Genomic DNA, 72,089 nt, shown 5'->3' with positions numbered 1-72,089 from the left:
GATGATTTCTGTTCTTCCTCTCGGCTTGCAGGTGCCCTCACCTCCAGTGACATTCATCCAGACACCAGCACTGACACTGGCCGTGCTCAGAACTGCCTCAGCCCTGAAGACACAACTGACAAATAGAAGGGGGCCGCGCCCTGTTACAGCAGGTGCTCTCACTTTGTGGGTCCTTATGTAACTGTGCGGTGTTAATCAGGATCGCCCGTTCTACATTACATGACGCTGCTGCGGTGTCTCCTAGTTACTTGTTTCTGTATGTACTCGTGTATTTTCTCCAATGTGTGGTACTACACATCTTAAAATGCTTTTTTCAGATGAAAAATAATGTGTATTTAATATAATAAGTCTGAAAAAAGGGGCAAAAGAGGCTATCCTGATCCCACTACTCAGAGATAATAATTAACAGTTTAACAACTATTTTCTGTTCTTTTCATCAGTGTGTATCAACTCTCTCATAAAAACCAGTGAGCTCTCTGTGCCTGTTTACTGTGTGGAGACCTCCATTTTCCATTTGGCTTTTTATATGTTTTTCTACAATATTCTAATTCCCCTGGCATGATTTTTAATGACCAGTATAGCATTCTGTCTTGTGGAGGCATCGTCCATTTTACTTCGGACTTAAATAAACTTTTAAATTCCAAGTATATTTAACTGAAATACTGAAAAGAGAACTGTGGTGGTACTGAAAGGCCCTTACATCCCTTCCCCTTTTTTCCTGAGGGCAAAACTGTTGACAATGTGGTGTATATATTTCATGACATTTATGCCTATGTATATACACATACATACATAGATACATACACGAATCTGAGAAATCTATGTATATGTGTGTGTATATATGCTTTATTGAAAAATAAGACCATAATACATGTTTTATGCAGCTCGCTTTATTCACTCAGGGGTATAACATAGACGTCCTCCCACTCCATACTCACCCGGTCCTTTCAGATAGAGTGGAGGGGTCCCCTGATGTGCAGGTGTGTTCTCTTGTGCAAGGACACCTTTGGTGGGAGAGTGCTGTGGACAAGGCCCTGAACCATGCCGAAACGCCGGCCCCATCAGAGCCCACATCTCGCCGTGATTTACCGCTTCATTGTCTTGATGGTGGACACTTAAGTTTTCTCCATTTTCCACTGTCAGAAAAGATGTTTGACTGGCATCCTTCTTCTGTAAATATTCCTGTGATCTCGTATGAGTATTCCTTTAGTTAAGGCTTCTGGAAATTTAGTCCCTGGATGTGACATTTACATTCATCACAGGCTCTTTTCAAGTGACTCTAGAAATTCCATCTCCAGTGGGCAATGAAAAGATGTAGAATTGCTTATGTAACCATTTCTCTATAGCTGGATTTGATTTCACTTCAGCTTTTCATCCCACCATTGTAAACAGTGCTGTGAAAATATCCTGATGAGTACATCTTTTTGAACTGATTTTTTTCTAAACGAAACAATTCCTAGAAGGGGAGTTGAGTCTGTGTGTACACACGTTTTTCAGAGTTTACATATCCATTGACATGTCGTCCTCCAAACACGTTGCTCACAGTTTGTTCTCTCACAGATGGACACTAGCTAGAACACCTTTTAAAAATATTTGCCAATATGATGAGCAAAAGTGCTTTTTCATTGTTTTAGTTTGCATTTGATGACCAATGAGGTATTCAGCATTTTTCACTTATTAGCCATCTGACTTTTAAAAAGTGAATGATCCCTTTTGTCCTTTGCACACAGTTAAGTGAAGGAGCTTCTTGTTGCTTTGTGACAGCTCTATGTATGTTATGAACATTAACCGCTTGACTTCATCAATATGTATCACGCAGTTTTTACTTGTCATTTCTTGCCTTTCATTTTATTCAGTAGGTTTACTTTTTTTGTGGCCCAAAATATACTTAAGATAGTAAATGTCTTCTTTTTGGGTTTTATTTTTGGTATTATTTTAGAAATACTTTCTTATAATGGTACAAATCTCTTCTGTAGGTTTTTTAATCTCTAAGATGGAGATGATAATAGTACTTGTTATAGTGAGAGGAAGTTGAATTAATATGAGCAAAGAGTTGTATTTGCTGTTATTAGTACTTTTTAATATTTACATCACTATCTGTAATTTTTCTTGTGGTCATTATGACAGGAATAGAATTTGTTCTTTCCAGGTGATTCTCTGATTGTCCCAGGACAATTATTGAATTCATACTTTGCTCTTTGATTTGAAATCCCACATGCACAAAATACTTATGTACACTAGAGTCTCTTTTTGAGCTCATGGTTTATTTCTGTCAATCTTACTTTATTACTCCAGCACCATAACTTACATATTGTAAAAATTTATTTAATATCTGACAGTGTGATTTTTTTTTTGATTCTTTTCTTCCATCCCAATTTTTCTTGGCTAGTATTATGACTTTATTATTCCTGAAGAATTCTAAAATACTTTGTTCAAGTTAAAGTATAAAAACAGATAAGGGTTTTCATAGCATTTTTTAGTAAGTTTTCAATTATCTTTAACAGAACATTCATCTTTACAAAACTGCTTTCCTCCATGAAATATGTTGATGTCTCTACATTCACATCTCTTACTTTACCCCTCAGTATAGTCCTGTATTTTTCTCCATGGACAACATGGGCATTATTTTTGAGTTTAGCCCAGATTATTGTTTATGTTTTACTTAATTTTGTAAGTGAGAATTTTTTGTTATTATATTTTTTAACTCTTTAATCTGACACCTAGGAAGGCAGATTCGGATTGTCAATACTCACTTTGTAACTTGTCATTTAAAATTGTAAGTATTAAATACTTGTTCCAGAATCCTTTCTTTTCTGTTTTTCAAAATTTGTTTCCAAGATTATCAAAGTGGTCGTAGCTAAGTAGTATATTTGGGGAGACAGATGGAGAGAGGTAGTGTGGCCCATGTACAAACTGTGAGCATTTTCATGGCTGCCTTTAGGCTGGAGAGGCCTCCGAAGAGCCCAGGTTAGACCAGGGATGGCTTTTTATGCACTTGAAAGCCAGCATTCCTGCCTTTGTGGAGAAGCATGTTGGGCGTGGCAGGTAGATGTTCAAGGTCCGATGGAGGCCATTGGCTGCACAGAGCGCTGTGTCTGTGAGAACTGGCGACCATTAACATGGGAAATGCTTGGCGCCAGGAACACTGCAGGGGAGCTGGGGAGCCTGTGTGTTAAGGATTTTCCAGTCCTGGGAGTGAGAAGAGCAGACTCTGCATTCAGATCTGAGTTTGAATTCATCCTCTCTTGTTTACTGGTCCTCTGACTTTTGTCAAGTTATATATCCGCTTTGAACTCCTGTTTTCTTGTGTCTCAAAATAGGAGAATTACGGCCTGCTGCTAGAGTGTTTGATCAGGGTAAATGATTTGTGTCTATAAGATGCCACGTACTGTCACAAGTTCAGTGAGAAATGGGCTGTTGCCTCTTCTGCAACTCAGTGTTCGACAAGACACCTGGGGAAAGCCAGTCCCTAATTTGTGTGTGATGCAAGTAGGAACAAAATTAATGTCTTGCCTTTCACTAGCAGTATTCTTACTCCTTTGCTTCATTTACTTCTTTCCTCCTTTCATTTCCCCTTTCTCCTCCTCCACCAAAAGAGCCTGAGAATGTCTCAGAACACTAGATTCAAATTACTTTAAAGGTTGTCTCATCTTCATGAAATGACAGTAACATAAAAAAATCTGTACACATCCCAGAATTCATTGTATTTGATTTACGCACACGCGCGCGCGCACACACACACACACACACACACACACACACAATCAGGCTACCTCCCACTTACTGAGGAAGAAGAACCACTTATTCTGAGGTTTCATTCACTGTCCGTGAGAGCAAAGTGTCTTACGCAGACTTTCACCTGGTTTCATGCATGGTGTTTTTAGTTGGATTTCTGCTTTGTGGCCATAGAATTATTCTCCTAACAGAAGAGAGGAGGTGGAGACATAGACATTCTGCTCAGATATTGGTGTCATCATATTTGAGTTGGGAAGGACTTAAGACAGCATAGAGTCGTAACTGTTTATGGGTGAGAATCCATGATAGTGTAACTTGGACAAGAACCTGGATCTTCTGCCATCGTGCCCACGCGGGTGAAGAGGCAACTTGGTGGGGGATGGCAGTGATCCTTCTTGCTTGAGTTCCAGGGTCTTGCTAGTTTTCATTGCTCACCTGCCTTTAGTTAAGGTCCATGTGGCCTCTCATGGGAAGGTCACTCTGTTCTGATAAATAAAGTTACTAATCAGCAAAAAGCTCTGGACTCACTCATATTTCCCAGAGTTTTTTCTGCTGACCTGCTGACACTTTATATAAATGAGACCTAAGAAACTACTGGATATAAAATCCTTTGTGTTATCATTAGCCCTCGAGTTCCATAGGAATGGGGTGCTGTCTCAGGCTGTCTAAGGCTAGATCTGAATAAAGATAGGGTGATAGGCTTTGCTGCTGGACCCTCCACAATCAAATGTGTTTTCCACCTTAGTGTTTAGAATCAGGCAGATGAGTTCAAATCTTGCCTTTACCAGTTATTAGCTTAGTGACCTTGGGGAAGAAACTGTACTTATTTGTGTTCAATTTTCTTTGTTTGTAAATAAGTTCAGTATTTATTTTAAGGTTTTTGATTTAGAGTTGAATGAGTTAATTTCCTCATTTATACCTAAAATACATATCGCGTGGCTCTATGATGGTGCCTTGGTTGTTGATTACTAAGGCACTCGGCAGGGAGAAAGGGGGTGGGGGACCCCTGGATTCTAGAGCTTATTATATTCCAGGATATGCTTGTAAAAGACTGGATGTGCAGTGGATTTTTAGTAAATATCCATTCCTTTCCTAATCTGCATTGATTGTGTATATATCTTTATATTAATATATAAACAAATTTATAATGCAATTTAAATCTTTCTGTAGAATTTAAAATATGTAGTTGTAACAAAAATACGTGAAATAAAATGATTTCACTTTTATTTTCTTTTCAATAAGCAAAACAAAATAAAATAGAAAAGAAAAAAAAGGTTTGAAGGAGTAGAAATAACTTTCTTTCCGTAGAATCAATTCCCTAACAAAGGTTTTTTGGTTGTGTTGTTAAACAGCATATAAAATTGATAGGTTGTGACATATTGGAAATGAGGAAACAGTGGAGACATACTACCTCCAATGAAGTCATTTAGTTACCACGTCAAAACTAGTTCTGCTTCCTGAATGACAGGCCAGTAAATCGGGGGATGAGGTGTTAGAGCAAGGAATAGTGACTTTATTTGAAAAGCTGGCAGACCCAGAAGATGGCATACTGATATCCTGGAGAACCCTCTTCCCCAAGTCAGAATTCAGTCTCCTTTTTTACTAAAAAGGGGCGGGGGTGTGGTTGGTTGTTGCAAACTTCTTGCTGTACGAATTGATTTCCTTGGAATCCTTTGTTCTTGCAGCTGTCCATGTGGGTCAAATCATGGTGCCCCTGTAAAACCTCCAAAAATAAACAAAGTTTATTCTGTTTTACTACTTGCCATCTATATATAAGTGCAGAAGAGCTAACATCCTTAAAGATCAGAGCCTGGAGAATAGTCTCTCCTGGATATTTCAGGCTAAAGGCAACTTTCTTTTACAAAAGCTCCAGAGCTATCAAGTCTGAACCTAGAAAACAGGACAGAGGTTTAAAGCCAAAGGAACACATCTAATATGGAGTCAAATTTGTTCTTTTCTATTACAATTTCTTTTTCCACCTCATAAATAATTTTATTAAGAAACATGGGCAATTTTTTTTTTTTTTTGCTTCTTAATAACGGATAAGTGGTCCAAATACATTTTTGTGATCAGGGATGCTGTGCGTGCCTTGGGGTCACAGCAAATTCTTGTTGGGGGTGGTCGACCCTGCAACATGCCTGATGCCCCGTGACCCTTGGTGAGAGTCCCCCTAACCAGGGGCTATCTTCAGGAACCAGCATATGGGCATTGACCTCTGGAGACCACTTTTTCAGGTGCAGGAAATTTTTTCAGATTCTGTGATTGAAAAATCACTCCAGCTGGGGAAAATTAGGGAATAAAGGAAAAGGAAAGGGGCTTGGAGTAGAGTAGAAGAGAAGGACAGAAGATCATGGAGCCTGGGGGCTTGGCAGCGGGGCCTCCGGAGAGAGAAAAGCAAGGGTGGGGAGGGGCCCGATTCCAGAACCAGCTCCTGCACCTGTCCCCACGCCCAAGACACACAGCCTTTAATGACCCAGGACTCTCTGCTGTCTGGGCGTCACCCTAGGCAGAACCTTGAGAACAAAATTAAGGGGTGGGCAGTACTCAACTAGGGGGTCACAGAGGACTTTGTTCAAGTCCACAGTGCCTTTTCTGGTCATGTGTCTTCAGTTGTCCTTTATCTTAGGATCTGAGGAACAGGAGCAAGGAACTCAGGGAGAGATCCAGGAAGACATCTGAGTGTGTTAGGGAGGACATTCACAACGAAACGGGGAGTGAGGACACCTGCAGCAAAGTAAAATGACTTTACAACTATTGCATCAGAGCTGCAGGTATGAGAGAGCCTAAGCCTGTTTCAGAGTGCAGGGGACAAGTGGAAAGGAATGGTAAAATTTCCACTGACAATTGAAATTTTGTTAAACAGCCTGCTACTCTTAATTGTATCACTTGAATGTAGGCAGGTGTATGTCTGTGAGCATTTATAGGTTCACACAAACCCACCAGCCCCTCTTGACCCCATCGGGGATGGGCTTTCTCAAGCACAGTGCACCTCCTGCTTGGGTGGGCCATGCTGCATGTCCTCACCTTGGGCCGGGCTGCTGCAGGGCACTGAGTCCCCAGGCACGGGCTGTGAGACACAACAGGAACATCTCTGCTCATAACTGAGAGCATCCGTTTCCCCCTGCAGTGTAAGAATGCCAGTGACTCAGTTAGAAGCATGCTTCAAAGCTGTCCGTGTCTTTGCCATCCAGAAGCGGAGCCTGGGAGCTTCCGAATTTCTCCAGAATGCGGTTTACATTCACCTTCGTTAGGTGAGTGCATGTCCACTTACAATTGGAGGAATTACTGCAGTTTTTCTGAAACTTACCACTATTCCATCTGATTTTTCTGTGCTAGGATTCAGTATAGCCTGCTAAAATTTCTGGAGTCAGATCTTGAAACCCTGATGAAGAGGACTATTTATCTTATTTCTTTATATGATAGTATTTTACTTTCAAAATTCAGAGTTTTTGGTTTTTTGAGGAAATTTGGGGGGGTTGGAGAATCAACTTTTCTCTTACCATCTATGTGACCTGTTGCTATATGCCTCTCACCTGTCTTCTGTCACTTGTGAGGCAGTTCCATTTGTGACCCTGTCTGGTTTGTTCATGTTATAAAACATAAAGTCTGTAAAAGTACAGTCCCTTTTACTCTGAAGACATTCCACAAGTACTACTTTAATCTGAGTGTGGTTTTTAGAAGACAGAATCATTAGAACATGTACTTGCAGGTTGCTAATGCAAAATCCCCAAATCAATATTCTAGCTCAACATCTAAGATCTTTCTAATCTACCTTGGATTTGTATGGATAAGTGAAGCAGTTTGCTAAGAACACAAGACCAGGTTTAGAATACATGCTGGTGTAGCTCAGCAGGTCCTTCCATGCTGATGCTCTGCCAGAGGGCGGGGCCGAGGAGAGAGGGCGTGTCCTGCCCTCCCTGAGCTGACAGTTTCATGGCAAAGACCTTCACCAGGTGAAGAACTGGGAGTTTCTTCTAAGAACAGTGGGATTGAAACGAGTCCTATAAGCGCGGGACTGACAGAATCCCATTTGACTCAAGTAGGGGAGAGCGGTTGTGGGGCCACTTGGGAGGCTCGTGAGTCCCGGTGGGCAGTGTTGGTGGCTTCCACTTGAGCGGTGAGATGGTCAGTGGGTAAAAGCGAACAGATTGAAGACATGTTTAGATGGTAAAAAGAAAGGATGAATGCTGTCTGTGAAGGTAGGATGGAGTAAGGCCCAGCTTTCTGGGTGGATTAATCAGGTAAATGATGGTCCTGCTGTGCTTTTAGGAGGGAAACTTGCAGAGGAAGTTCGGGGGGAAAACTGATGAGTTCAGTTGTGGGTAAAGTGAAAGGCTGCTCGATGTGTGGTCTGGGAACTCAGGTGAGAGCCAGTAGTGAGTAGAGGGAGGGGAGAGAGACTTTCAAATCATTTTGTCTTGTGAACATACAAATAAGAATGAGTAATGACACACAAAACCTCTAAATTTTGAATTTAAAACCCAATAACATTTTGTTATATTGAGTGCAGAGGTTCTTAAATTTTTAATAGAAATTAAACAAATAGAAACAAAATAGTGGAGTTAATCAACATCTTAGAGTTGATGTGTGTCCTTGTATGTATTTTGATACCTCATCTCTTTATAAGCATAATCTACAAAAGCTTGTTTAGCATAAGATTTAAAAAAAGGGACGGGGCACACAATGTTGTGGGTTGAGGCTGATCACCTTGGGCAAATTTTGTAGTCTCTCTGTGCCTTAGTTGCATCTTCTGTGACTGCCCCCGGACCCCTCATCACAGCTGATTTCCTAGACTAGATTTTGGGAGGGAGGCTGCTGAAGGGATTAAGAAGTGGCAAATGCTAGAGATACTGAAGAGAGAAAAAAAAACAGATTAAAGCTTATAAACTTTGTACAAATACCCTCAAAAGTGAAAGAATCCCGCAGTGTTTTGAGCCACTTAGCGTAAGGGAAACAAAATCACGTGGACCCAATTCTCTTGAGCATGTAAGTATTGTGGGTGGGAGGATGTCATCAGAAAAGTGTTGAGAAGAGGCCTTTTGGTTTCCCTTGACATTTCCAGTAAGGATGGGGCAGAGGAGCGAAAACCCCCTCTTCACAGTGGAATCTGCTGTTTTGTGCGAAACTGACCAAAGGTTGGAGACCAGTCATCAGCGGTGCTGGCAAATGAAGAGACTTCAGGATTGGGTGGGGCACTTGCTGTGACTTCCAGGTGACCTGCTGACTGGGGGCTGTGAGGAGGGCAGTAGGTTTGCAGGGTGACCCGGGCATAATCCCTGGCTCTGAGGCTGCTGGTCTGATTAGCAGACCTGGGCACCCGCAGTCCTAATGGGGCAGCTCATGATGTAGCCTGGGACACCTGCCATTCTGAGGGCGAGAAGAGGGCTCCTCTGAGGGGTGTCCCTGTGGAGAGTGGAAACATCCTCCTGCAGGGGAGAAAGTGCCTCTGAGCACGGGGCCGGAAACACAGGCAAGACCAGCCTGAGCACGGAGGGTTTGGGAACCCGGAAGTCATACAGTGGCCTGAGCAGCCTTGTTCCTGAGAGACTGGAGGGAAAAGATGCTGAAAAGTCAGGCAAGGGTCCGACCCTGTGGTGGGTTATGAGTGACAAGAAAGGACAGGTCAGGCAGGCACGAGAGAACCCTGTGGTCATCCCAGCTGGGGCATCACGACGGAGGGAGGAGCAGAGTTATAGACTTTGCCACTTATTATCTGTGTGACTTTGAGCAATATCACTCCACCTCTCTCTACATATATCTTGATGTGTAAAGTGACAGAGTGACAGGCTCGTGTCATCAGAAGGCTTAGTTTAGCTCTGATCCTCTGTGTCCTGTCCTGTCAGTGCTACCCCGCAAGTTTCTGCAGCGGCTGCTCTTACCCTGAGATGGGAGGGCGCAGAGGGACATTGTAGAGCCTGAGGGCAGGAAGAGGTTGCTTTAAAAGCAGACATGTAGCCGCCTGCATTTGCAGACCTTCAGGCAGTTTGGTTGAAGTTAGTGGAGAGAACTTTGGAGGCCTTAGTATCCTCATAAAACTTGTTTTCCCTTGGGGACTGGATTTAACTTTGCAGATCCATGTTGAAGATTTGAGCTTCTGGCAAAGCTGTTTTCAGAGATGGGCATATACATAACATATGGTATAAAATAAAATGCTTTTATTTAATGTGTGGGACTTTGCAGGTCTCGGGAACAGCTAAGTTGGCCTGGTCTCCACGGATGACAGTAGGGGTCAGCAGAGCGTGCGGGAAGGCAGGCTGACCGCCTTGCTTCTGCAGGGGGTTCTCCATAGCAAGACACTCTGTTGAGTTGACTCTTCTCTAAGTTTGGTCTGAGCAGACAGCAAAGTAATGAGTTCTGGTGGGATTGTATAATGACAGGAAGAAAGAGGAACCCGTGGTTTTCGGGACTAGAACACGCTTTTGGTTCCTGATCCAGTGTGTTCCATTACAGAATTGATGAGTTGTGTCTATTCTGGGACTTGATTGAAAGAAACATTCAGCCTTAAAGTTAAGAGTTATGTATTATTTGGCGGGAGGACTCGAGCCGGGATGACAGCCTTTCAGATCACTCTGAGGGACTGCTCCCAAGAGGTAGGGAAGGAGCTGGGATATATAGGAGCTTTACAACAAAGACCAGGTAGTTGGAACAATAAAAGATTGTTATCTAAGAAAGCCAGGTATCTCAAGTTCAAGAATTTAGTGTTTTTCTATGTATGGGAGGATGCGAACATTTTGGTCATTGAATTCAATTCTTTAACGAGCACCTGGCTATCTAGGGCCAGTATCCTGTTGTTTCTTACTGTGAGTCGGCTCAGAGGGCACCACTGTGAGTGGCTGAGAGGCTAGGCTGCAGGCTTGTACTCGCTGAGGGGTGGCAGCAGCTGCTGATGACTTGGTTTCAGCATTCTTTGTTTACTGACATGGATGCAGTATTTTCATTCACATTGTAGTATTTTCATTCACAGTGCTCCCCCTTGGTCCTAAATTCGACCAATATTTTGAGAGACATTTCATGACCAATTTTGTCCCATGGTGCTAGGATGGCTCATTCCTAGTTAAGTTGAAGAATATTCTGAGCTGCCATTCAAGGTGTTAGATTTTTATCAGGACCTGTTGATACTAAAATTTCTCTGGATCTCCTGTCTTACTAGTCTATTATGATCGAGGAAATGTTTGCCCTTCGTTGCTCATTCCCATACCTAGAACCACACTATTACAATTATTTTATACAGGGTTATAAATTTTATCTAGTTCTTCAAGATGTTTAGCCATCATCAATCTTGTAGGCCTAGTTACACATTGGGAAATGTAACAGACAACAATTTTATTATATAGACAGGATATAAATAATAAATCTAGTAAAGTTAATAAAGTCACGAATGAGAATTTAATAGTCGAGAAGTTATATTTTTGGGTTAAAATTTTGCTTGTGTTCCTGATTGAGTTTGAGTCATCTTATGAGAAATTTCATATTTATGGTCAGGGTCAGAGCAGGTATTAATTAGCCTGGTGAGGTCTCCCACCTTGTAAGATCAACAGTGGCCTAAACAGAACTATAATTTCCTTTTTAGAATAACGTTTCTGAGGGCTATCTAGTTAGAGCCTTGGAGTAGGGAAACCCACCAAGGTAACACAGAAGTACTAGACATAGGTAATTTACCATAAACTTAACAGTTGGAGTAGTTCATAATCAAAGGTAGGAGAAATTATCAAAGTAATTGGCATACAGGCCTGGTTCGGTGTTTTGGGTCAGCTGTCTTACCTCAGATGTCGTCGTCTTCTCATCCTGGCCTGGGTAGATTTTTCTTCATTTGGGCATTGTTTTAAGGTGATCAGTGCTCTATAGGCCAGTGCACTGCAGGGGATGTTTCTGATAGGAAATGAATCCAAAAGTCCGTTTCCTTCAGCTTTGGTATGTACGGTCTAGTTAAGAGTACCTGATAAAGGATCCTTCCATTCAGGTAGTAGACAGTTCTTTAAGTCATGCCTGTTCCAGTATGTATAATCCCCTGGCTGCAGGTCATGGGGCATTGGAACTTTACCCAAGGATAGATTACTGAACTTCAGAAACAAACCTAGAGTATTCTTTTCATAATTCAATTAACCTTTACAGCAATGTGACATAACAGCAAGGAATGATCTGGGAAATGTCTTAGTAAATATAGACCTCAATTAACAAAACTAGAATTTAATATCCACTAAAATATAATCTTTTTTCTCTCTAAAGTTACCCTCATTTTTCTCAAATATAGTCAAATCAAGAGTAATTTGTTTACAAGTTAAGTCTGATTATTTGATCATATAGGTTTTTTAAATTGGCTGTGTTGGAACTTTTAATTAGGAGTCTCAGGGTAGAATGTTAATAAGTTTTTCTAAGGCCAGGAAAGCCACATCAAGGTTTGTCATGGTTTTCTGCCTTACACATTTAGGTAAATTCTTTTCTCTTTAAAATCCTTAAAATACCTTGAGATTCCTATATCTGTTAGGAGATGATCTTCCTCATTTGTCTGATAGAGCCACTGGGGACCTAAGAGATTTTAGTCTGTTGAGGGATCAGATAGAGAGAAAAGATGACTGTTCCAAGTCTGCTTACATAGGTATAATTTATCAAATTTCTGTGAATCATAACTAGTTAAGGAGAAGAGTTTCTTTATGTCAGGGAAACAGGTTACAAGCCAGTAGTATTTCAGACAAAATCAAAAATTATAACCATATTCACCAGTTTACTCAGTCCCATGTAACTAATTTTTTAATCAGTTTTCATTAGAAATTTAAAATTTCTTACCGAGTTTATTTCAGTGTTATAGTTTGAAATTTATTAGAAACCAGTAAATCTCCTTGAAGAGAAAGCATTTTGCAAAATCATCAGAAGAAAGCAATTAACTGTCTATAAATGACAAAAATTTAAAAGCATGTTTAGACACCGTTACACTATAATCGATGAAGAAACCTGGTCACTATAACCAGAAATATGACTGGTAACATTTTAGATATGCCAGATTTTAGTGAGTCCATATAATTTCTAGAGTATCTATATTAATAATGTTTTCTCATACAATATAACCTTAGAAGATTTATTATTCATTTGACAATACCATGTATTTAACATGCCAAATAAATTTACTTGTTTAAAATCTCTCTTTGGGATGTTTCAGGGGCACTGTGTAGCATCCCAAACTTAACTGGAGATTAAAAGAACTTTAATTAGAAATTGATATTTGGGGAGCTTGTTAAAAGATTTCAAAACACTTGGTCACGTAAACATATAGATCACTGTGAAGTAGTACTTATTCATTAAGAAAATACGTCAAAGGTAAAGGCAGAACAGATCAGGTAAGTGGTATAAGAAGCTTTACAATTTGTTACTGAAGGTGGATTAACATTTCAAGACAATTTTGTCCTCTTAACAGAGAGTAAACCAAATCTACTCTTGTACCAGTTTATGTCTAAGATTCATTTACTTTGCCCAAGTTGATTCTAAATTTAGCCAATTCCGACCACGTACAAATCCCTTTCTTCAGGGTTCCTCTTCCACAAGCCTTCCACAGCTTTCTATACTCATATTAGTTTGTTCCTTATTTTCTATTCCATTCAGAAGTAACCAGCTTCAGGACAAAGTCACTATTTTTCATTAACAAAATACAATTCCATTCTTATATCTTCCTTTACACATTTATCTTACTTTCCTAGGATACTGAGATCATTCCCTTAATAATAAAGACTATTTCAGGGTGGCACCAACCATTTATTAATACTTCTAAACACCTTTATTTTCTCTGTAAGAGGAAGTTAAATGTTAAATAATTCATATTTCAATCTTATTTTATCTGAAAATGGCATAGCTATTTAATAAAATCCTATCATTTAACTTAATGTAGCACAACTATAGAATTAAAAATAGCAAACATTTAGAGATTATCTTAAACATACATTTTAAAAATATATTTTAAAAATTTACCCAAAGCTCTCATCTCATTTGCATTTAATTTATTTAAATTTTACCACACCACATTACTATTATATTTTTTAACAAATCTGCACCAGATATAACAGGATCTTATTTGACTTTCATTAAACCTAGGTTCAGTAAAAGTACTATACTTAATATTGGTGACTTTAAAGATGTCTATATTAATTAGAACATACTTAAACTAAACAATATCAAATATTATCTTAATATTGAATATTTTCCAGTTCACATGAAGCTGAAGGTCAATTTGTTCAGTTTTTATTTTAAAACTACTTAATTTGTAAGCTCTTATTTTTTACGCCAATTAAGCAGAGCTCTTTGACATTGATTTTTTTTTTTATCTGTAGAATTATCTCACATCTACAATGTGTATGCAGGCTTATAAACAGACAAAAGTTAGAGATTTCATAGCTTCACTTTAAAACTTACTTATGAGATAAGTATAATAATAGTTGTAGTAAACTGAATTTGCTTGCTCAAATCACTGTCTTACCATTTATGAAACAGACATTTAAGATTTCTTGACAAAGACTTAAGGACCCATCAGGGTTCTGAGTTGTAAAATGCCACAAATTTCTTTGGCCCTGAGTTTTATCTCGTTGAGCTAATTAGGCTCAGTCCTAGGTCACTGTTTGCTGTATTTACATTTCTGATCTGCAAGACAAAGACACACGCTTCCAGTTCCCCAGAGAATTTCTCTGTCACGCAGGCCCAATTGTATCTCCTTAATTTGCTTCTTTGTATCAGTGAGAAGGCTGTAAACAAAGAATTCCATGTTTAAAATTTTAAGGTTTACTTTATCTTGCCTTTGAAAGCTTGCATAAGGCATTTAGTAAGGTCTCTTTTCCTTGAGTTATAAGTTAAACCCAGGGTAAACCTCTTATTAAACTTTTTATTAGCTACTGAATATTAGTTTTTAGTTTTACGTTATATTGGACAACTCATGTAACTCTATTGGTTTCCTTTACTGTGTTCAATTAATATTTTCTGAGGGATAGATACGTGCCCAGCCTTGTAATACCAAGAAGAGGAAGCGCTTTTCCGTTGAAATATATCTATCCCAAAAGATAATTAAGCAAGATGTTTATACAAAGCCCAATTAATATACCAATTTTACAAAATTTTATCTCAATTTTATTAAATCTTATACCTTTAATTTTTATATTTATTATGTTTAATCAATAATTCTTATTTCTAGAAGGAGTGCCAAAAGCCTTTTTTTTTCCCGTGCATTGTATCTAATTTTATAGAAAAATCTCTGGGATCCCAAAGTTTGAGCCAAAGAGCTTAGGCCCTTCTCAATTTTAATTTCATTAATTGGTCTGTTGTCCCAATCATTGATCAAGTATTTCAGTCTATATATATTTATATATATATATATATATATATATATATATATATATATATATAGTTTTTAGCCCTATACATATATTTTAAACTGTGGTAAATAAAACGGACTTGTTTGAACTTTAATGTTGGGGGTAGTAGGTGATATCTTTGGCTTTTTTTTTGTAACTTTACTTAGTGTAGTATCAAAACCTTGTATGTAAATGCAAAAATGTCCATTTTATTTATCTCATTCAAAATAACCATATAAAAATATTTATCCATTTGGGATAAGCCCCTTATCTTTTTTTATCCTAAATCTTTACAATTCTTTTTCCAGTTATTCAAACTAATTAACATTAATTATTCTAAGTTTTTATTTGCATGTCTAAAACCATTGATTGGAAAGTAAAAACACAAATGTAGCTTTTGAAACCAGTTTTTTTTTTTTAACTGAGTTATTAAGTTAAACATTAGATATATTTTTCGACCTTTAAACTTGATTTTTTTAGGTACCAATAAAACAGATGTTTATATAGAGAGCTCTTTCAACTTTCACCAATTTAAAAGTTTTTCCAAATTAAAGGATCCAACATATGGCCATGAATTTATATATATTTATTTATATAAAATAAAATATATATATATATTTTTTAAACCAATAAGATGAAGAGGATTTTCCACATGAGAGTGGGTGTGTTGCCTAAATAAAATTCAAAAGTTTACTCTCCAAAAGCTAAAGGCCTTTGTGGTACATGCTGATGAAACAAAGGTTAAGATGGCAAAATATCTGAAAATTGGTACAATCAAAGGATTGTTGAGAATCCCAATTTATTTGCGTGGCCACCATATGTACACAATATTTCTTCCTTTTGTATGGCAGATTCCAAGGTTTCCTTTAAAAAAAAGGAAACACATATATATATACGTACACAAAAATAAAATACCCAGAGAAAGATAAAACGTTTTCATTTCAAGGATATAGGAAAAAACATCCAAGATACCCCTAAAGGGGATTTTGTTTTATAAGTTCAGAATTCCTAAAAATGTTTTTAACAGTCCTGGTTAGTTACTTTCAGAGTGAGGTTTTGTTTTTTTTTTTTTTTGCAATTAATGTTGTAAGATTTGTACGTATATAAACCTGGCTGTGGTATTAGATGGAGGCTGGCAATCTGTCATTTCTTTTTCTTTTCTTTTCTTTTTTTTTTCTTTTTTTGAAAGTTCTATTCCCCATTCTAAGGTCGGGTTCTCAAAATAAAATTGCTAGTAAGTTTTCCCACAGGGACAACTATATGGCATGAAGTATTTGCCTCTACCAATCCTGCAAGTTTCTCTGTCACTGGAGAAAGCTGTTACCAGCCAGGAGGAGGGTCCCATTTTTGGAGTTGAAAGGTTCCTCATAAGAGTTTTACTTTTATCCTGAAAAATTCAGTAGAGGTAACCAAATTGAGGAAAACATTAGACCAGCCTCTTACCTAACCACTCAGTCCTGAACCCAGTGTCTTTCAACTTGGACCAACTCAGGACGTCTCCACTAGGTGAGTATTTTCCTGGTATGTTTCCACCAGCCCCACTTTGGACGTCTCCTCAAGGTGGGTGTTTCCTGTTATCTTTCAACCAGGCCCCACCCATCATGTCTCCACTGGGTGGGTAATTCTCCCCAGGTATCTTTCAACTGGAGGGCCAGGTACCTGGATACACTGCCAAATAAAACTCAGGATCATCAACCAATATGGGAGATCCTAGAACCAGGAGAGACTCACCCAAATTCATCTGGACTCCCCAAGGAGGCAGACGGGCACAAAGGGCCACTGCTGGTACCAAGGCTCCGGTTCCTTGGAGAGTTCAGCTGGAGAGAAGTCTGCTCTGGGTCCTTTCATGGTTTCCAAAACTGTTGACTGAAATACATGTGCAGCCTAAAAGTTAAGAGTTATGATTTATTTGGCAGGAGGACTTGACCTGGGATGACAGTCTCTCAGATCTCTCTGAGGGACTGCTCAGAAGAGGTTGGGGAGGAACTAGGATATATAGGAGCTTTACAACAAAGACCGGGAAGTTGGAACAATAAAAGATTGCTTGTTATCTAAAGAAAGCCAGGTATGTCAAGTTCAAGAATTTAGTGCTTTTCTATGTATGGGAGGAAGCAAACATTTGGACTCACTGAATTCCTTCTTTAGACAAACACCTAGCTATCTAGGGCCAATATCCTGTCCTTTCTTATTCTGAGTCTGCTCAGAGGGCACCGTTGTGAGTGGCTGCAGAGGCTGGGCTGCAGGCCTGTCCTTGCTGGGGTGTGTTGGCAGCCGCTGATGACTTGGTTTCAGCATTCTTGTTTACTGACATGGTTGCAGTATTTTCATTCACATTGTAATAATTTCTTTCACAGACTGACTATGGATAATCTGCAAACTTGGAAAGCAACCGAGATGGAATTACTGCAGGTACCTTCTACTTTAATAAGCCGTGTGCAAACATAAACATGGAGGAAGGATACAAAAGGATTTGGTGGTGTAGGGAAGGCTTTCTGCACATTACAGGAGAAGGCAAGGCAGATTTCCTCTCCTTTGTGGGCAGGGACGTGATTCCACCTTTCTTTTCTGTAGTGGTTTCTGAGAACAATTTATGGTAATTAACCAACTTTGACAAAAGTTGGAACACAATGCATTTAAGAGCTGGCCAGCTGGAAATTGTGTATTGGACAGGTGGATTTCATAGGCAAGTGGTCAGGTGAATGGGAGAGAGATGGAGCCCAAGTCTGGGCCCAGATTCAGGTTTAAATCGCCATTTCCTCACCATAGGGCCTTGGAATAGAATGTAACTTCTCTTAACCTGTTGGTGATTCTGTGAAATGCGCATGATAATACTCTTTTGTTCCTGGGATTGTTGTAAGTTTTAAAGAGTATTAGAGCACACATGAAGCACTTAACACACTGGCACTTAGCAGTGTTCACTGTGTGCGGCTGCCCCGCTTCGCGTGTGTCAGAGCCGTAAAGGCAGCATGTGTCTGTTGAGGGCGCACTGGTGGCCCCTTGAATACGTTGTGAATTTGGTGATTTCTATTAATCCTTGTAACTCTGTGTACCATTGGCAGTTATTTTCATGGACAGATGAGGAATCTCAGGGTAAAGAAGACTGTGTAATTTGCCCAAAGTCAGACCATAATTTTGGGTGCAGGTGCCTCGATTTGGCATGGGCCCCTGGGCCTTCTACCCTCTTCGTTAAGCACCAGAGCCAGATGTGGGGTCGACTGTCACCCAGCACAGAATATCCAGCAGGTAGCAAGACACACCTGGCCCTGCACTGCTTGAGCAAAAACTCCGGAGGAGAGGCAGTTACAAAAGTGATAAACATAAAAACAGATGACTGCAAACTGTGATCAGCTCTGAGAAGGAAAGGAACAGGCCTCGCAGTGCAGCGCTGGGATCTTTCTCGTCGGGGCTGCTCTGGGGGCGTTCATCTCAGCTAAACAAGCTCTGCTGCTGCACCAAGGCAGGAAGGCAGGGCGCTTGTGACCAGGTAGACTGGGCCTCGTTGATCATTCTCATTCCCCATTAAGTGGTAGCTGTCACAGTCACTTACCTAGTAAAAAGATGTTGGCCATAATCATCATGCATTTTGCTTGGTAGTTTTATTGGCCCCACCTTTGAGATTAGGTACTTGAAGCTGGGAAATTTGCTGCATGCCCGTGATCACCATGGAAATAACCCCGCTTGTATTTCAACTTAGACTGGTGTGGCTGTCATGCCCCAGCCCTGTGAATGGCATCATGTAGCTTCTCCCAAGTGGCCCAAATGACTGACATTGATTTTCTTAATTCATAGGAAATGGTATGTGACAATAGGAGAAACAGATAGTAAGAAATTTTTTGGAAAAATAGAAAAAAACCCATTTCTTCCCCAGCTGGGGAAGCGTACCCTGTGTCACTCACCCCACTCACTGCCTGGCACCTCCTCCCTTCTGACTCCGTGTTCAGAAGCCACTCTGAGCCTTTGAAGAACATTTTGCCTCATGACACTGTTGACTAGGACCTGCGACCTCTCTGTCCCTGGTTAACTCTCTCTTCAAAGCCATTTAAATTTTATGCAGGCTCATCTGCTCAGATGTAAGAATAGCCTCTTTAAAACGTCTTGATGCAGCTCCTTAATGAAGATCTTGAGAAGGAAACCTAGCCAAAAGCAGGGATGTATGCACATAGTGACTGTAACCTCAGCATTTTGTGAAGTTCAGAATCAGATGGGTGGGAGACTCAGGAAAGACTTTTTTAAGGTAGCAAGGGTAAAGTGAAAGGACGCAGGCTGTGTGAGACTGAAACATCTCGGTCCCAACCAGCAAGGCACCTGCGTTCACGATGGTGTGTGGGGTGTGCAGAGTTCTCACAAAGAAAGAAGTGGTGGGATCGGAGGGAGGACAGTTAGGTTTTTACTGGGGAAGGAAAATGTGGGCTGAACATTTCCTGGTTGAACAAGAGGACTGTGACATGATGTGCTTGTATTTTGGAGAGAAGGGTTTTGTGGGGATAGGCCTAGGGAGAACTCTCTCTGGCTGGGGAGTCAGCACAACACAGAACCACAGAGAACTGAGCAGGCCCCAGGCCCCTGCTGGGGGAGGGGCTGCCCGCCAATTCGAGCCCTGGGGGCTGCTTCTGTCCCTTAGCTGGGGCCTCAGAGCTCCCTCCAAAATCCAGTCCTGCTGATACAAAAAAAACATGGGGCATGAGAAGGGCTGTGCCCCAGGCTTTGGTTGTTCCCCTGGAATGTGCCCCGTCCGATGTGGGTCCTTGGTTTCATGCAGGAAAGAATTGAAAACCAAGCCACTGTTGAGTAAAGGTAGATTTATTCAGATAGATACATTGAAAGGCAAGAGAAACACCACGAGGTTTTGGGGTTTGATGCTCAGATTAAAAGTGGGTACTGGGATATCAAAATTGTAGAATAGATAAACAAGATTATACTGTACAGCACAGGGAAATTTACACAAAGTGTTATGGTAACTAACAGAGAAAAAAGTGTGACAATGAGTGTTAATATGTGCATGTATGACTGAAAAATTGTGCTGAATACTGGAATTTGACACAACATTGTGAAATGATTATAAATCAATAAAAAATGTAAAAAAAAGAAAAAAAGAATGTGAGGAAGTTTTCAAGGAATGGTTCCAGATATAAAACCCTTTCTGAGCATTTTCTCTATTTTGTGTGAAATGCATTTTTACTTGAAATTTGACTATAGTTGATCTTAATTCTTTCAAATATGGCAGGGTTTTTTATTTTTTTCAATTTCTTCTTTCTCTTTTTTTTTTTTTTTGAGCATGAAATCTGTTAGAACTATGGCTAAAGCGTAAACAAAGCGTTGCTGAATTTTAAGTGTCATCTGTTGGCTGTAATGCTTAGAAAACGTCTGTATGTTGAAATAAAAATCTTTAATGCTAACTAAAAAAAAAAGTAGGTACACACTCCACAGACAGAGTGTGGGCCTTCTCCAAAGAGGGAGAGGGAGGTGTGCCCGCGAGGTGGCGCTGTGTTGCTGGTTTTCATGGGCTTGGTGGTTTCATATGCTAATAAGTAGAAGGACCTGCCTAAGGGCAAGGGGTTGGAATTCCCAGGGAGTTGGCCATTTCCCACCATTTGACCTTTTTTGGCTAGCTTTGAGACTGCCATGATGCCTGGGGTTGTGTTATTCACCATGTTACTATTATAGTGGGTGTATAATGATGCTCAAGTTCTGCTAGAAGTTAAATCTCTTCATCCTGAGCCTCAAGGCCTATTGGGGGTTGAATGCTTCACCATTTTGATGTTAATTACTGTGGCCTTCCTTGAATGGCTGTGCTCTGGCCCCTTCCATCCTGTCTCACTGTGATGACACAGAGAGAGCAAAGGCCAGGCCCTGCCTGTGCTCCTGCATTTAACAGGGGGAGGGGTGGTGTGGGCTGAGGATGACTCTGAGTGGTGAGAAGGATGTTTCAGATTTTCCCACGTGGGACATGGGGACTTGCCAGCAGCCACCGCAGATTTATCTCATGGGCATTATCGCTTGTGTCACTCATCTTTTTCTATTTTTTTTAAGTATTTAATCGAAATTTAATATCAGATATCTTTCATAAAGAAATTTCTCTTTTCCTTTTCTTTGGGGCTCTTTTTGGGGGTTAGGCAATTAGGTGTATTTATTTGTTAGTGGAGGCCCTGGGGCTAGACCCCAGAACCCCGTGCATGCTAAGCACTCGCTCTACCACTGAGCTCTACCACCACCTCATCATCTTTTTCTTTTTGCTTTAGCTGCCAAGAATCTTACAGCTGAATTTCTAGTCGGCCTTTAACACTTACCCTGACTTCATGGCATCCATTTTTATGACTTTACCTCCCCCTGGTTTCATTTAAGTATTGAATCTCCAAATTCTCTTCACTCTCACATTGTCTTTTTGTTGTTATGGTTGTTAAGCTGTGTTTAAAAAATTGTTTAAATTCTCTTTTAGCAGGAAGTTGAAAGTAAATATATATGTAAACAAATTGATCACACTTAAATGCTTTTATACATTCTAAGCTGTTTAGTAGTTACTTAAAAACCGAATGGAATATTAAAGGGATAACATTTTAAAATCACTTTTTTAATTTTTTATAAAGGTATAGCTGATTTACAATATGATATAAGTTTCAGGGTGTTAAATAGATGCACAATTTTTAATGTTATGCTCCTTTTATAGTTTTTGTAAAACATTGGCTATATTCCCTGTGTTGTAAGATACATCCCTGTAGTGTGTTTATGTTACATGGAGAAGTTTGTATAAGAAAGCTGGTTATAGCAGAGTCTGGGGCGTGGCTGTGTCTGACCCAGGTTCACGCTCACCCTGCCTGTCAGAGCCCAGGCCCTCACTCCTGCCTGCAGGGCAGCGAGTGGAGGCAGGTCTCATCAGCGCTGGCACCACCCCCTGAGTGGCAGTGACAGCAGTGACTGTCTGTGGACATGCAAATTGTTGTTCCAGGAGCTTTACATGCATTTCTGCATTTAATAATTAAAGCCCTCCTGTGAGGAATCGTTTTATGTTTTTAATGAATAATACATTTTATTTTGATTTTGATAGAATTCAAACCTCCGGAAAATTTACAGGAATAGTACAATAAACGCTTAGATACAGTTCACCTAGAAGGGCACAATTAGCCCTTTTGTGTCTGGCTTTTTTTAGCATAAAGTTTGAAGGTTCATCCATGTTGTAGCCTGAATCAGTACTTTATTCTTTGGTTTGATAATATCCTTTTTCTTTTTGTTCGTTTTTGGTCTATTTAAACATATTTCAATTGAAGTCTAGTCAGTTTATAATGCTGCATCAGTTTCTTGTGTACAACACAACACTTCAGTTATATAGGAACATACCTGTATTCATTTTCACATTCTTTTTAAACATAATTTACTATAAGATACTAAATATATTTTCCTGTGCTATACAGTATAAATTTGCTGTTTATTCTATACATAGTCGGTATCTGCAAATCTTGAACTCCCAATTTATTCCTTCCCATACCCTCTCCCCTCTGGTAACCATAGTTTGGTTTCTATGTCTCTGTGTCTGTTTCTGTTCTGTAGATAAGTTTATCTTTTTGTTTGTTGGTTGTTTTATTTTTTTTTTTAGATTCCACATGTGAGCGATCTCATATGGTATTTTTCTTTCTCTTTCTGGCTTACTTCACTTAGAATGTCATTCTCCAAGTCCATTCATGCTGCTGCAAATGGCATTAATTTGTTATTTTTTTATGGATGAATAGTAGTCTAATGTACAAATATACTACAACCTCTTTATCCAGTCATCTGTCAGTGGATATTTAGGTTATTTCCATGTCTTGCTATTGTAAATAGTGCTGCTCTGAACATTGGGGTGTAGGTGTCTTTTTGAATTAGGGTTACTTCTGGATATAAGCACAGGAGTGGGATTTCTGGGTCATATGAGAGGTCAATTTTTTGTCTTTTGAGGAATATCTATAGTGTTTTCCACAATGGCTCCACCAAACTGCATTCTCACCACACTGTAGGAACGTTCCCTATTCTCCACAGCCTCTCCAGCATTTATTGTTTGTGAACTTCTGAATGATGGCTATTCTGACTGGTGAGAGGTGATACTTGATTGCAGTTTTGATTTGCATTTCTCTGATAATGATATTGAGCATTTTTTCATGTGCCTATTGGCCATTTGTATGTTTTCATTGGAGAAATGTTTGTTTAGGTCTTCTGCCCATTTCTGGATTGAATTGTTTGTTTTTCTTTATTATCAAGTGTAAAAGGTGTTTACATATTCTGTGAATTAGGCCCTTGTCAGTTTAATTCATTGCAAATATTTTCTTCCATTCCATAGGTTGTTTTTTTTGTTTTGCTTACTGTTTCCTTTGCTGTTCAAAAGCTTGTAAGTTTAATTAGATCCCACTTATATATATTTGCTTGTATTTCTATTGCTTGAGTAGACTGCTCTAGGAGAACATTGCTGAGATGTATGTCAGATGATTTGCCTATCTTTTCGTCTAAGAGGTTTATAGCTTCTTGTCTACATATTTAAGTCTTTAAGCCATTTTGAATTTATTTTTGTGTATGCTGTGAGGGAGTAGTCTAACTTCATTGATTTACATGCAGCTGTCCAGTTTTCCCTACACTATTTGCTGAAGAGGCTATCTTTATTCTATTGTATGTTCTCACCTCCTTTGTCAAAGATTCAAAGACCAAAACTTTGTGGGACTATGCTTGGTAATTTTGTTTATACATTCATTGATGGATGGATATTGTTTGTAACTTTTGGCTACTATGAATATTGATGTACAAGTTTTTTGTGAGAATATGTTTTCATTCTTTTGGCTGTAGAGCTGGCCCATCTTATGTGTAGTTTCCACTTCATGGATCCAGATGGCTGATTGTAAAGAGACTCGAACATCCTTGGATTATGGTATCCAGGGTGGGGGTTCCAGAAATCAACCCCCCGAGGATACTGAGGGATGGCTCAATATGTAGGAGGGGAATTGCTGAGCCATATAACTCTAATCTTTTGAGGAAACACCAGACTTCTGCAAAGAAGCTGCACCATTGTCCCTTTCCAATGGCCACATATAAGGTATCTCTTCCTCCTGAACGACACTTGTTATTGTCCATGTTTGATTATAACCATCCTATTGGGTGTAAAATGAGATCGCATTTTGATACTGATTTGGCTAGTGATGCTGAGCATCTTTTCATATGCTTATTGGACATTTGTGTATCTATTTAAATCCTTGGCAAATTTAAAAATTGGGTCGATTTTCTTTGTCTTGTTCAGTTGTAAGCATTTGTTATATATCCTGGATACTAGTCTCTTATTAGATATATGCTTTGCAAAATTTTTCTCCTATTCTGCAGATTGTCATTTCACTTTAGTTTTCTTAAATATTGAAACAATTTCTTTATAGAGGAGGTAATTAGATGTATTGATTTATTTTATTTTTCTTGATAAGCACGCACTCTATCCCTTAGAAACAACCTTCCCCTGTAATTTCACTTTCTTGATGATGTCCTTTGTAAGAAAAAGGTTTTAACTTTGATGAAGTCCAGTTTATCTGCCTTTATCTTCTGTCACTTCTGCTCTTGGTATTGTATCTAGGAAACCAAAACCTATCCTAGGACCACAAAGATTTATACTGTGTCTTCTTTTAGAAAGTTTATAGGTTTAGTTATTATGTTTCTGTCTGTGATCCATTTTAAATTAATTTTTATTTGTTATATACAATATGGGGGGTCCAGATTCCATATTCATTCTTTTGCCTGCAGATACCCAGCTGTCCTTGCACCATTTGTTGAATAGACTATTCTTTCAATGGAGTGTTGTTAGCACTCTTGTGGAAAACTGACTGTAAATGTAACTTTTTCCCCTCTGGGTTTTATTGTGTCTCATTGATTTATTTATCCAAACTTATGCCAGCACTATACTGACTTGAGTACTACAGCTTTTTAGTAAACTTTAAAGTGAGTCCTCCAACTTTGTTCTTTTTCAAGATTGTTTTGTCTGTCCTGGGCCCCTTGCACTTCCATATGAATTTTGGTATCAGTTTTTCAATTTTTGAAAAGAATTCAGCTGGAATTTTGATAGCGATTCCACTGAATTTGTAGATCACTTTGGGGAGTCTTAACATTTTTAACAATATTGTCTACCATTCCATGAACATGGGATGCCTTCCATATATGTAAATCTTTTAAAGTTTTCTTTGGTGATACTTCAAAATGTTCAATGTACAAATCTTGTAAATTTTTGTTAAATGTATCTCTCATTTTATTTTTAATGCTGTTGTAAACGGAAAGGCTAAGCTTCTTAAGGCTGGGACTATATATCAATTTGTTTATTTCTAGGATTCCTACACAGCAAATACCCTAGGTTTAAATTTGCTACATAAATCTATCCACATCTCTTCCCAACCCTGTGTTATAAGAAACCAAGACCCAAGTTAGGCTACCTGAACACCTATGTGGAAGTGAGAAATGAGACCCTTGGGTGGGGCTTTGTGTAGATGATACTGACAGCTTATTCAGGATGGCTTTATCTTAATTTCTTTTAAACAACTCTTTCGGTGTATTTAGTCAGATACATTAAGAACATGCCCTTTTGATGTGCAGAGGAGCTAAGATTATCATTTTCAAATAATTTCTAGTGAGAGTGTTGTACTTGAAACCCAATTTGCATCAATCTTTGAAGATTTATGTTTCAGGAGCTTTGACTAAACTACACATGTTTATTCAATAATGACAACTAAATGCTCAAGCAACATGTAAGAGTTTGAGCAAACTGCCCCCTCCCCATAGTGCTGGTTGGCTGCAGCTGTAAATGGAGTCAGCGCTTACCTCTCCCTGTACGCTTGTGCTGATCTGCTCAAAGGGTTTCGTCCAACAGTTTGTCTGTAGTCTGTTGGACAAAGCCATAAAACATTGATTTAAGTTTGCTGGAATGGAATATATTCTTATTAATATTAAGTAAGCACATATTGAGCGCTTACTGTATGGTGGAATTGTCCCTCAGCCTCACATGAATATTATTTCTCTTAAAACCTCACATATTTCCTTGTTATTCTCACTTTACAGATAAGGAGACTGAGAATTAAGTCTTCTCTCTTTTGGGGGGAGCTCATTATCAATGACTGGAAGTTGTGAGGAAAAAGATATTGATTCATCCTGAAAAAACATTTTTTTGAGAGTCAGCAATGAAGAGGGTGACCACTGAAGAAGGTGATCATTGTTCGAGTGAGATGAGCCCCAGGTTGTACGGAGTCAGCATCCTTGTCTTGGACTCGGCCAGTGTAGAGCTGCGTTGTGGGTGAGGTGGCATAGCCGTGCAGGGAATGAGGATGCCGGGCCATTGGGCTGTTCTCAGGCCCGGTGGGGCTTTCTCTTAAGGGCAGTGGACCATCATTGACAGATTTTAAATAGGGGAGTAGGGTGCTCTCATAGATCACTTTTGTATTGTAGAATGCTGGGAAACATTTAGAAGGCTCGGCAGGAGGTGATGTGATGAGTCAGAGTAGGGTGGCTGCGAGGTGTAGCAGTGTTCAATTTTCAAGTGGTTTTCAGTCCCATGTTTGTGGCTTAGTAGACGTTTCACTTTGGATGATGCACTCAAGGAAGTGAAACAATTTATCTAATCAATTAAAGCAGTGACGTACCGACTTCCCAGGACTGCTGTGGAGATCCAGTGAGATAACGTGTTCACAGTGTGCAGCATGGACCCCAGCACAAAGTCAGTGCTGAGTGAGTTCCAGTGAGTACCTGGTAGGTCAGGTGTGGGTGGTGGGGCTCGGTGACTGAGGAAATCTGGGCCCTGAAGGATGGGTCCAGTCACATCTGTGAGTGATGGGCCTGAGCTGGGAGAGGCAGAGAGACCTTGCCCCCCAACCCATGGCCCTGGGCAGGACGGCTATGGGAGGATATCCGTGAAGTCAGCTCTTTGCAGGTGGAGTTGGAGGTGCCCATGAGACATCTAAGTGCAATGTCACGAGCTCAAAGAGGAGGTCTGGGCACAGGCTGTGCATTTTCCTATAATCTCAATCCCTGAGGACGCCGAGGTATTGATCACTGAACGTGAAGACATACTTTACAGGACAAGTGAATAGTAGTATCATCTCTGTCATGAAAGCTCACGTCTCTTTATTCATCACCCACTTTCCTAATTGGGTACTTACAGGGCGGTTCTTCACCGCCCTCCCCTGGGCTCTGGCTCCACATTAAAGAGCTGGTGGGCCTCCCTCTTTTCCAGAAGAAGACACATTTAGCTGGTAGCCTTCTGTACCTTGCCAGACGTAGAATTTCAGTTTGTTGTTTTAATTCTATTTTCTGTTGGCCATCTCCTGACAGGAGAGAAGTTCTACCTCATGGTCATGTTTCAATTAGCTGTTACTGAGAATTGCTGCTCTGATCCATTATGTATGTATTTTATTAACTTTGTAGAGTATTTCTCATTTTTCTGTCTTTGCCCTTTAATTTTGTATGCCATTTCAAGGTTCTATCCTATTTGGGGCCTTATTTTTTTTAATTAAACAGTATCTGTTAGTTAAGAAAAGAAAAGCAAAGAAAAAATGCACATGATACCTAAATTTAGAAAATATCTAGTGTGTTTCCTGTCTCGGCAATGGAGTGATATAGAAACTCGTTAAAACCTTCATTACATAAGTTCCTTAAAATGCTGATTAAGAAATAAAACTTTCCTTCCTCATCTTTCCAGCTGCACAGCTAATTGCCAAGAAAGTGAGGGGAAATATTCAGAATCCAAGACAAGCAAGAAAGGGATTCTGGGAAGTAAGCGACCATTAGAAGCGCTTGGGGGGCCGTTTGGCTCCTGAGCTGGGTTTCAAATGCCCTGACAGGAGGGCAGGAGTTGAGCCCCAAGCCTCTCAGAATGGGAGTTGAGTGGCTGATCTTATGTAAGGCCAAACAGATCTTGAGAAGCCTGGTTTACTAAAGGGTGAACTAAGAAAAAAAAATTCCTCAAGGCAAGAAAGTAAGGAAAGTCAATTTTGTTGGGAGAGGGGAAAAATAACAAATCCAAAGTAGGGATATAATTTAAAGCTGTTCTGGCATGAGAGTGACCACAAACTCCTGGCAGAAAAACACAGCTACTCCTGGAATGAGAAATTGTGTTTTGAATGGATCAGTGAACAGCCATTCCGAAAAAGGCCTCCAGAGTCTTGTGGATCATGATACTGGACCGCAAACACCTCTCTTCCAAGGTCTCATTCAAATAACCAGAAAGGTTTTAAAGGAAAGAAGCCATAATCATAGTTCTATTTATTGACATTACTGTATGCTAGGAATTCAGAGGTGACTATGGAGTCACCTATTTTATGGACCTCACTTTCTGTTTGGGGAGACAAACTGACATAGTTGGGGAGCTTGGTGGAGGGAGTTGTTAGTCTGTTGCAATTAGCTAGGAAAGGAGATTAAGAAATCAGTGAAGAGTGGGTGAACTTTTTAGCTGAGGAGAGTCTTGTTCAGTTGGCTTTTAATTGCAGGCTCGATGAGTTTTCACTGGAGGGCATAGATCTTATGGAGGATGGACTTAGCTCAAGCCTCTTTAGAATGGACAAGTGAACCTGGACAAAGACAGTCAAATCTGTGCAGACATTGAAGTTCACTTGAATGAGCTCCATCCCTGAGCCAAAAATAGGACAAATATGCAGCACTCCTTGAGGACAGAGGAGTGGTTTTTAAGTTTCTCCAAGAATGGATCCCAGGGAACTCTGATGGCCAGTTGTCAAACTGTGACTTTGTTCTTTGGACGGTGTACCCACCAAGTGTATTGGAATTTTATAGGTTTCCATTTCTCTTTAATTCATGTCAGGTGATGAGGACGTGGTCACAAGCATTTGACACCTTGTCGAGGTGACTTTGGGTACCTGCCTAGAAGCGCAGGCACAGCTGAGGATGCATCATACGTCTTGCCGCCCTTCCCGTTCCCTGGCTCATGATCAAGGCAGAGTGGTTCCTTGTTGACCTGTCCGTCTCCTCTGTGACATCATAACCCATAAAAAGACTGGAGCGTATTAACTTGGCTTTGTTAAAGTCAAAGGAACAGATCTAATATGGAGTCAGATTTGTTCTTTCCTACTTCAGTAGTACCATGGAGAAGGCACTTTGGGCAGCTTTTTATAGGGTCCTGGAGGCTTTCTCTCTCAGCCTCTGGGCGCCTCTATTACAAACTCTTCATAGATATCTGGCTTGCTGGAAATCACTCCTACTCTTTTGCCCTGAAAATGTGTTCTGTTTATAACACATCCCTACACCTTGGAAAAAACTCAATAAAAACTCAGTGGGTTTTACAACAACCAAGGGGAGGGGTGAGGGATAGCATGTTATAATATTATAAAATAATAATAATAAAATAATAATAATAATAATAATAATAATAATAATAATAATAATAATAATAATAATAATAATAATGGAATACTTAAAACAGCACTGGGCACATAGGAGAGAGTCAATAAATGGTTCCTGGCTTAAATCAAAGTGATGGTTCAGTGATTCCATGGCTGCTGTATTTGCTGTGCTAGTTACTCCTTTGCTCCATTACAATTTTTTTTTACTGAAAAAGAAATACATGCATGTGGTTAAAAAAATTCAAACAGAGCACAAAAATACACAAGTGAAAGAAGTTTTCCCTCATCCTCTATTCTTTCAGCCCTCCCTGGAGATGTCACTGTTTACTAATCTTTGTATGATTTTCCAGATATGCTATGCACATTCCCACCTATGTATGTAAATTCCTTTAAAGTTTTAGTTATATTTAACTTAAAGTGATGTAAATACTGAAGTGGCTTCTTCCCCGGTAACAGAAAAGAACAAATCTGTCTCCATATTAGATCTATTCCTTTGATTTTAACCCTGTGCTCTGCCTCCTAGGCTTCATCTTGCTTGTATAAAAATGTTGCCTAGAGCCTGAACTATACAGGAGAGCCTATTCTGAAGGCTCTGCCCTTTAAGGATATTTAACACTTTTTCATTCATAAAAAGATTACAAGTTGCAGAATAGAAAATAACGTTTGTTTTGCTGGAGGTTTACAGAGATTTGACCCAGGCAGATAGCTGCAAGAACAAAGGATTCTAAAAACAAAGAATTCCTACACCAAGAAGTTTGCTACAACAAAGCACGTAGGAAAGGAGCCTGAATTCTGACTTGGGGAGATGGTTTTCCAGGACATTAGTTTGCCATCTAGGTCTACAGAAACTTGCTATTCCATGCCCCAACACCTGGTCTCCGAACTTATTGGCCTGTCCTAAACTGAGGAGAATGAATTTGGACTCGGTAACACTCCTATCTACCTAGCAAGCTGGGCACTGGAACCGAGGACAGCTTTCCCACACCCAGGGAACTGCTGTGAGCCCTTGATGGTTCCACTAGGGTGGGGTGTGGTTTACCCAGGAGGGATAGGGACTATGCACCAACACTGAGGCAGTCTGCTCTGTCTGGGGCTCTGATCTACCTCCCGCTCCCCACCAGCCCAACAACTGGGACAGTGGAGCCAAGGCAGAGATCGTGCCTGCCTGTTTCCCAGCGTGTAAAAGCTGAATATGTACTCTTCCCAAGGTAGTTCTGAGCGACAACACCTTCGGGCGCTTGGTTCCCAGAGCAACAGAAAACCCAGCTCTGCGTGGGGGCAACGGGTGTGATCCCTGTAGGGGTTCTGCAGAGGCCTTGGCTGGAGGGCTGGACCAGGGAGGTTAAACTTGAGCTGCGGGCCTTGAAGTGTTAGAGAAGGGTACAGAGGCAGGACTGCCTCCTCCTTTCTGGTGCCCCCAGAGGTAAAGATTTTTCTCCCCATCTCCGCTACTCCCCTCCCCTCTCCAGATCCCTCCCTTCTCTCTGCACCTCCTGTCCATCTGTCTCCCTCCACTTTTCCCCTCCTCCCCTCCTTCTCCCATCTTCTCCCTCCATTGCTGCCCCATCTTTTCTCGCAGAACCAAGAGGATCCCTGGCCGTCCTGCGCATGCGCAGTCGGTGCCCGCTGGACCGCCGGGTTGGAAGCCCCAGCTCCAAGCCGGGGATTGGCCCCAAAGGCTTCTCAACTCTGTCTCCCTGTAGGCTTTGGCTCCTTCCAGAAACCTGGGCCTCTTGCTGTGGAAGTGCAAGTTGGGGTCTCCCGGGAAAGGGGTCAGGCGGCTGCGGGAGGGCGGTCCGCGTGTCACAGCACGCGAGGGAGCGAGTCAGCGTGTGTTCAGCTGAATTCCTTGGACCAGGCCCCTCTGACCGTGCCACCTGCCCCGGCGCCCCGGCCACAGCTGCCCAGGGACAGGTGTTCACCTGCCGCCTCTTGCCCCAGACGGGCTCCCCTCAGTCCGCGGCTGGCGTCCCCTTCCCCTCTCCCGCTCGCGAGTCCTCTCCTCCCGGGCTTCCTCTCCTCGGCCCGTCCCTGCCCCTGGGAGGGCTGTGTCCCGGGCAGGCGGGGTCTTTGGACCCAAATGGGGGCGGGCGCCTGGGGCTGGAGCTGGCCTCCGAGCGGGGCTGCAGCCCGCGTCCACACACCGCCACTTTCCCTGCCCCGCGACCCCGGGGCTCCCCTCCTCTCACTTTCCCGCTCCCTGAGGACAAGTTCAGCAGCGTGGGTGCTGCTCCCCGGGCTGAGAGTCTCCAGCTGTAAAGCCCAGCTTCTCCTGGTGGAGTCAGGAAAGGGGAGCGCCATTGCTGAGCGAGCTTCCTTCTCTCCTCCCTTCTCCTCCCTCAGTGTTTCTGCCCCAGGTAAGTACCTGGAACAATTTCAGTTTTTATGAGGGCGGTGCTTGTTGATGTCACGTGTTTTTATAGTGAGAGGGATTACAGTGTTGAAAGCAGGGCTTTGTTCAGTTAGAAATGAACTGAAGGCATGAGGCTGCGACAACCTCCTTCCTTCCCTCTCCCAGAGTGAAACATGTGACCGCTGATTTTAGGAATACAGTTACAGTCCCTAAGTAGTCCAGCCCAGCTAGTATGTGTTAACAGGAACAGCACCACCAGAGGCGTTGAAGACCTAGGGACATTGCAGTCCTAAAGATCTCCTGGCACAGTTTGGTTTGTTTTGGTTTTTTCTTTTTCTTAAATTGTGGGGCAGACTAGTTGTATAGAGTGAAAAATAATTGTCAAGAAATATTTTTTCATATAACAGCTTTATTGTGATATTCTTCACACACTGTGAAGTCCATCCATTTAAATGGTACAATTCAGCAGCGTTCAGCATATTCACAGTGGTGCAACCATTATTATTCCAGAACGTTTTCATCACTTCAGAAAGAACAGTGGAAATGAATGACCTAACTACCCCTCCCCAGTGGTGGTTCTAAAGAAGTTTCTTGGCTGTTCCTGACCCTAAATTAACTTGTTACATTCCATGAAATATCTGGTTGGTATTCTAATCAGAATTGCATTGAAACTGTCTATCAAAACAGGAAGAATTAATGTCTTTATGGCTTAAACTTCTTCTACGCATGAATAAATCTGGGATCCTATCTTTTCATCTGTCCAGAGCCTGGCCCATGGGAAGTCCTCACTAATTTTTGGGCTTGTGAATGATGAGATTCTATACATCGTTAATTGCAACTGTTGCCTTTCACAGGAGAGAAAAGTAACCTCAGTGAAGCCAAGTAACTCTCTGATGGTGAGAAAGATTTCAGTCAGTGCTGGAGTGATCCAGTGGACTTGGTGCTTGCAACCAGAATTCTCCAACACCTACTGCTAAGGGGATTAGAGTTTTCTTCTATTTTTTTCTTAATGGCGTTGCTTTTATTTTTACTTATTTTTTAAATTATTTTCATTGAAGTGTAGTCAATTTTCAATGTTAGTTTCAGGTGTACAACAGAGATTCAGTTATAAACATATTCATATGTATATACATATGTTTTAGATTGTTTTTAGTACAACTCATTACAAGAAATTGAATATAGTTCCCTGTGCTATATAGTAGGTCCTTGTCATTTATTTTATATTTATTAATGTGTATCTGTTAATCCCCCCTTTCCTGCCTGCTAAACACAGTTGGCTTTCTATGTCCATGAATCCATTTCTGGCAGCACCGTTTTTCCTAGTAATATATGCTGGTTGGCTGCTTTCAGTTTCAGTAATTCCATCTTATCTGTGGGCGTTTTTCTTCTGGTGGGCCTCTATGTGTTTTGCACACGTGGTAATAGAGGTCTGTATTTGGGAGAACTCCAGGCATAGTGTCATCCCTAGTATGGAGCGCCCACTGAGCTGATGCTTGAACTGGGAAAAAAGCAGAGTAAATGTTGGAATTTCCACTATGGTTGAGAATTCCAGGTTTCTATAATCTGTTTAGCCCACCTTAATATTGGCTGCACCCATACTGGGTAATTTGGTGGAACTTCATGTTATGGTGTTGTAGATACAGGGACTTGTATGCTTCTTCTCTTTCCTTTTTCTAACACATAATCTCCTGGGCCTCCCAGATCCTCCCCCAGAAGTGCCGAGGGAAGGTTTGGTGCTATGCTGAGGCAATATCTGTTAATAAGGCCCTTTCCTCATCTCTTCTGAGCCTCCATTTCCTTCTCTGCACAATGAGGGTTTAGACTAGATAAGTCCTTTTCAGTTTCTTTTTAAGCCATGTTTCCTTTGAGAAACAGAAAATGCAAATCTCTCCTCCCATCCCAACACTTTAGATTTTGATAAGTCCTCCAAGGAGTGACATAGCTCTTTGTGGAAAATTGATGTGATTGTGATTCCAGGTGTCATAGAAAAGACTCTTCAGTGATTTATTGCAAGGAGAAAGCAGGAAAGGGTCAATATGTCACACTTTCTAGTGTGAGCACTGGAGTAGGTGCTTGGGTTTAAATACGGTGACTGACGTGGCCTCTCTCTAATCTTGCACAATGTGATAAACCTCTCTCCCTCAGTTTCCTAATGTGTCAAGTTGGGGTGATAATATTTTAAGGCTTTTGTGAAACATTATACACATAAACAATTTGTGTCTCGGTAGAAACAAGACCTGCTAAGGAGCCAGGGATTTCTTCGAAAAAAAAAAAAAAACTTGTCCATAGCAATCTGTCTGTGTGTATTTTGAAGTTTCTGGGGAGTGAGGGTTGAGTCTAAAGTCCATCATGGGACCGGTGGCCCATGGGTCTGTGTGCCTCAGATTGCCCCCTCCTCCCCAGTCCTCTTCCTCTCAGTCCAGGATGAAGTTCCCTAGTATATTTACACAGAGGCCTTGTGGAAATGGCTTTTCATTTTATTGTTTCACCAAGAAAGGCTGCCATCATGATCTCTGTGGTCAGTTTTTGGTGACCTGAAGGCTATGCAACTGGGGGTTTCTATTTAATAAAAAGAAAAAAAAAATACGAATACAAAATAAGACCTAGGGTGGTGACAGGGGCTGTTGGAAGTGGGGAACATTAGCTTTGTTAGTTTCAGGTGCAGTGTCCTCTGGCCACGAGGACACATCCTCGTGCTCTTAAGTTGGAGGGACAAGTGGGTTCAGTTTGAAATTTAACTGAGTGTATCTCATGGGCTGGGCATTGTTCTATTTGTATTGTGTGTTCCTTATTTGAGACAGTGAGCTCATTTAACCTCAATAGCCTCTTTAAAAAATTAGACTTTTTATTTTAAGATGTAATGTAGATTCCCATGTAGTCGTAAGAGATTATATGGAGAGGGCCTATGGTCTTTTGCCCAATTTTCCTTAATGGTTCCACCTTGCAATGTTGGGATATAATTCATTACTGACTCACTAAACCTTTGAGGTTTGTGTTATTGCCCTCATTTCTATTCATGATTAACCTGGGTCTTAGAGAAGCACACAGGCATGCCCAGGTCACCCACATGGTTAATGAAGAGTCGGGTGGAATGTAGGCTTGGAATTTCCAGGCAGTAACATTATGATGGTCTGTGGCAGGGAGCAGCATTCACTTTGCTTGTTTATTCATTCATACAACAAACTTTTATTGACTAACCTCAGTGGGTCTGATGCTTTCATAGGGTTATCGGATTCTTCAGCAGTACTGATAATCAGGTAATATTTTCTTTTTTAATCTGAGAAAATTACCTCTGCGAAGTTATAAACCCCCCAAAGGAAATATAGTTCATAAAGGAGGGATAGTAAATTTGTACAGTTCCCATTTTTTATGCAGGTGGTACCCTAGGCATTTTACATTTTACATATCCATAATCCAGATATATTCTTGTAAGGCAAGGATTTTTTTTTTAATTGAAGTATACTCAAGTTTACAATGTTGTGTCAATTGCAAGGTGTTTTTTGAATTTTGAATTAAAAAATATTTTTTGAGGAGAGTAATTAGATTTATTTATTTGTTTCATTTTTTAAAATGAGGTACTGGGGATTGAACCCAGGACCTTGTACTTGCTAAGCACGTGCTCACCACTGAACTGTACCCTCCTACCCAAGGCAAGTTTTCTTATCCATTATTCTGCAGCTTAGGAGTTCAAATAAATTGGAGTTGAAATCCAGATGTTTTGATCCCACTGTGGTTCTTTTGTTTATATTCTGCTGAAGCGGGTTCGGGAAAGCAGTTCCTTTGTTCATTTCTTTATTCAGCAGTTTTGAGGACTGACTATGCATAAGGGTCTGGCTAGGTGCTTGGTACAGTAAACAATAAATGATCCTTCTCTGCAGGGCCCGGAAGCCTAGACCAAAAGCTGGGTAATGTGATCCGAGCTACGGTAGCCATGTGCAGACTCTGAGGACAAACTGTACCCCCAGCTTTGCTTAGACTTCCCTTGCCTTCTGGCTGGTACACACCAGGTAACCGCAACCCAGAGGGGCCCGCAGGCCGCAGCACAGTATGTACTTCGATCTCCTCTCCCCTCTCTGCAGGGCCTGCAACACGAGCATCCCTGACTACGTTCAGAGTGCTGAGTACTACAAGACTCTCCCCGTGGTGGTCCAAGCCGTTGGGATCATCTCAGAGGAGAATTTCTTTTGCATTTATAAGCAAATTTCCTTGGTGAGCCGGATCATCCCCTGCGGCTCCCAGTGGGCACTCTGTATCTACTATAGGCACCACTATGCGCCCGAGAATGGGTGGAGCGAACTCCAGACCAACCGCAAGGTCGTGGGCCTTGTCACCATTGCGGACTGCCTCTTGGCCAAGGCCTTCGATAAGCTCCACATGCAGAGGAGCTGTATGGCACAACGCTTAATGACTCTCAGCTCTTTGTCTTTGTGCTGCATGGGGAGGTAGCCGAGCAGACACGCACCGACGTGGCGTTCAATCTACAAGGACTGCAGTGTGGTGAAGAGGATCGAGGGCTTCACTGAGTCACTCTTCATCTTGCTCAAGTCTAAGTGGCTGGATGGGGCCCCCGACAACTCTGGGGACAAGATCCCGCTCTTCTGCATCCTGTTTGAGAAGGAGGACTTCATGGGACTGGACACAGACTGAAGGTAATTTACCTGGCGGCCCGTCCGCCCTGGTTCTGTGCCAGGTTGCTTCCCTACATCCAGAAAGGGATCAACAAGGAAGAGGGCTGTCTAGTAGCCAAGGGTGGAGGGAGGTGCAGCCCGCCAGTTTACAGACATTTAAAAGTGAATCCGCCTTTGTTTCAGAGAGATCCTTTTAGGGTTAGTGTGGACACTGCCTCCCACTTTTCAGACAGGAACCCTGGTGGGACACATGGAGTTGCTGTCCAATAGATTAGCCACAGCCACTGATGCTAGGAGCTCTGGGGAGGAGGCTGGTCTGAGCTGAGAGGTGCTGTAGGTCAAATGCACATCAGATGCTGAGACTTGTCTAGGAAAAAGAATGTAAACTATCTTGTTACTTTCTATATTGATTACATGTCAAAATGTTAGTATTTTACGTACAGTAGAATAAGTAAGATCTGTTCTTAAAATCAGTTTCTAGTATTTATTTTTGTTTGTTTGTTTAGTTCTTTGTTTACTTTTTAAATGTGGCAACTGGGAAACTTTCTTTACATGGATCTCATTTCATTACTGATGGGCAGCCTGTCCTGGGATAGTCTCATCCCTTTGCTTATAGATGAGATGCTGAATCCCAAGATGCAGAATGAGGCTCCGGTTGAGGTGGGGGTGGAGCTGGTGTCTCCTGACTCCTAGGCTCAGCACCTGCACAGCTCAGGCCCTCTCTTCATGCCTGACAGTCACCATGCCAGGTTAAGACATCAGAAACACCGCCAGGGACTTCCGAAAGAACTCCTTAAGCAGGAAAAGGTTTGTCACGGAGTTTGGGACAGAGCAGGGAAAGGTTCATATTCACTTTGTCCCTGTGATTATGTCAAAGGCATCACTTTGCCTCGAAAGTGCAGACGAGCTCTTCTGGGCTGCCTACTCCCCACCTTCTGCTCTGTTTCCCCGTGTGTCCAACATGCTGTCCCTCGGGTAGGAGAGGTTGAGATGCCTTTGCAGAGAGGTGGTCCCCCTTTGCTGGGGAGAGTGAGGGAATCTGTGTCTCCCCGGCCTACGGCCTTGGGCCTTGAGTCTGGAGAGCGCTCATGGAGGTCTCACAGGTGACGGTCGGAGCTCCTAGAATGTGCAGCTGGGTCCGCTGTGGAGGCGGTGATCTGTGATTCTTGAACTTACCTAAGATCAGATCCTAATTTCTGGTTGTTGGTCAGTTGGAGGAGAAGATGCCAGAGAATTGATAAAATGAAATTCCAGAACAGCCCTGTGAGTGAGATGCACAGGGGACCCGAGTTCCACCTGCGTGTGTTGCCTGGCGAACTCTGGATGAATTTTCAGTTCCTCCCCGGACATTCTTCTATGGCTTAAGGAAGGGGCAAGTAATGTCGTGGCCATGATCTGTACTTGTCCTCACACGGCCCTGCGATCTACCTGTCCGCACTCCCATTCTGCTCCTTGGAGATGAGGTGGCAGGTTTAGGAGCCTGGGCACTGCTGAAGGCACAGCTGCCAGCACCGGGCTTCTCCCAGACTGGCTCCGTTCACCTCACCTGTCACCTCCTGCTGAGCCCCCAGGCGTTAGTCCAGGTAGGTGCATCGGTGCAACGTAAGAAGTGACCAACTTCTCCCCCTGGACAGACTGGTGCATTAGCAGTGGAAGCCTGGAGCCCTGCCCCAGCCCCGTGGCCATTGCCTCCTCTATTGTCATAGGAGGCACTGGTGACATTTTTGCTCAGCAACTGCTTGGTTCTGAGTCTGTAGACACACCAGAGAATGCCAGCTTGTTTTTGCCTTTTCAAGTCTTTCCTTGGGATTTCGCAGAGTAGTTGGATGTGTGCTTAGCCCATAGTGTTTGACACTGTCACCATTGTTTACCCAGAACCTCGTGTACCAGGCATGGTTCTCAGCATCAAAATACAGCAGCGCATTAAACCTCCCTCCTGGTGGGTCTGTCTGTTGTGGTACAAAAAGCACCCAGCCAGCATCTTAACGTCAGTGAGATAACGCGGCCAGTGAGCTCGGGTCAAGCACGTTCTTCTCCAGTCACTTTTACTCCATTGTTCCTTTTACTATTCTACAGTCATTAATTTATAAAACAATGCTTTGGTGCAGGAGCAGAGCCTAATCCTCTCCTGCTACTCTTGGTGGGAGTGAGTAAAACTGTCCAGCCTGAAATGTGACCATAATTTGTAGCTCAAAATCTATCTAGACGCATGTAGGTGGAGTTTTGGTTTGGGGCTCTGACCACTTTGATGTCCCCCGGCAGCACTGCTCCACACAGGCCCCTGCCTTCCCTGGAGCAGGAGGTGAGAATGGGTCTCACTGTCCCTGCGTCCCTGGCCTCACACGCTCACTTAAATTCTTGTACAGGCTGTCAAATTCATTTTTGTTCTTGTGTGTTTCTAATTTTCGCTTGTTCCTCTTTTCCTTTTTCTTTTTTCCTTTTTCTCTTGTACTGGCCTTTGAGTATGTTGTTGCGTCTGAAAAGGTGGGCTGTGCACACCCTGCATTGGAAATAGCTGGATCGCCCTCCGTGCAGTCTCCATCACTTTAAAAGGCAAAAACTTAACAGCTGCCTTGATCCATGTATTATACTAGTCATCTTTTTATTTTCTAATTTTTGGAATGTTTGCTTTGTTATCACATCACCCACTGTTTTTTGATACCTGTTAAAATCCTTGCTTTGAGGAACCTGTTTGGACCTCCTTATATTTGGTGACAAATGCGCCCTTATTAAATTTTTTTGATTGTTTTCAAGAAGTGAGATACGAATTGATTTAGGCGGCTGCTGAGGGATTATTTTCATGGAGTATTTAAACTTGTAAAGTCAAAGTCTGCAGCATCTTGCTCAATTCCTGCTTTTCCACAAACGTGCTCGGCACGCGGTTCCTGGCTGTCGCTCTGTGACGTGCGTGATGGTGCTGCCTGGCCGGCGGTCACTGGTGAGGAAGTGGCCGGCTCATGGGTAGCAGCTGTTGGAGGAAGCAGTCACCTTTTTTTTTTTTTTTTTGCATTCAACTTCCCAGTGCCATTTACTTTACTTTGCCTTCATAAAGGGGCAGAAGAGGGTCTAAAATCCATGCCACTCTTTTGTTCCCTTTACGAGGCTGTTTTTTCTGAGTATCAGGACAACATTGCCTTCTCCTAAGTAGCTGACTCACCTGGATCTGTTGGACACAGGGTCCGCTAAAGGGGACCGTGACTTCCTCTCTGCTTCAGCCAGTTGGCATGCAGAGCCAGGTCTGTGGTTTGGCTCAGCAGCCATGCAGTCCTCCCTACACAGGACTTTATTTTTAACACATGTTTTCAGTAAGTAGCTGACTCTGTGTCTGTTGCAGCTGACGTCCACCACTGACAGCCGTGTCGTTAGTTTGCCGAGTGAGTCTCCAACACCTAAGTCAGCCGTTTAGGAAGAAGCTTTGACCGACCTAGGACCTTGGATTTTTACCCCCACTCTGGTTCATCTCACCTGGGGGAAGTGTTTGGCCACCACCGTCATGCTGGCCATGAGGCCTTGTTTCTCCTTTCATGCTCTGGTCCAAATGTCGACACTTCACCCTTCACTGACTTGGTCTCGCTTGAGACAGGCCAGGCTTTCTGAAAGAGTCCATCACATTCTCGGGGGGAAGAGAACAGATGTAAGTGTCACAAGTAGAAGGAGTCTAGGCTGTCCGGGTTGGCAAATGCAGGCTTGGATCTGTGATGGCTGGGCTGTGCCCTGGACACAGGCCTTTCCCGTGGCTCCTGAGAGCCCAGGGTTCAGAGTGAGAACAGCCTTGCCTGGGTTCCTCCATCCTCATCTGCTCACTGGCAAGTGTGTCTGCTAATTAGGAGCTTCCACAGACCTCGGGCCCTTCAAAGTTCAGACCACGGGAGAAACTTGAGTCCCTTCTCCTGGGCCTCCTTTGTGAGAATCCAGTGCCTACTGAGGTGACCCATGCCAGGAGATGCCTCCCCATCCAGGGAGCACCCTTCAGAAGATTGTGACTCAATGCACCATGCTATGAGCTTGTGGGGTTCAGGCCGTGGTCCCTGCAGAACCAGACTTGAGATGGGCTTAGCGATGGAAATGACAAGACAGATTCCAGGGCAGGGCTAGGGGGAGGGAACAGGGGAAATTTAATGTGACCTCAAACACATAGTTGGGTGCTGGGGCTGTTACTAATTTGGGGAGCGTGGGAGGTACCTCCAGAAATAGAATTCCAGAGAAATTGGTGGACATGAGGCATTTTTAAGATGCCATTTGTCATCCAAGTTAGGACTTCAAAGACGCACTCTGGTCTATGAGCCTGGGGCCCAGGTGAAGGTGCCGGACTAGAGATACACGTTGGGAGTCGTCATTCTTAGCTGGTGTTCACAGCCGTGTAGGAGGATGAGCTCATCTCGAGAGGTGCAGACTGAGGCTGAGGGGGGACAGGGCTGTGCCTCGGTTAGAGGAAAGCCCAGACAATGCAGGTTTGGTGTGTCAGTCAGCGGCAGCGTTTGCGACTTTCAGAGCAATACCATTTATCCTTAAGGGGCGGGGGGATGGGGAGGGCCACCCAGGAAGAAATCTGAAGGGAAGGTTGTGGCCACGTGTGCGTGTCTTGGGACGATGCAGTGGCTGCAGGGTCCAGGGTCCTGGAGGGGAGTCTCCTCAAAAGCTAGAGTTGGAGTGGGGAGAAGGTAGTCACACCCATCTGTGAGGGAGAGAGGGAGGCCTAGGAAGTCCCCACCATACTGGACTCGCTTTCCCATGAACAGAAGGCAATCAGACAGAGGATCTGAGTTTAGAAGGGATGGGCACTGGGAGGGGAGCCAACCTGGAGAATGGTGCTTGGACAGTTTTGGAATAATCTCCCTGCAAAATAGAGTTAAAAATTCTCAGACTCTTAAGAACATTGATGGTGACTGGGGAGGAGACGGTTTGTTTTCTGGCCTCCTAAGGGTAAGTCATGTATCCGGGGACCCACAGAAGAATCAGGCAGTCTGTTTCTGGGGCTTGACCCTTACCGGGGGGAACAGAGCAAGTTTGAAGGGGGAGGAGGGCAGCGGAGGGAAACTAGCCAGGCCCCGTGTCAGGTACCAGTCGGCCGCCCTACTTGCGTGTTGCATTCACATCCATGCCTCCCAGGTGGGTGGTGGCAGTCCCCTTTTGCAGATTGGGAAGCCTTCTCAGAGGGGTAAAGGAATTGGTCTGTTTTGCGGCTAGTAAATGCTGTAGCAAGATTCAAGCAGGGCCTTGTCAGATTTCAAGAGCATGTTTTCTCTACTAATTCCGGTACCTCCCTGTTCTACGTGGATTGGTGAAGTGGGTCAGTTTTGGAGCCTTTCAGAAAAAGTGCAACTTATGTGCCTCAGGACTGTTTCACAAATCTCAGTGTTCTTTGATGGTTCGGCACCGCAGTGCTTTTCGCCCCACAGAGGTAAGGTCTTACTCCTTTGAAAATGACATTGTTGCAAATGACGTACAGGTGCAAAACCAGACTTAGCAGCTTCTGAAGGGAAACTCTCTAGTTCTCCCTTGATAGACTTTCTTCCGCGGGATGTTAATGTGCTGCAGCGTAGGCCTGAGCTTTCCGTATGGAGTGAGGGTTTCATATATAAAGTTAGCATAAAACGGTCAGATGAAGAAAATCGACGTTGACAATTTATTTTTGGGTTTCACTAGACAAGATATACTATCAGTTCATGGCCCTTATAGCGAATGAAATTGAGTACAGAACATTGCATTTCTTCCTTTCTATTTAGAGTTCTCTTACAGCATAAGGCTGCCTGCTTTGGAACATCACCTCCACCACCAGGGCGCTGTCTTTGTGTTAGTGTGATTGCATTTACACAGTGCATGCAATCTGGGCTTCCTCAGCCCCAAACACTCCAGTGCAGAATTACGGGCTGTAGCCATCTCTTAGTCACCAAATACTTCTAAAATTATATGATGCTAGAAAAGAAAAAAGAGAGAGAGAGAGATTGCCCTTATCAAAATTCCTTTCAATTCTAACTGCAAACTGTTGTTGAGCAGCTCTGGTTTCCTTTGGATATGAATATATACATTTCTTTGCATGTAACCTGGATTTTGAACTAGAACACCAAGCTCTTGCTGTCCACAAGCCACAAAAATAGTAACCATATTGCATACGTGTGAAATATTTTATTCTTTTTTTCTGAGAAAGAATCCTTGAATTTGGGACTTCAGCTGTGATTTTTGCTTTTTGCTTCTCCCACCCCTCTTGTAATCTCTCACTCCTTCACATGTGGCCCCCAAGAGGTGGTGGTCTCAAAGGAGCAGGCAAACACCCAGTTGGTCTCCATGCAGTGCTGATGTAGAGGGAGCCCAGTCAAGACCTAAAGGACATTATCAGAGAGGACTTCCTGGAAGAAATGGGCTCTACATTCAGTTGTGAGGACAGAGTAAGTGTCAGCCAGGAGAAGGCATCAAGAGGATGGCTCACGTGGCAGGAGCAGCCCGGGCAGAGGCCTGGAGGCTTGTGGGGTGGAAACTCGGGGAGTGTGCCTTGTGTGGTCCAGGGTGGAGGGTGCCCTGCTGGGGAGGACACTGGAGATGGCCTTGGGTGGAGGGCTTTGGATGAGTTTGGTTTTACTAGAACTGACACAGGAGGCAGTGAAGGGTGTCAGCAGGAAGTGACCCTCAGAAAAGGTACTTCTGGTTTTGCTTCTGATATTCTACAGAAAGAAGGGTCGGGATGGGATAGAGCAGGTATGTCTGTCCCTTTGAGTCCCACCCCGTCATTCATTTATTCATAACACGAGCACTTCTGAGTGGCCAGGGGAGAGAGAGTGGACCCACATTAGTAAGCAAAATGTATTTGCTTCTTGGGAGCTTAGCAGTGTCAGAAGTTGACTTAGCCTAGAATGTTCTAGGTACAGAGGAACAAAGTGTGGAGGTTGGGGGGAGGGAAGACTTCCTTGAGAAACAGTCAAAATGAGCCTGGAGGCAAATGGGAAGTAGGAGCAGGTCAGGGGGCCCCTGAGGTCACTGGGGACCTGGGAACTGTGGTGAGGCTGGGCGAGAAGGTTCGGGGGTGGGGCTAGAACTCAACCAGGAAGCCTCTGAAGGGTTTGAAGTGGGGGTGATGTAATCAAATTTGTGCTTTGGGAAGGCTGCCCTTGCTCTGAGTGTGTGTGTGTGTGTATGTGTGTGTGTGTGTGTAGCGGGGAAGAGAGGGAGGGTGCCACCAACTGGGGGGGTCATTAGAAAACCATTCACAGGCTGGGAGGTGACCCGTGGGAGAGGGGCGTCGGAGCTGCTTGGGGACGGCAGGGGCAGTGTGGATGACGGATTTTCTTATGGGGAGGGCTTGTTAGCGGGGCCGCCCTTGCGGCGCCTTTTGGCTGGAAGAAAACAGATGGAGGCCGCCAGGTGGACTTTCCTCTTCTCTCCTTCCCTGCCTTGTGTGATGATCTTAGCTCAGCCAACATTTGGAACAGAAGAGCTAAGTTCCAGGGCAGCCCAGGACTTTGTTGAGCTCGTTCGCGTGAGATCTGATAGGATTTAGGTTTGTGTTCAGATCTGCATATACACTCTGGTAGAAATATCCGTCTTTTGGATTTCCATAGGGGTTTTATTCTTGATAAAAATTGCGTTCTTGGTGAGAGGAAATTTAATACAGCTGTTATCTTTCTCAAAAAAAATCATATCTTTTAAGAACATTAATATTCAAAAAATAGGAATATTTAAAAATGATAAAGTAAGGCTTTGGTGTAGTTTCTTTGGTTTCCTAGTTAATGTGGACTTAGAGCCTTTGCATTACTTAATAGCACATCCTTGTCAGTATTTAAAGAGCTGTTAGGGAGTGCCCCAGGCCCCACCTCTCAAAGCATCATTAAAGTTTGCTCTGAAATAGTGAGGTCATAAAGGTCTTGTTTGCAGAAACCAAACAGTTGGTTTATAATATGCAGCATAGCTCCCTTTATAAAATAATAATAGGATCAACATTAAGAATGTGGAAGATAATTGATTTTTTTGAAATCTGAAACATAAACTTTTTTGTGCTAATGTTGCAACTGGAAATTTTGAAATGAAAAATCCTACTGTAATATAATCCCCGGAATACATATGGGCCTTTCACGATTCAAAAGTAACTGCGCAGTGGTTTTTGAAGTCAGGAGCATTCCAGCTCAGATACTGACATTGATGGTTGCTGGTTTTCAATGGAAGAGCCTAAATTTGCCTTCTTAGCCGTTTTTGTTGTTGTTGTTGTTGTTGTTGTAGTTGTTGTTGTTTGCAGTAAGAGGGTTGAGTAATACTTTGCCAGCATGATTTTGGGGAAATTTAGGGTTAGATGTCTTGTACCAGTAGTGAGATATTTCCATGCATTTTATTTTCCGGACATCACCAGGGCACATGTGGGGTTTGTGCTTGCAGGAAGGGATGCTGCAGTACTCCCTGATACATCACCGTTATGTCCTGGAGCTGCTCCGGTCAGTGAATGATTTTCTGTGGATTGGAGGTAAGGTGGTCTGATGCAGATGATCAGATGTGTAGTTAAAGTGCTATTACTTGAAATAAGAGAAACCAAGAAACATGGCTCTAACAATACAGGATGAGGGAGGAGAACTGGCTGAGCTACTTGCAGTCGGGCGTCTTCTCAGGTGACTCCCTCCCCGTGATTCCTGCCAATATCCTCCCCAGCCCTGCACGGTAATGCTGCCAAAGCAAGCATGCACTTTGCTCAGAAACGCAGTGAATTTCCTTGTGCCTCCATTGGTTGGCTTTTTTTTTAAAGCACATCTTGCCCTTTGTTTAATGTCATCCCTGCTAGTCACCTCTTACACTCATTCTTCTGGACCTCGTCCATACATAGCTGCTGAATGGATGAACAGAATGTAGTATCTCCATGTATTGGAACATTATTCAGACGTAAGAGTGAATAAAAAAGAAAAAAAATAAAGGGGAAGATGAAAAAGTCCACCTGTTCTGGGAAGTCCACCCTGACTGCTCAACCCGAACTTTTCCCTTTGAAACACAATACCTTATGCTCCAATCTACTCTTTTTGATAGTACTTACCACCTTCTAATAAACTTTAACGTTTTCAAAAAAAAAAAACAAAAACAGAGCGAGATGCTGATACCACTTCAACATCTACGAGCCTTGATAACAGCATGTTAAGTGAAAGGAACCAGACACAAACGGCCACATATTGTTGATTTCAGTGATCTGAAATGCCCAGAATAGGCACATGCAGAGGCAGAGAGCAGGTGATGGTTGCAAGGGGCTGGGTGGAGGGGGGATGGGGTGTGACTACTAGTGGACAGGGGGTTTCTTTTGGGATGATGGAGTGTTCTGGAGATAGATGGTGGTGAGGGCTGCACAACCGTGAGTGTGCAGAAGACTGCTGAGCGCTGTCTCTGGGAGTGCCTGTTGTTGGGGCTGCTTTATTTTGGCCTCATCCTGCAATGTGAAGAGACATATTCTGCTGTGGCCTTTCTACTCCTGTGAGTGGTGAGGCTCAGACACTCTGCAGAGTCATGTTTCATTTTTCCCCTTTGCTAAGTGTAGGCAAAAAAGGTTTAAGCCTGAGAAATTACTCCATCTGCAGAAATGTCTTTCAGTTTTGCATGGTGTAAAAATCTTGAGAGCTTTTAAATCGTTGAGGACAGTCTGTGGGGGGAAAGAGCCCGTGAAGCCTGGGTGCGACCTGGAAGAGCCGCGCTTCCCTCCCAGACACGGGTGGGGACTTCACCCCCGTTCAGGCAGTGAAGGGCCCAGACCCGTGAGCGGAGTTGACACTCATGAATATTTACGTGTATCCACTGCTTCATCTTGGATATTAATTTCAAGCTGAGTCAGTTTGTGGCGGCAGCCTCATCCTGCATCAGGAATTTATAGTATCTGCTCTTTGAGGTGAAGACCTGACAGACTTGATTATTTAACAGTCTCTCTTGAATTGATATCTCAGATTCCTTTGTCAAAAGCAAAACAGCAGAAATACAGACGTCCTTTAATGCCGATATGACCTGGAACGGGTTTAGTCTCAGTGCCTCAGTGGCCTTGTCTGCGGGTGGACAACATGATAACAATGCTTCCCTCAGAGGGGCTGGGGAGGGGGGAGTGAGAAGCACAAATGTAGGACTTACACGTGATGCTCATGAATGACCGAATTTAGTGCTCTCAGCCTGGTGAGGCCTCAGGGACAGAGATGTCAGAACAGAGCAGTCCTAGCCGGAACTCCATCCGTGTTGGCAGCTGTTATGATCACTATCACCACTGTGGGTTTTCAGGTAGTTTTCAGACTTGGTAATATGAATTCTTGAGTAATGTTAAAAGACTAGACATCTCAGATCCAGTTTACATAGTTCTCAAGATTTCCTCTGAGAAATGGATGTTTTTTTCCCCATCTTAAATCTGAGTTGTGTTTCTAAAAAAATTCTGTATTCCTCCATCATTTTGCTTTAATTCTCCATTTCTTAAAAAAAATTTTTAAATGAAGTCAGTGGGGACTGAAGTGAGGGCCTCATGCATGCTAAGCACATACTCTCCCAAATGAGGTATAATCTCCCCCCTGTTTTTTTTAAACTTTACTTTCTTAATATTCAGAGTTTAGAGGCCTCTAATTCTTTTTCTGGAGACTTATCCGTGAATCTGTAAATCTATAATTAATGGACAAAACTTGGTGTATTAAAAAAATCAATAGATTATTCTGCAATCCATCCAAAAGGAAATGCTCATTGACTTAAAATATTTCTCCTTTATGGTGATTTCTACTTTTTAGTCTAGCTTAATTTATTAACAGCCATCCTCATCTTCATAATGACCAAACTCGCTGTGAGTGGACACCTGCCTAAGGCTAAAATGCTTTCCTCATGTTTTATTTCATAGCAGGTGTTTGAGCGTAAGTATCATTGTCTCCTTTTTTGCAGCTGAGGATTTTCAGATGGAGCAGCTTGTCCCAAATCATACACAGCTGGTGGTGGCTACCTCTGTTCTGGAACCCTGGCTGCACAGGATGCATTTTTAATTGCTCCTCTAATCAGCCTCCCATTGAGTGCTTTCCCGAACACCTCTAAGTCCATAAATGGCCGATTTTAGTGATCTCAGCCTGATGAGGCCTTGAAAGGAGAGACACCAGTGAGAATGTGAGACAGAGTGGCATCAATTAAAATTGCACATTTTCAGAAATGATTTATTCTCAGGTAATGACTTAAAAATTTAGTATTTTTTTATTTTAGTGCACTGTAAGCATTAAAACAAAACATTTAAAATAATTATTGTGCAAAAGAGAAGTGGGCTTTGAAAGTCCAACCATTGCTTATGATGTTACATGTTTTTCTCTAGTGGCCCTTATTGACAGATATACTTACAAAGACTGAATTGGTTTTATGTAGTCTTAGTATTGAAGAAAAGATTGTCAGTGAATATTGTAACTAAAATCTTTACTCTTTTCTTTCCTGATGATGAATATGTAATTTGTTTTCATGACTTAAGTACATTTCCTCATTTGTGAAATTTGAGTAATATGGTTTAAGTTGTCTGACTGTGAGAGTTAGACGCCTTGTATACAAAGCACCGAAGATGTGCTTAATAAAAATATGCTGTCACAACGCCAGATAATTTAGAAGGATCAACTCTGAATACTAAAGAATGTGGCTTATTTCTGATGCATATTCAATATGTTTATATATGATATATATGAATATCGTTTAAGGTAACAAGGATTCTTTTTATTTTTGTGTGCAGTATGAAGTTTTAATGAAATCTGTATCATTCTAATGAGACAGGGACTAGTTAAATTGCCTTAAGCAGACGACCTTGAAGATTATTTACTCAGAATATGTATTGTTACATCTCAGAATTCATGTTGCCGTGTAACCATCCCCTCAGACATTTAAATTTGTCTGATTCTGAACAGATCCATTAAATTTAGAAAAATCCACATTGATCATTTTCAGGGAGTAAGCTTCTCAATTTTGTGATTAAAGAAAATTTTGATTTTTTTTCCTGCACTCTTAACAGGTTTAAAATATCAAAACATTGATTTGACGTGTCACTTTTTAATAGAGAGAATAAAGCTCATGCTGTTTTACTATGTAAATAAATGTTTTTGTATTTCAACAAACTTATATGATTTCTGGCTCTTTGAGAAGTATTTTGCAAGATACTTAGATTATCTGCTTTTGGATAAATACATACGTGACTTTTATGAATATAGGCCTAGTACAGATCTGTTGGTTTTTGCTACAGTTCAAGACATGAGGCCTAGGGGAACTTTGCTCCGGATTGACAGGAGGACAGATCCCAGGTCTCAGTCTCCCCTCCTGTAAAATGAAGTGGCAGGACTGGATTGTTTCCTCTTCTAAGATGAGTTTCCATGAGCCTATGTCTTTTGTTTATATTCAGGAGTATTAGCAATATCAGATTAAATACTGAATACCCCTCCCTTCCCCTGAAGCAAAGTGCAGTATGTGGTACACAAGCTTTTAGTTACCTGATTCTCGTTTCTCATCCTACAGGCAATTTTTTGTGTTGCATGTTTCCCGGCAACCTGGAAGGTCTTTTTAGCCGTAGGTGGCACTGTTGCACCTTCTTACAGTCTTAATTTTCCTGTTTTTAAAAGAAGGCTTAAACAACGTGATTTTATTTTGATTACTTTGCTTAATGCTTCAGAATACCACAATGTCCATTGTGTCTGTCTGCCTGGAAAAATTATTCTGCTTATATCTTAGTTTTATTCTGTCATCTCGCTGTGAACTTTTCAGACTTGCTGTGCAAACAATGGCAAAATTGGACTTTTCTTCCAGTGCTAGAAACCAGTGAGCCGGGAATTTATAAAACAGCTAGAAGTGGCCTCTGGAACACCTTAAAGGTGAAAAGTGTATTGAGTTCCCTGAGTATTGTCCCCGCCGCTGTGTGCTTATTGGTGGGGGATGATTTGGTACATATAAGAAGGGGTGTAGTGTTTTGATTTGGGTTTGTCTGCACGTGCTGCCACTGAGCCACTTGAGCCTGAGTCAGTTCGTTCTGAGTCTTTCCCTCGTCTGTGAGATGGGGACGCTCGTATCTGCTTTGTAGAATTGTGAGAATTAGAAGTTATGTAAAATGTTTACCACAGTGGGTATGTCAAGAGGGCTCTTAAACTTTTGCTGCTGTTTTGTGTGAAGCCATCATTTGACGGTCTTTGGCAATTACTAAGAAACAGGAAAATAAGAAAAGCTGGTTTTGTGATGAAAGATATTTGAGGAGGTTCCATAGATCCTATACCCATAATTTAGCATCAGCAGAGTCAGAACTGTTACACAGTGGCCCTGAAACAATGTTAAGCCACAGAATTTTTTGTTACTTCATATATGTTGGGGCTTAAGGGGATCCAATACTTATACACATGTTGTCTCCAGTAGCCAACTGAGAGATGACACAAAAGAGTAGGCAGGCGTTAAATGTCTTCTTTGTTACTGATGAAGCCACGTTCTCCATGAACTTCAGGGCTGTGGGTAAATGAGTGTCGTGATATTGTGCCCCATATGTAGAGACTTACCCTGTCCCAGGTATCTCTGGGCCACAGCGAGCCTTCCCTTGAGAGGATCTGCCCCATCATGCATAGGGATGTCCTGCCATGGAGCTGAGCATCCCGGGTGCTTCCCAAGGGTGGCCAACCCTAGAGGGAAAGGAAGGGTTTCACATGCCCTGCTTGTCTCCCTGGAATCACACCTCAGTCTGTTAGTGTGAGGAGGGCTAGCTGTGGGCAAGGTGTCAGGGGTGTGAAGGGGGAAGCAGTCTCCATGGCCCAGAGGAGTGGGGAGGAGGCATCCCCTCCCTCAGTTTAAAGACGTGGTGGGATCAACAGAAGGGTGCACCCCAAGAGTTTATAAAAGGAGAAATAAGGATTTTCTATGGAACTTAGACGAGCCAGAAAACACAGAAGATGATTAGAAGGGAGACTTGTAAACCACTGTAATATTAAGTTGACATTTGTTGAGCACCAAAAATGTGCTACAATCTTTTCTGAGTGTTTTACAGAAATGTATCCTTCAATCTTCTCAACAAGCGAGTAAGGAAGGTTTGATTTTTATCCCAGCTTTACAGTGTGGAAATTGAGGCACACAGAGGGAATGTTGGCCAAGGTCACAGAGCTAGTAAGTGGCAGAGCTGGTATTTAAACCCTGGCTGTCTGGTTTTGAGGCTCACAGAGACGGGCTTTGGGTGTTTAGATCTATCTGCATGCCTTGATCTCTGTACGTCTGTGCATCCATTAGCCCAGAAAGGACAGAGAAAGGAGAGTCACACAGTTGCTCACAGTCGTGTTTCGGCCACTGTCCATGAAGAGTGCACCGTGATTAGCGTTGTTTTCCAGGCAGTAGATCTGTTGGTATAACAGAAATTTTGTCCATTGAGTTAATCTAAAAACCCTTCCTGCTCTACTTCTGTCCATGCTTGCCATGTGACTGCCTGCCCGTGATTGGGCCGTTGAGGAGAAAATGTACTCATGGTTGAACTCTGATATTTCAGTCTGGTTCATAGTATCACGTCTTCTGTTACATTAATAAGTTAAGTTTCTGGTTTTCTTGCATCAGTGTCTCACGCGTTTGGTTAATGTGAAATCAGTCCATGGGAGCCCAGGGGTGCTGACTGCATAATTTTTGAGCACGTTGTGGCACTTCTACCCGTGCAGATCTGACTGGATGATGTCCGCCTTCAGCACTTTTTTACCCCAATATCAGGGTCCTATCCCATCCTCGGATGTGAGGCTGGAAGCTTTCTGAGAAGGCCAGTCAGAGGCCAAGTCCACCAATCAGAAAATGATGAACTACCTCAAAGTGGGTTTAATAGAAGAAAAGGGCTTCCAGGTAGTCCGATGGGCTGTTCAAGTCCCTTTGTTGAGAAGCTGTCCACTGTCTGTGGTTGAGCTGATTCTTTGCTGTTGAAAAGTCTGGAGTAGATGAAGGGACTTTAAAAAGCAGAAAGGAGTGATTTCAGGTGGTACATCCACACCGGGGAGAAGTGATGGATGACCGCCTGTGTGAGGCATAGACAGAGTCCTACAAACTTCATAAAACAGCTTCAAATGATCTTCCATCTGAGTGCACTTCATATGGGGTCCAGTTCATCACTGGTCACGCTGAGAGGGCAAATATTAATGATGGCAGAAAGGACACAGAGGCATCAAAAATTCTCAGTCATGTTCCCTGTTTAAAGGATGTGGCACAGTGTAATATATTTGAGCTGGTTTTTCACTGAACAATTTTTGTGTTTTCTGGGACTCCCCAGTGCCCCAAGGTTCCATACAGCTGGGTGTCCCCTCAGTGCAGCTCCGTCAGCGGTTGCCCTGGGCAGACGCGGTGTCACGGGGAGCAGGACGGTTAGCGTCCCCGACTCCTCCGAGCTCTGTCTCCTCATCCGCAGTGCCGGGTTTCTCATCCATGTCTACTTAGTATTGTTGCTGAGAATCACACGTGATGGTTATCAGGTGTGATTTGTGGTTGTCTCTGTGATTGGCATATAGTCAATATTTGATAGAAACACTTGTTTTTTTATTCTAATTGTGGCTCCTAGATTGCAGTGGTTTTTAGTCTGCATTTTTTTATATCTTTACTCATTTTTAAATATGCGCTTATTTTTATTTCTTTTTTTGGAGGTACTGGGGACTGAAGCCAGGATATTTTGCATGCTAAGCAGGTGGCCTACAACTGAGTAACACCCACCCTCCTTGTCTGCACTTAAAAATAAATATTTTAATACACAAAAGAGCTCTTAAACACCATCATGGGACATAGTCTCTGTATAGGCATTTGAACACGTATACTATATCAAGAAGAATAAATGTTGTTGGGACAAACCTTTCTGAATCTGTTAATGTGCTTAAAAACGATCATAGCTAGTGATAAACACGAGACTTGGATCCAGTACTTCTTAGGGTCTGTTTTGTCATCATGGGAAATTACATTCTACAGAGAAGGCTAATTGGGTCTCTTTGATAATTGGATGGTTTAGCAGATGATCAAGGCTTTCAAAAGCTGACAGTTTTGTATGTTAAACTAACTACAAATTTATCTTCTAGAAGTTGGAAGTCCTAAGCTTGTGAAGTGCCCAGTAATCCAGGGGGAATATGTTTGTGTCTCTGTGAACGATTGTGTGTGTGATTTCAGGAAGGTAGAAATAATTTCCATAAAGACTTCTGATACCTTTCTCCTCCAGTTCAAGGTGTAGGCATACATTTACACAAATAAATTCATGTTCTTTTGTCATTTGGCATATTGGGAATAAGAGGTTCTCATACTTGTTTCAGAAGGGTTGGGGAGCATGAGCTTAGAAAACGGGAGGAGAAAGGCCGGGAGGCACTTCACACTCTGTGCAGGATTTGAGGAACAGTAGCTTTTGTTTTCTCTTTTATTCTGAAGCAAACTGGCACTGAATTGTAACCTACTATTACTCAGAATAGCTTTTCTAATCAGATATAAGTGCCTCAGATTTTTCAAGGCAACATGAATGATGAAATGTGTTTTAACATTTATCTTTAAAAGTAGTTTTATTTTTCAAGGAAAAGGCTATAGCCTGTTCTTTCTTCCAGCGGCAAAAGAAATTCTCATTGATCTATGTACATGATCTATGTGCCTAGTTTCTTTGGGGTTTTTTGGTTTTTTTAAGTGCTTGTTTCATTGTGGTGTGAATGAATGTTTAAAATTTTTGGATTTTCATCTTTAGAACATGCTGATTTATCAGAACTGTTAAAAACTTGATTGTTCTTTGGTCGTTGTTTGGTGGAGCACCCTATTGATTTCTGCTGTGTGTTAAAGAGGGAAATTCTTCCTCTAGCCTGCATATCATTAAGTGAATGGCTTGCCGTGTGCCTTTAAAATTCATTGAATGCATTGAGCATGTTTGTCCAGTGAATTTTGAATTGACTCATAGTATTACTTTGCTTTTTTTCTGTGGCTTTTGCTCCTCTCCACAAGAATTTGAATTCCCTGTTGCATTTTGTATACGTGTTCTTAACAGGGGAAGATATTTTGAATTTTTTACAGAGGTGGGTTTTCCTATCCCCTCTGAATACCTTCTGTAATTGATACAACAAAAATCTGTTATTGCAGTGCTAAATAACTTCATAAACTATTTTTTGGCTTAATCAGAAGCAATGAGAAAGAGTGATAATAAAAAATACGAAAACCTTCCTTCCTTTGAAGAATATAAATCAGGTGGTTAGGCTGACGCATGCTTTGTGCCTGACATACTTAATCTCATGTCATTGTGTATCATGATTCGGAGATGGAGATACTTCAGGTTTATAGATTTTTGTTTTAACATTTGTGTTGAATTCTTTCTTCAGGCTGATGTTTCCTATTTGGTTTGTGGAATGTGTAGAAGAAGGGAAACAAATGCTTTTTTTTTTTTTTTCAGGAGGCCTGAGTTGCTGATGAGAAAACAGTTGAGGGTGGGCTGAGGAACAGAGTGACACTCCCTCTCCTCCCGGCTGAAATTGATGAACAATAAAATCAATTAAGTGTATCGGTATTTAACCAATTGAAGTTAGCGAGCTCAAACTGGCTAGTTATGCCCAATGGAAATTTATTGAATTCACCGGCCGAGTTAGGTGATTTGCCAAGTAGAAGCAGCTTAGAGCAATCAGAAAAATCAGTCCTATGATGAGCTATAAAAAGTATATAATATCTTTTATTTCTGAAACTTTTCTAAGTTGTGTAGAGCTAAAATTAAGTTTCAAGCACCAGGAGTTATGAGTGTGGGTGGTTCTGTGGGATCGTTATTCAGGGATGTGCATAGACCCTTCTAGAGTGGCTGAAGCTGGCAGGAAAAGACCCAAAACCAGGATTTGTCATCACAGGATATTCTCCATAATGGTTCCATGTGGGAGCCCTTGATTGGGTTAACAAATTGTAGCAGACCCAGGCGGCCTGTCAACTTTAAGAAGAAAAACTATGCTTAGTAACTGCTTTGCAAGCAAGCGCCTGTGCATCCTCACTCCTGTCTCCTTGCCTTAAAAAGCAGAGACAATGCTTTGCTTGCATAGTTGAGATTCTATATATAGCACTCTGCTCATTGCAAAGCAAGGACCCAGGCCCTCAGCTATAAACGCTGGGCTTGTGTGCAGTTAGATAGTCTATTATCCCCAAAAGAAGGACTTAGCTGGTCTGGTGGTCTGCTTTGTAATTCACATATCTAAAGAATGTATTTTGTTCCCCTCACCCCATGACTTCCCTAAAGATACACTAAGACTTTGTACTCATGTTGGATTCTGTAATCTCTGTCTCATCCACTTTCCCCAAGTTTCTGCTTACTGTCACACAACTGTTAATGACTATTTGTTTGATTATACACAATAAATATGGGAGCATTTTATAGGCTCGTGGAGTTGGCTCCCTACTCCCTATCGATTGCTGGACTTTTTCCAGTCTTGAATAATCATTCCGTGTCTGTAAGATTTCTGCCAGCCAGAACCCACAGTTCCAGGTGAGAAAGATGCAGGTTTATCTCTCCTACCCGAGGTAGAGAGAGTCGAGAATTGAGATCTGCTTCCTTGTGGTCCCTTCCTGCCCCAGGGCAACTCCAGTTCACCTGCAGCCTTCTGGCCTCTGCTCACAGGGCCTCTGTCCCAGGACTGACTGCAGCCTTTTCTTCCCCGGTCAACATTTCCTGTGCCTTTCAGAAGTTGGTCTCTTGTCTGCAATTGAAACCTGGCAGATGTGATGGTGGTCGGCGTGCTGGTGGGCAGTCACTTGGGGCTCCCAGGAACCATGCTGATTCTCCTGAGTCTCTCATTCTGGGTTACAGAACTGTCGAGCACCGTAGGAAGCCCATTCACGTGAGGTCAACACAGCATTGCATCGCTTTCATTTTATATTTGAATTTTCATTGGAGAAATTATTTGTAGCTAACTGTTCCAGATTTTCGGCCTCCTGCTTTCCTCACCACCATTTCCTTGTTGGCTCTGGTGCTTGTTTTAAGAACCAGGTTTCTTCTCTGGTCATTTTTAGCAGCTGGGCTTGCCGAATCCTTGATCTTCATTTGAAGCAGAATGCTTCTTTGTGATGTCAAACTGATTTTCCTATTTCTGAATATTTCGTGTAAACTCAGCAAGTGTTTCAAGTGAAATGCTCTTGTCCAGTTTCAGTTTACCCACATTTGAAAATCTCCTGCTTTCATGCTGAGGGCAGTTTCTTCTTCCTGTAATAAAAGTTAGCAATTTGCGTTTACTATTGGAAGGTACTGGCCCGAGGTGCTTTTGTTCTTAACAGTTTTAATACAATTCACTCATTAAAATGTACAGCGGTTTTTACTCTATGCCCAGAATTGTGCATTCCTGTCAATCTTAGAACATTTTCATCCCCCAACTGGAAGCCCCGTATACATAAGCAGTTATTCACATCTTCCCCATCCTCCCCCAGCCCCAAGGAGCCACTCTTCTCTCTATGAGGATTTGCCTGTGCTGGATATTTTCATGTAAATCGAGTCATTTCATGTAAATGAAACCGTCTATTATGACTGACTTCTTTCACACTGAGTAATGTTTTCAATGTTTGTCAAACTTGTGGCCTGGGTCAGTACTCTATGCTTTGCAATTGCTGAATAATATTCCACTGTATGACTGGGCCCCACTCTTTACCCATTCATCAGGTGATAGGCATTTTGTTTGTTTCTGCTTTTTGGCTGTGATGAGTAATGGCGCCGTGAACATTCCTGTAGGAGTTTTTATGTGGACACTTGTTTTCAGTTCTCTTACGTGTGTGCCCAGAGAGCAGAAAGGCTGGGTCATTCATAAACCAAATGTTTAACTCTCTGAGGACCTTCCAGGCTGTTTTCCAAAGTGGCCTCGCTGTGTTAAGTCCTCATCAGCAAGGGCTGGGATCTCCGCTTCCTCTGTGGCCTCATTACTGTTTGTTATTCTCTTTTTCAGTATATACTATTGTAGTGAGTGTGAAGCAGTTTCTCCTAGTGGTTTTGACTTGCTTTCAATTATAGCTAATGATATTGAACATCGTTTCTATGTGCTTATTGGCCATTTGTATATTTTCCTTGAAAAATACCTTTTCAGATCCATTATTCAATTTTTAATTGAGTTGCCTTTGTATTGTTTAGTTGTAGGAGTTTTTTTTTTTTTTTTTTTTTGGAGATACAAATTCCTAATCAGATAAATGATTTGAAAAAATTTTCTCCTGTGTGTTGTTTTATCACTTTCTGGATTGTGTCATTTGAAGCAAAGTTTTCACTTTTGATGAACTCCAATTTATCACTGTTTTATTTGTTCCTTGTGCTTTTGGGGTAATATTTAAAATCTGAGGTATTTTATTTAAACTTTTATATATAAAATTACTTAATTTAGGACCGTTCTAGGAGACGGGTGCTGTTGTTGTCCCCAGTCTATGGACAGGAGACTGAGATGCAGAAAATTTCACTGACATGTCAGTGTCACAGCTACCCAGTGCTGTGGGAGTTCAGACCCTCATGTTTGTCCCCAACATCTGTGCTTTTCACCAACATGCTCCACTCCTTCCTGGAATCGTTAATGAAAAAGTGTTTCCATTTTTGATTTCTTGTTAGTTTGTTTTCTCTTTGGGGACCTCATCTCCTCATTTTCCTTGCAGAGGTCAGTGTAGCTTTATTTTAGGTCTCATGTAGGCAGAAGCATTGCTATCAGTTAACTTCTTTATTACTCACTCTCCAGTGATGATTGTTGCTAGTTGACCTAATCAAGTCATGCTTAAGTCTTTCCTGCTCATGACACTAAAAACACAGTCATGACTTACAGAATGCTCAAAGAAGAAAGTACTTGAGTGATTTTATTTTGCTACCCAATCAAACCAATCAAATAGAAACCCCTGTGTTGACACATATATAAGCCCTCCAGAATAGGCTCACTGTCTTCCTTGTGTTTCATTGGTTTGGTCACATTGTCTGGATAGTGCCTTGCTGTCCAGCAGTTCTTTTAGGATACAGTGCTCGTGAACCATTTTAAGGACAGAATTTTGACAACAGACTGTGTTCATTTCACGAGGGAAAAGATCATATAGAAATACTGCTCTGATCTATTTTAAAATTTAGCTTGGAATTTTGAGAAGAGTTCAGGGAACCATAAAAAGATTTTTTCACTAATTTTAGAACTATCTTAGACACATTATGGTTACATAGCAGAGTAACTTTTCAACTAGATTTGACAAGAGGATTGTATTATTGATTATTTGTTTTAGTTGAAATATTCTACCTGGGAAAAAGTAATCAGTGCCCATAAATGAACAAATATGTTTGTATTTCTATGCAACATGGGAGCAGACTTCATATGTTTCTGTATAATATATATGACTGTGTTTTAATATGTCTGTCAATGTTTTTATAGTTTTTCAGCAATGTTGTAGCCTTAGAGTTCGTCTAAGAAAATCACCCCTGATTCTAGTGCAGTTTGTACTGCGTATCCTGTCTTATGCATGGGATTCCACTGTCCTCTCAGTGAGGAATTTCCTCTCCTACTGAGATAGTAGCAGAGTTAAAGGAACTGTGATTTCTAGGACTTTGCTCTCCATGTATTTGCAGTTGGCTATCAAACATGATTTTACCTTTCTTGAGTTTTCATTGTTAAATTAGAATTTTGGAAATAAATATTACTATGTTGCATCGATCTCCTTAGAATCTTGATGTGTTTGTGCTTTCAGATTTCAATTTATGAAAAATGTAAATGCACTCTTGTTTTTAAGTAGTCCTTTTTCACTAGATATTTGTTTACCTCTTTATAATTAAAATATTTTTTTCCCAATGAATGAATCTGTGTGCATGTTTTAAAAGATACCTTACTTTTTATTTTTCTTATTGTAAAAGATATATTCATTTTAGAGAATTTGGAAAATAAGGATAAACACAATAATAACTTAAAAATGGCCTCAAATATCACTTGGAGATACAGTTGTAAGGTTTGAAATTGAAAATTACAAGTCCTCTCATGTTCTTCTTTTACAAGTACATTTTGGTTACTGAGACCCTCGAATTCCCATATGAATTGTAGTAGCAGCTAGTCAGTTTTTGTAGAGGAGCCTGCTGGGATTGTAATCGAAACCACGTTGTATGTATGGATCGCTCTGGGGAGCACTGCCACTCCAAGAGCACTGTCTTCTGATACAGGAATGTGCGTGGTGTGTCTGTCCAGGTATTTAGGCCTTCTTTAATTTTTTTCAGCAATGCATTATGATTATAGAGTATTATTTTACTTTTTTTCTTTGCCTTTATACTGAGTAAAAGTGTGCAAGTTACCGGGATCAGAGTGTATTTGAGCCCTGCCAATTGCTGCCACCATGTAGGCTGCGCTCTTTCTTTGCCCTGTGAAAAATCTTGCACAAAATAGGACCTCAGTAACCCTCTCTTGAATGAATGATTATATGATTGTTGGATGATGCTTGAGAGTCCTTCTGATGATGTCTTTTTCCCAGCCTTTCCCCTCCTCTTAACTATGCCCTTTGTCTTCCTTTCATCCAGTCTGGTTTTCAGCCTGCCTGTGGCATTGATTTTCCCTCTCTGTACACTCTTCCTTTCACTGGTACATGATAATGTTACATGTGGGCTGTGGAAACTTGCTAGATGTCAAGAAAGCGCAAATCCATGGCATGGTAGTATTTTCAGACTGTGGTATTCTTTTATCAATTGAAATTAAATCAGGCTGACCCCCTGAGCCCTCCCGTGAGCTCTTTTCTCCTTCCTACAGGTGATACTGCTCTGGTTGCTGCCTGTGCCCTACCCCCAGCCTTGGTTTTGGAGTTGAGTAAGTCACCATCACTGGAGCCCTCTCTTTAAAGATGAAAACATTTGCTCCTTCTCCCTGGTTGGGGACTTGGATGAGATGAGGTACCAGATAAAGAATGCAGCCCCACTTATTCTGACCCCTGCTCTTTACGTTGTACTCTTTTTGAAATAGTACAGTTCAACAGTATAAAGATTGATTGTGAGCTAATGAGATAGACAAGACAACCGAAAATTTATTAAATATCCTTTCATGCCAGAAACAAATGTATTATACACACAAAAAGCACATAAAGCACGGTAGTACTGTGGTTACAAACATGGGTCTGAGATCGAGTCCTGCTCTGGAGTGACCAGTCCTGTGAGATGGAGAATTGGTAGGTCGGCTTAGCCTCTCCCATACTTGTTTCCTGTCCTGCAGAGACGGGGCTCGCTAGGCGTCCCTCCCCCGTAGAGGTGCTGTGGGGTGTAAATGACGCATGTGGGCAGCCCGAGCACAGCTGTTCATTCCTCGTAAGTGTAGGATAGAATGGATTTGCGGAGACAGCTTTATGACCGCCCCGGGTAGGCTCTCAGTGCGCCAAAGGGATGTCTTCTGGTTTGGATGTGGGATTCTCACTTCTCTAAATACCCAAAAATTGTGTTATTGGTCCTTGCTGATTTGAATCTATTCTTTAGAAAGTACATATTGTAGATATATTTTTCAAGCATGCATGCTTTTTTTCTTTTATTATTTACAGTTCTACACTCTCATCTCTTGTTGTGACTTTTCATGGAATCCAGGAAACAGCCCTAAGCCACCTGCCTCTTCACACGTATCCGTGGCGGTTTTCTTCCCTGACTAAAAGAGGGTTCTGCATAGGAAATTTTCTTTGTTCCCCTTTTCTTGGAGTCTCTCTCTCTGTCTCCCAACTCTCACCTGTCCATCTGTCCAGTTCTCTACCCACTCATTCTTCTCACTTGTTCCAAAAAGCATTTCAGGCAGCTTACAGAAGAACAGATACCAAAAAACAGGTGAGAAAATGGGGCCAAGTTCAGACAGTGAGGCTAGGAGGCGAGCTTGTGTGAGGGTTGCAGGCGTGAGACATATAAGACTTATAAGATTGCTGTGACTTATAAGATCGACAGCAAGTGTGCCTGAGGCTCCCAGCAGACACAGGGAAACAGGGTTTGTGGGAGATTCTCACTGGATGTGAAATAAATAAGTGGATGAGGAGAAGCCCAGCCTTTCCATCTACTAAGGCTTAGGAGAATATTTTGAGTGTCTTCCAAAATCAGAGTATTTCATCTTTTCATTTGTCAGAGTTCTATGTATAGTTGGTTACATTCTATACATGGAAATTTCTCCAAAACTGCTTCCCACGTGAGTCTCATGGCTCAGAATGGGGTGGTTCTGCTCATTGACGGGTGTTGGCCAGAAACAGAAAATGACATCCTCCAAGAAGCCTGGGATTTGTCAGTTATGTTTTGTCAGTTCTGTTGACTTCAGAAAATGCTTTCACAGTTCCTCTCCATCTGAGGCGGCAGCGTGCTCTCTTAGCAGCATCAGGAGCTCAGGGCCACGGGATGGTGGGGGCTGACTGCACTGCCATCAAGACAGCTGAGGTAGTCACTGCAGGCGTGGTGCTTTCACGTAGTGCATTTCATGTTCTTTAATAGGCTTCAACAGGGAGTTAATTGAGTTAATTAACATTTAATAAATATGATGCTTTGTTGAAAAGACAGTTATAGGCAGAATATAAGCTGTGAAGACTTTAAAAACAGTTTCATTACTTAAATTTCAGCAGTGAAGATTTAGTTTATCTTATTTATGCCTCTCTTTTACAGTAACAAAGAAACAAGACAGAAAAAGCAGAGGATGATTTCTGTTCTTCCTCTCTGCTTGCAGGTGCCCTCACCTCCAGTGGCATCCATCCAGACACCAGCACTGACACTGGCCGTGTTCAGAACTGCCTCAGCCCTGAAGACACAACTGACAAATAGAAGGGGGCCATGCCCTGTTACAGCAGGTGCTCTCACTTTGTGGGTCCTTATGTAACTGTGCATTGTTATTCAGGACCGCCCATTCTACATTGTTTGAAGCTGCTGCGGTGTCTCCTAGTTATTTTTTTCTGTAACTACTCATGTATTTTCTCCAATGCATGGTACTAGACATCTAAAAATGTTTTTTTCAGATGAAATGTAATGTGTATTTAATATAATAAGTCTGAAAAAAGGGGCAAAAGAGGGTATCCTTTTCCCACTACTCAGAGACAGTAATTAACACTTTAACATCTATTTTCTGTCCTTTTCGTCAGTGTGTATCACCTCTGTCATAAAAACCAGCCATCACTCTGTGCCTGTTTATTGTGTGGAGACCTCCATTTTCCATTCGGCTTATTACATGTTTTTCTGCAATATTCTGTCTCCGCGGGCATGATTTTTAATGACCAGTATAGCATTCTGTCTTGTGGAGGCATCGTCCATTTTACTTCGGACTTAAATAACATTTAAATTCAAGTATACTTAACTGAAATACTGAAAAGAGATCTGTGGTGGTACCGAAAGGCCCCTAACTCCCTTCCCCTTATTTCCTGAGTGTAAAAGCTGTTGCCAATGTGGTGTATATATTTCATGACCTTTATGCCTATGACATACATATATATACCCATAAATACATACATACCTACATACATAAAAGTATATGAGAAATCTATGTATATGTGTGTGTATATATGCTTTATTGAAAAATAAGACCATACTATATGTGTTCTGCAGCTCGCTTTATTCACTCACGGGTATATCATAGACGTCCTCCCACTCCAGACTCACCCGGTCCTTTCAGATAGAGAGGAGGGGTCTCCTGATGTGCAGGTGTGGTCTCTTGTGGAAGGACACCTTTGGTGGGAGAGTGATGTGGACAAGGCCCTGGACAATGCCGAATCGCCGGCCCCTTCAGAGCCCACATCTTGCCGTGATTTACCGCATCATTTTCTTGATGTTGGACCCTTAAGTTTTCTCCATTTTCCACTTTCAGAAAGGATGTTTGACTGGCATCCCTCTTGTACAAACATAACTGTGATCTTGTATGAGTATTCCTTTAGTTAAGGCTTCTGGAAATTTAGTCCCTGGATGTGATATTTACATTCATCAAAGGATCCTTTCAAGTGACTCTAGAAATTGCTTCTCCAGTGGGGAATGAAAAGCTGTAGAATAACTTATGTAACCAATTCTCAATCACTGGATATGATTTCACTTCAGCTTTTCATCCCACCATTGTAAACAGTGCTGTGTAAATGCTCTGATGAGTACATCTTTGAACTGATTTATTTTCTAAATGAAATGATTCCTAGAAGTTGAGTTGATTCTGTGTGTACACACGTTTTTCAGAGTTTACATATCCATTGACATGTCGTCCTCCAAAATGTCACTCAGTTTGTTCTCTCACAGATGGACACTAGCTAGAATATCTTTTATAAATATTTGCCAATATGATGAACAAAAGTGCTTTTTAATTGTTTTAGTTTGTATTTGATGACCAGTGAGGTATTGAGGATTTTTCACTCATTAGCCATCTGACTTTTTAAAAGTGAATGATCCCTTTTGTCCTTTGCACACATTTAAGTGAGGGAGCTTCCTGTTGCTTTGTGACAGCTCTTTGTATGTTATGAACATTAACCCCTTGTCTTCATCAACATGTATCACAGAGCTTTTTCTTGTCTTTTCTTGCCTTTCATTTTGTTCAGTAGTTTTTTTTATTTTCTTTGTGGCCCAAAATATTTTTAAGATTGTAAATGTCTTCCTTTTGGGTTTTATCTTTGGTATTATTCTTAGAAACACTTTCTTATAATGATATAAATCTCTTCTGTAAGTTTTTTTAATCTCTAAGATGGAGATGATAATAGTACTTGTTATAGTGAGAAGTTAAATTAATATGAGCAAAGAGTTGTATTTGTTGTTATTAGTATTTTAATATTTACATCACTATCTGTAATTTTTCTTGTGGTCATTAGCACAGGAATAGAATTTGTTCTTTCCAGGTGATTCTCTGATTGTCCCAGGAAAATTATTGAATTCATACTTTGCTCTTTGATTTGAAATCCCACCTGTACAATATACTTATGTACACTAGAGTCTCTTTTTGAGCTCATGGTTTATTTCTGTCAATTTTAATTTCTTACTCCAGCGTTATATTTTACATAATGTAAAAATTTATTTAATAACTGAAATTGTGATTTTTTTTGATTCTTTTCTTCCATCCCAAATTTTCTTGGCTAGTATTATGAATTTATTATTCCTGAAGAATTCTAAAATACTTTGTTCAAGTTAAAAAAAAAAACAGATAAAAGTTTTCATGGGATTTTTTTAGTAAGTTTTGAATTATCTTTAGGAGAACGTACATCTTTACAAAACTGCTTTCCTCCATGCAATATGTTGATGTCTCTACATTCACACCTCTTACTTTACTCCTCAGTAGAGTCCAGTAGTTTTCTCCATGTAGAACATGGGCTTTAATTTTGAGTTTATACCAGATTATTGTTGATGTCTTTGTTAATTGTGTAACTGAGAAATTTTTGCTATTATATTTTGTAACTGTTAAAACTGACACCTAGGAAGGCAGATTCGGTTTGTAAATACTCACTCTGTAAATTGTCATTTAAAATTGTAAGTATAAAGTACTTGTTCCAGAATCCTTTCTTTTCTGTTTTTAAAAATTTGTTTCCAAGATTATCAAAGTGGTCGTAGCTAAGTAGTATATGTGGGGAGACAGATGGAGAGAGGTAGTGTGGCTCATGTACAAACTCTGAGCAGTTTCATGGCTGCCTTTAGGCTGGAGAAGCCGCAGAAGAGCCCAGGTTAGACCAGGGATGGCTTTGTATGCACTGGAAAGCCAGCTTTCCCGCCTTTGTGGAGAAGCCTGTTGGGCGTGACAGGTAGATGATCAAGGTCCGATGGAGGCCATTGGCTGCACAGAGCGCTGTGACTGTGAGAACTGGCGACCATTACCATGGGAAATGCTTGGCGCCAGGAACACTGCAGGGGAGCTAGGCAGCCTGTGTGTTAAGGATTTTCCAGTCCTGGGAGTGGGAAGAGCAGACTCTGCATTCAGATCTGAGTTTGAATTCATCCTCTCTTGTTTACTGGTCCTCTGACTTTTGTCAGGTTATATACCCGCTTTGAACTCCTGTTTTCTTGTCTCTCAAAACAGGAGAATTACGGCCTGCTGCTAGAGTGTTTGATCAGGGTAAATGATTTGTGTCTATAAGATGCCACGTACAATCACAAGCTCAGTAAGAAATGGGCTGTCACCTTTCTTCTGCAACTCAGTGCTTGACAAGACTTGGGGGAAAGACAGTCCATAATTTGTGTGTGATGTAATTAGGAACAAAATTAATGTCTTGCCTTTCCCTAGCAGTATTCGTACTCCTTTGCTTCATTTACTTCTTTCCTCCTTTCCTTTCCCCTTTCCACTCCTCCACCATAAGAGCCTGAGACTCTCTCAGAACACTAGATTCAAATTACTTTAAAGGTTGTCTCATCCTCATGAAATGACTGTAAGATAAAAAAATCTGTAAATATCCCAGAATTCATTGTATTTGATTTACACACACACGCACACACACACACAATCAGGCTACCTCCCACTTGCTGAGGGAGAAGGAACACTTTTTCTCTGTTTCCATTCACTGAGCGTGAGAACAAAGTCTCTTATGCAGACTTTCTCCCGGCTTCTTTCATGGTGTTTTTAATTGGATTTCTGCTTTGTTGCCATAGAAATATTCTCCTAATAGAAGAGAGGAAGTGGAGATATAGACATTCTGCTGAGATATTGGTTTCATCATATTTGAGTTGGAAAGTACTTAAGATCATAGAGCCGTAAATTTTTATGGTTGAGTATCCATGATGTTGTAACTTGGACAAGAACCTGGGTCTTCTGCCATCGTGTCCATGCGGGCGAAGAGGCAACTGGGCAGGGGATGGCAGAGGTCCTTCTTGCTTGAGTTCCAGGGTCTTGCTAGTTTTCATTGCTCACCTGCCTTTAGTTTATGTCCATGTGGCCTCTTATGGGAAGGCAATTCTGTCCTGGTAGACTGAGTTTCTAATCAGCAAAAGCTCTGGATCCACTCATATTTCCCAGAGTTTTTTTTGCTGACCTGCTGACACTTTATATAAATGAGGAATAAGAAACTACTGAATATAACATCCTTATTGATATCAGTTGCCCTCGAGGTTCCATAGGAATGGGGTGCTGTCTCAGGCTGTCTAAGGCTAGATCTGAACAAAGATATGGTGATAGGCTGTGCTGCTTGACCCTCCAAAGTCAAATGGGATTTCCACCTGGTTTTTAGAATCAGGCAGATGAGTTCAAATCTTGCGTTTACCAGTTATTAGCTTTGTGACATTGGGGAAGAAACTGTACTTCTTTGTGTCCAATTTTCTTTGTCTGTAAGTAAGTTCAGTAAATATTTTAAGGTTTTTTTTTTTTATATAATTGAATGAGCTAATTCTCTCATTTATACCTAAAATACTGATCACATGGTTATATGTTGGTGCCTTGGTAGTTGATTACTAAGGAACTCGGCAGTGAGAATGTGGGTGGTGGACCCCTGGATCATAGAGCTTATATTCCAGGATATGCTTGTAAAAGACTGGATGTGCAGTGGATTTTTAGTAAATATCCATACCTTTCCTAATCCACATTGATTGTATATATATATCTTTACACTAATATATAAACAATTTTTTATTGCAATTTAAATATCTTTTTAGTATTTAAAATATGCAGCTATAACAAAAATACATGAAATAAATAGATTTGACTTTTATTTTCTTTTCAATAAGCAAAACAAATAAAATAGAAAAGAAAAAAGTTTTGAAGGAGTAGAAATAATTTTATTTCCATGGAATCAATTCCCTATGTTAGGTTTTTTGGTTGTGTTGCTAAACAGCATATAAAATTTATAGGTTGTGACATATTGGAAATGGGGAAACAGTGGAGACTTACTACCTCCAATGAAGTCATTTAGTTACCACGTCAAAACTAGTTCTGCCTCCTGAATGACAGGCAATTAAATCGGGAGATGAGGTGTTAGAGCAAGGAATAGTGACTTTATTTGAAAAGCTGGCAGACCCAGAAGATGGCATACTGATATCCTGGAGAACCCTCTTCCCCAAGTCAGAATTCAGTCTCCTTTTTTACTAAACAGAGGTGGGGATGTGGTTGATTGTTGCAAACTTCTTGCTGTACGAATTGATTTCCTTGGGATCCTTTGTTTTTGCAGCTGTCCATGTGGGTCAAATCACGGTGACCCTTTAAAATCTCCAAAAAAAAAAAAAACAGGTTATTCTCTATTTTGCAACTTGCCATCTCTACATAAGTGTAGAAGAGCTAACATCCTTAAAGATCAGAGCACGCAGAATAGGCCCTCCTGGATATTTCAGGCTAAAGGCAACTTTCTTTTACAAAAGGTGCAGAGCTATCATGTCTAAGCGTAGAAAACAGGGCACAGGTTTAAAGCCAAAGGAAAACATCTAACATGAAGTCAAATTTTTTCTTTTCTATTACAATTCCTTTTTCCACCTCATAAATAATTTTAGTAAGGAACATGAACAATTTTTAATTTTTCTTCTCAATAACGGATAAATGAGCCAACAACATTTTTGTGAGCAGCGATGCTGTGCGTGCCTTGGGGTCACAGCAAACTCTTGTTGGGGGTGGTCGATCCTGCAACATGTCTGATGCCCTGTGATTGTTGGTGAGGGTCTCCCTAACCTGGGGCTCTCTTCAAGAACCAGCATATGGGCATTGACCTCTGGAGACCTCTTTTTCAGCTGCAGAAAATTTTTTCAGATACTGTGATTGAAAAATCACTCCAGCTGGGGATAAGTAGGGAATAAAGGAAGAGGAAAAGGGCTTGGAGTAAACTAGAAGAGAAGGACAGAAGATTAGGGAGACTGAGGGCTTGGAAGCGGGGCTTTGGGAGAGAGACGAGCAGAGGTGGGGAGGTGCCCGGCTCCGGAACCAGCTCCTGCACCTGTCCGTGCGCCCAAGCCACACAGCATTTAATTGGCCCAGGACGCTATCCTGTCTGGATGTCACCCTGGGCAGAACCTTGAGAATCGAAGGTAAGGGGTGGGCAGCACTCACCTAGGGGACACTGAAGGCTTTAGCCAAGTCCACAGTGCCTTTTATAGTCATGTGTCTTCACTTGCCCTTTATCTTAGGATCTGAGAAGCAGGAGCAAGGAATTCAGGGAGAGATCCAGGAAGACATCTGACTCTGTTAAGAGTCGACAGTCACAGCGACACGGGGAGCGAAGACACTTGCAGCAAAGCAAAATGACTTCACAACGATTGCATCAGAGCTGCAGGTGTGAGAGAGCCTAAGCCTGTCTCAGAGTGCAGGGGACAAGTGGAAAGGAATGGTAAAATTTCCACTGACAATTGAAATTTTCTTAAATAGCCTGCTACTCTTAATTGTATCACTTCATTGTATGTAGGTGTATTTCTGTGAGCATTTATAGGTTCACACAACCACACCAGCTCCTCTTGCCCCCATTGGGGATGGGCTTTCTCAAGCACAGTGCACCTCATGCTTGGGTGGGCCACGCTACGGGTCCTCGCCTGGGGCCGGGCTGCTGCAGGGCACTGAGTCCCCGAGTCACGGGCAGTGAGACACGACAGGAACATCTCAGCTCATGACTGAGGGCCTCCATTTCCCCCTGCAGTGTAAGAATGCCGGTGACTCAGTTACAAGCATGCTTCAAACCTGTCCGTGTCTTTGCCATCCAGAAGCGGAGCCTGGGAGCTTCCGAATTTCTCCAGAATGCGGTTTACATTCACCTTGACAGGTGAGTGTATGTCCTTTTACAAGTGGAGGAATTACTGCCGTTTCCCTGGAAATTACTCACCACTAGTCTATCTGATTTTCCTTTGCTAGGATTCAGTATAGCCTGCTAAAAATTCTGGAGTCAGATCTTGAAACCCTGATGAAGAGGATTATTTATTTTATTTCTTTATATGATAGAATTTTACTTTCAAAATTCAGAGTTTTCAGTTCGTTGAGGAATTTTTTCGGGGGTTGAAGAATCAACGTTTCTCTTACCATCTTTGTGACCTGTTGCTATATGCCTCTCACCTGTCTTCTGTCACTTGTGAGGCAGTTCCATTTGTGACCCTGTGCGGGTTGTTCATGTTATAAAATATAAAGTCTGTAAAAGTACAGTCCCTTTAACTCCGAAGACATTCCACAAGTACTACTTAAATCTGGGTGTGGTTTTTAGAAGACAGAATCATTAGAACATGTACTTGTAGGTTGCCAGTGCAAAATCCCCAAATCAATAGTCTAGCTCAACATATAAAATCTTTCTAATCTACCTTGGATTTGTATGGATAAGTGAAGCAGTTTGCTAAGAAATCAAGACCAGGTTTAGAATACAGGCTGGTGTAGCTCAGCAGGTCCTCCCATGCTGATGCTCTGCCAGAGGGTGGGGCCAAGTGTAGAGGGCGTGTCCTGCCCTCCCTGAGCTGACAGTTTGATGGCAAAGACCTTCACCAGGTGAAGAACTTGGAGTTTCTTCTAAGAAAAGTGGGTTTGAAAAGAGTCCTAAAAGAGCGGGAGTGACACAATCCCATTTGTCTCAAGTAGGGGAGAGCAGCTGTAGGGCCACTTGGGGAGACTCGTGAGTCCAGGAGTGCAGTGTTGGTGGCTTCCACTTGAGCGGTGGGACGGTTAGTGTGTTAGAGCGAACAGATTGAAGATATGTTTCGGTGGTAAAAAGGAAAGGATGAATGCTGTCTGTGAAGTTAGAATGGAGTAAGGCCCAGGTTTCTGGGTGGATTAATGAGGTAAATGATAGTCCTGCTGTGCTGTGATGAGGGAAACCTGCAGAGGGAGTTCTGGGGAAAATCTGATGAGTTCAGCTGTGGGTAAATGAAAGGCTGTTAGATGTGTGGCCTGGGAGCTCTGGTGAGAGCCAGTAGTGAGTAGGGGGAGGGGAGAGAGTCTTTCAAATCATTTTGTCTTGTGAACATACAAATAAGTATGAGTAATGACACACTTAACACCTCTATATTCTGGATTTAAAACCCAGTAACATTTTGCATTATTGACTGCAGAAGTTCTTAATATTTTTAAGAGAAATAAAATAAATAGAAACAAAATAGTGGAGTTAATCAACATCTTAGATTTGATGTGTGTCCTTGTGTATATTTTGATACCTCATCTGTTTATAACTATAATCTACAAAAAGTTAACTTGCTTAGCATAAGAGTTAAACAGAGGGACGTGACACACACTGTTAGGGGTTGAAGCTGATCACCTTGGGCAAATTATGTCACCTCTATGTGCCTTAGTTGCATCTTCTGTGACTGCCCCTGGGCCCCTCATCACAGCTGATTTCCTAGACTTGATGTTGGGAGGGAGGCTGCTGAAGGGAGTAAGATGTGGCAACTGCTAGGGATTCTGAAAAGTGAGACAAAAGCAGATAAAGGCTATAAACTTAGTACAAATACCCTCAAAAGAGAAAGAAACCTGCAGTGTTTTGAGCCACTTAGCGTAATGAAAACAAAATCACGTGGACCCAATTCTGTTGAACATTTGAGTATTGTGGGTGGGAGGGTGTCATCAAAAAAGTGTCGAGAAAAGGCCTTTTGTTTCCCTTGACGTTTCCAGTAAGGGTGAGTAGCATAAGCAAACCCCACTCCCCCGGTTCACAGTGGAAGGTGCCTTTTTGTGCAAAACTGACCAAAGGTTGGAAACCAGTTTTCAGTGGTGATGGCAAATGAAGAGACTTCTGGATTAGGTGGGGCACTTGCTGTGACTTCCAGGTGACCTGCTGGCTGAGGACTGTTAGGCGGGCAGTAGGTTTGCAGGGAGACCCGGGCATAATCCCTGCCTCTGAGGCTGCTAGTCTGATTAGTCCCCTGGGCACCTGCAGTCCTAATGGGGCAGCCCAGTATGTGGCCTTGGACACCTGCCGTGCTGAGGGTGAAAAGAGGACTTCCCTGAGGGGGTGTCCCTGCAGATAGTGGAAACGTCCTCCTGCAGGTGAGGAAGAGCCTCTGAGCAGGGGGAAGGTTGCACAGGCAAGACCAGCCTGAGCACGGAGGGTTTGGGAATCCAGAAGTCATACAGTGGCCCGAGCAGCCTTGTTCCTGAGAGACTGGAGGTAAAAGATGCTGAAAAGGCAGGCTAGGTTCAGACCCTGTGGTGGGTTATGAGTGACAGGAAAGGACTGGTCAGGCAGGCATGAGAGAACCCTGTGGGCATCCCAGCTGGGGCGTCACGCCGGAGGGAGGAGCAGAGTTATAGACTTTGCCACTTATTAGCTGTGTGACTTTGAGCAAGATCACCCCAGTTCTCTCTCTATATATCTTCATCTGTCAAGTGACACAGTGACAAGCTAGTGTCATCAGAAGGCTTAGTTTAGCTCTGATCCTCTGTGTCCAGTCCTGTCAGTGCTGCCCTGTGAGGTTCTGTAGCGGCTGCTCTTACCCTGAGATGGGAGGGCGTAGAGGGACATTGTAGCACCCGAGGGCAGGATGGGTTTGCTTTAAAAGCATACATGTTGCCGCCTGCAGCTGCAGACCTGCAGGCAGCTTGGTTGATGGTCGTGGAGAGAACTTTGGAGGCCTTAGCGTCGTCTTAAGACTTGTTTTCACTTAGGGACCGGATTTGCCTTTGCAGATTAATGTTGAATATTTGGGCTTCTGGCAAAGCTGTTTTCAGAGATGGGTATATACATAACATATCATATAAAATAAAATGATTTTCTTAACGTGTGGGACTTTGCAGCTGTTGGGAACAGCTCTGTTGCCCTGGTCTCCACGGAGGACACTAGGGGTCAGCAGAGCGTGCGGGAGAGCAGGCAACCCATAGTGCTTTTGCCGACTGTTCTCCCAAGTAGGGCAGACTGCTGAGTTGACTCTTCTCTGAGTTTGGTTACCAGATGAGCAGACAGCAAAGTAATGAGTTCTGGTGGGACTGTATAATGACAGGAAGAAAGAGGAACCAGTAGTTTTTCAGGACTAGAACACGCTTTTGGTTCCTGATCCAGTGTATTCCATTACAGAAGTGATGAGTTGTGTCTATTCTGGGACTTGATTGAAATAAACGTTCAGCCTAAAATTAAGAGTTGTGTTTCATTTGGAGGGAGGACTCGAGCTGGGATGACAGCCTCTCAGATCACTCTGAGGAACTGCTCCCAATAGGTATGGGAAGAGCTAGGATATACAGGAGCTTTACAACAAAGACCAGGTAGTTGGAACAATAAAAGATTGCTTGTTATCTAAAGAAAGCCAGGTATCTCAAGTACAAGTATTTAGTGGTTTTCTATGTATGGGAGGAAGCAAACATTTGGACTCATTGAATTCATACTTTAACAAGCACCTAGCTATCTAGGGCAAGTATCCTGTCCTTTCTTATTCTGAGTCTGCTCAAAGGGCACCAATATGAGTGGCTGAGAGGCTGGGTTTCAGGCATGTCCTCGCTGGGGTGTGCCAGCGGCTGCTGATGGCTTGCCTTCAGGATTCTTTGTTTACTGACATGGTTGCAGTATTTTCATTCACATTGTAGTACTTTCATTCACAGTGCTCCCCCTTGGTCCTAAATTCGACCAATATTTTGAGAGAGGTTTCATGACCAATTTTGTCCCACGGTGCTAGGATGGCTCATTCCTAGTTCAGGTGAAGTATCTTCTGAGATGTCATTCAAGGTGTTAGTTTTTTATCAGACCCTATTGATACTAAAAGTTCTCTGGATTGCCTGTCTTACTAGTCTATTATGATCCAGGAATTGTTTACCCTTCGTTGCTCATTACCATAACTAGAATCACACTATTACAATTATTTTATTCAGGGTTATAAATGTTATCTATTCCTTCAAGATATTTAGCCATCATCAATTTTGTAGGCCTAGTTACACATTGGGAATTGTAACAGGCAACAATTTTATTATATAGACAGGATATAAGTAATTCAGATAGTAACGTTTATAAAGTCATGAGTAAGAATTTAATAGTCGAGAAGTTACATATTTGGATTAAATTTTTCCTTGTGTTCCTGATTGAGTTTGAG

The sequence above is a fragment of the Camelus dromedarius genome, unplaced genomic scaffold (assembly GCF_036321535.1).
Source record: "Camelus dromedarius isolate mCamDro1 unplaced genomic scaffold, mCamDro1.pat HAP1_SCAFFOLD_37, whole genome shotgun sequence".
Lineage (NCBI taxonomy): Eukaryota > Metazoa > Chordata > Mammalia > Artiodactyla > Camelidae > Camelus > Camelus dromedarius.
This window is presented reverse-complemented; position numbering follows the sequence as displayed.